Here is a 72,089-nt window from a genome sequence, read left to right on the forward strand (position 1 = left end):
GGTACAATCACAGTCTTTCACCTGACAGTGTTTATTCTCAGACTTGGTAACAATTCTCACTACTTTAATTCTAAGAAAATGGAATTGAGATCTTAGAGGACAGATCAAAGCAATTTTATTAATCTCATAATCTGTGGCCTCACAGTGCATTAATGGGAAAAAGTAATTTTCCAAGAAAGTAAGATCATATCAGGATGTTTGCCTCAATTTGAGCATTCAAGGTTATGGAAAAAATATAAAACTAATAATACATAGTTATTTGTTGCTGGATGGTTTGGTTTCTGGAAAATACCATAGCCATATAAAAGTTATGTTTTTTTCTCCAGTTTCTGTCTGTAATTGTCCTTCAGTACTTTGAGAAGCATATGATAATACTCTACCATATGCCAAGTATATATCAGCATCCATGAATAATGCTACACTATGCATGTCACAGAGAGTACGATTATTTCTCTTTTTAGAGCAATGAAAAGATGTTTCATCCTGCATAAAACAGTAATAAGTTTACCACCCTTATTAACTGCTATACTATGCCTTATATAGCCAAGGGCATAATACATGAATAACAGTCTATTTTTGAAATAATTTCACTCCTGGCATTAAAAGTTCCAGTTTAAAATGTACGTATACTTGTAATTCTCTACATACTTTTAGATTAGTTAAATATTTAGCGTGCCTGTAGGACAGGAAAGGGGAAAGGGAACGTGCAGTCAAACATCATATATTTATAGCATTAACCTGCTTGATCACATAGTTATTGAGTCAGTGATTTCACTCTCTGGATATTCTGCAAAATAATGGGTGGTACAGAAGTAATGTACTTACAAATAGGTCACACCATTTCAGCCCAAAGCAAATATAAACTGATAACTTTCATTCTGGGTGAACTTCTGCATGCCTCTTTCCTTCCTATATAAATCTGATTCACTGTGGTTTCCCAAGTATATAAATTAATGCCTTTCCATTGTATTCCTGACAGAGTTTCCTAGTTAACAAATCTCCAAAACCCTAAGGCCTTCTTTTGATTACTAGCTGAAATACACATTAATATATTAACTATTGACTTTTTGGCTGTAGTCTGTTTTTATATGTACATTTTGTGCCATTGTTTTTTAAGTTATATGCAGACGTATGGCTTATATGTTAATTCCCTCTCTATATCACAATTCCCAATTACTGTTTTTAAAAGGCAGTCAACTATATAGTATAGATTTGTAGTCTTCGTTAAAAAATGGTGCAGGTGTTTTGATGTTGATTAGGAAGTACGTTACATCTAGGCTGGTTAAGCAGCATGATGCAATACAGTGTCATCATGTCCAGTTTACCCTCAATAAAGTCCCTTACCACACCAATTATAGACCTCTGTCTATGAGTCTAGACCGTACCCACTTACAAAAACTGGAGTCACTCAGCATTAAACAAACATCATTTTCCTGGTTGACTTTAATGATCCAGCTGTAAACTGGATCACCTACTCCACCACTTAGTGCACAAGCCCACATATTCACAGACTTTTTTAATGCAAAAGCTCTGGAACAGGTGAGAGTAACCACTACGGGAAAAAAACATCCCTGACTTTATCCTTATTAATATGTGTGAGTCATCCCCACACCATGCATATCACCTTCTCTTGCCCAGTCAGACCATAAAACTGTTTCCTTTGAAATAAAACTGAACATGAGATACCAGAAACTCCTAGAATCTTTAGAAACTTCTCCAAGGCAAAGTTCCTACTTCTAAGAGATACCCTGGCAAGTTTCATAATCTACCCTAACCTGTTAAACTCCACAGGTAATGTGGAAATATACACCACTAACTTGCACCAACATGACAACAACCGCATTGAGCTGCATGGGGTCCAAATGGAGAAATGAAACATCAGCAAGCAAAGGAGAATAGTAGTGTTGGAATTGAATTCATCCTCAAGTTTTTTTTGAGTACCTTTGTGAGGCGGACCCTGCTTTCACAAAATCTCACCAAGGCGACACTGATATATAGACTGTATTTATATAGCATATATCATGGACAGAAGTAGGTAAAAAATTAAAAGAGATAGATGGGTGCACATGACCCAGGATAAAAAAGTGCCCAATCCTGGTAGGCACACTGGTGCCAAGACTGGAAAAATTGACAGTGTAGAATCCTCAAAATACGAAAACAATCCTACAATGGGGCCAGGCCAGGCTCAGGGGGAAGATGGACACCCTGTTGTAGAAAGAAGTAGCAGTCCATAAATATCACAAAAATTGATAGGCCAAAGAATAGCCATAAAGATGACTGAATGGACTACTGAGGATAAGAAATAAATTATGTATTGTTACTATTACATAAAAAGCCCAGAATTTAAAGACACAAGATATACCAAATGATTAAGAGAGAAATTAGAAGGAAGAAAAATACTTCCGCAAGAAAAACTGTTCAGAAGCTTCAAATGAAAATCTGCATTCATTAATACAACAGATTTGTGATAAACAGTATATAGATCAAGAAACTTTGATCTGTTTGGAAAAAAGAAGCATCTGAGGAAGTGCAAAAATATAAACAACAAAACCAAGAGATATTTGAAAAAAATATTAAAAAGAAATATGGACATGGGAAAGAAAGAGAGATTTGATATGGTGCAATATTTATGCAAAGGAGAAAGCGAAATTAATCAATATAAAGAAGGCAGCCCCAAAGATATTCAAAGAGAAAAACAGGCAAAGGCATCCAGATATGGAAAACTTTATAATAAAAAAATAATATTACAAAGATGGAACATAGAAAAGAAGATTAGAAAAGTAGAATTTAAAAAAAAAAATAGAAGTTGAAGTTATGGACTGCCTTGGAAGTAAAGGATTTGGTGTAGAAGGTCTAACACAGCTTACATCACAGCTTGATGGAGTGAGCCCCCAAAGTAAGGAGAAACAGGAAGATCAGGAAACATCTGAAGAAGAAATATTGACATGGGAAAGACAAATAGATTTAATATGGTTGAATATTTCTGCAAAGGAGAAAGCAAAACTAACCAATACAAAAAGAGCAGCACCAAAGATATATGAAGAGAAATACAATGAAAGGAATCCAGACATGGAAAACGTTGCAATACAAAAAATAAGAAGACAAAGAAGAAAAGGAGATTGGTAATGGAGAAGCTAAAGAAATAGAAACTGAGGTTATAGAGTACCTGCAATGTGAAGGATTCAGTGTAGAAAATCAAATGCTTAAAGCATCACAACAGGATAGAACAATGGATATCCGAATTAAGAGGAAACCAGTGGAACAGGAAGCATAAACATTCACTTTAAGCTAGACAGCAAGAAAAGGAACAGAAACTGTGGAAACTCTGACGCAGTCAATGTTGAGGAGTGATAGGCCAGTGAGTTCCCATATGACAGAGCAACAGATGGCACAGAATGAAATTGAAGAGAAGGTGCCACAGGAAGATGCTATAGAACTTTCTATAAAATGCCCACAGGAAATGGAAAACAGGGGATGTGCCCTCAGTTTGGAAGAAAATGAGCTAAGAGAAGAGTTGCTTGATTTAATAGACATGGCTAGATATAGTAAGATCAATGAGAGAAATAGACTGCAGAAAGCGAATAAAACCCAAAAAGTCAGGAGTTTAATAAAACAAATGAATGCAGTAATTAGGACTGTCCATAGGGATCCATGTGATATAACAGAAGTGAACAGGACATATTACTGTGCAGCTAAATTAATAACACAAGGTAGTGAGGGAAAGGAAGGGGAGAAATCGAATACCATCATGGAAGTATCGAATAGAGAAAATTATAAAGCAATTAAGACAAGACGTGTCACTCTTAGAAGACTATAGAAGAGGGACTAGATCAACAAAAATACTAAGAAAGATATATGTGATTAAAGCAATGCACAATATTAGAACAGACCAGGATCTATCATGCACTATCGCAAATAGCAAACTAAAAGTTTCAGCACAGGCTGAAAAACTTAGAAGATACACAGATAAATATAAAGAAAAAGTGCAAAATAAGCAGTTTATTGATGACCTAAAAATGTTTTATAGAGAATTGGGAAATAAGGTAAAAGGAATTGAAAGACCACCAAAAAAGAAAAGAGGATGTAGATACATTTTGGAGGAGTATCTATGAAGAGCCTGTGGAACATAACAAAGATGCTAATTGGATAGAAGAAGTAAAAGAAAGAATAAGAAGTTTAAAGGTGCAGGATATAAAATGGGATGAATAAACTTTGTTTCAGTCTTTCTGGCTGTTAAGAAAAGCCTCTAATTGGAAAACCCCAGGCCCAGATGAGGGATCTAACTTTTGGTTAAAAGTATCAACATCTTTGCAGGAGGATTTAGCCATGAGTAAGAGCTATTTATATGCACACCCCGAACAGATCTAACTTTTGGTTAAAAGTATCAACATCTTTGCAGGAGGATTTAGCCATGAGTAAGAGCTATTTATATGCACACCCCGAACAGACACCAACCTGGCTAATAACAGGAAAAACAATGCTCCTACTTAAGATTGAACCTGCAAGTGACCCTAACCATTATAAAACAATAACTTGCCTTCCAACATGTATAAACCATACATGGGAATTGATGCTGACAGTGCTTATAGTCATTTAGAGGAAAACTCAATTATGACAGTAGAACAAAAAGGCAATAAAAGAAAGTCATATGGAACAAAGGATCATTTGTTGTTAAATAAAGTCATACTGGAGAACTGTAAAAAGGTGAAGAATTTAAGTATGGCATGGATTGACAACAAAAATGCATTTGATAGTATCCCACACTCATAGATAAAAGAGTGCTTAAAAATGTATAAGATGCACCCTACACTTATTGAGTACATTACAGTGACCATGAAACAGCGGCAGACAGCTTTGCAATTAAGTGATGACAAAGGACAGATTATTAACCCAGGGTTAAAAATTCAAAGGGGGATATTCCAGGGTGACTCTCTGTCACCATTGTTTTTCTGCCTTGCCATTAACCCATTAAGTTGTTTACTTAAGAGCTTAGGCCATGGCTACAATTTGGCTGCTAAAAACAATAAAGTGTAAAGACTTCTCAGCTTCTCTTTGTCAATGATTTAAAACTGTATAGCTCATCAGATGAGCATCGGAAAGCATAGCTGCAGGTTGTTAAAACTTTTTCAGATGATATAAGAATGTCATTTGGTCTTGATAAGTGTGCAAAAGCAACCTTTAAAGCAGAAAAACTGCAGTACCAGAAAAACATGTTTAGGACAAGAATGTGATATAAAAGAACTTGAGCAAGAGGGAGTGTATAAATATGTTGAAATTGATGAAGGATCAATAGTAAAACATAAACAAATGTGAATAAAACTTAGTAAGGAATACTTTAGAAGACTTAAACTAATTCTGAAAACAGCAGTGACATCTAGGAATAAAATCTAAGCTATAAACCAAGTTGCTCTTCCGGTCCTAACTTACAGTTTTGGAGTGATTGACTGGCACCAAAATGTGTTGGATAGATTAGATAGGAAAATAAGAAGGATGTTTCATGCTCACCAAATGATTTATAAAAATCAGTGCATACCAAGATTATATATTCCCTGTTCCAAAGTAGGGATGGGCCTCCTTGAAATTGATTACATGCATAGATCTCCAATTGTGGGACTACACACACATATCTGCTGAACTCACAAGACCCAAATGTGAAAGTTTTGAAACATGAGGATAATAAATCTGAGATGGCTTCTCTGCTTAATTTAGCAGAAGCGTATCTGCATCAAGCAGGAATGGAAATCAAACCAGAAGTAGATAAAAATCAGGCAGCAAATGAATTTGCCAAAAAACAAAAGAAAGAATATAAAGTGAAGGACCAGATGAGAAGGCAAGAAATGTGGAAAAAACATAAATATAGTTGCAAGTATAGAAAACGAGTGGAAGAACCTCATGTTGATCAGGAACGAATGCAGGAATGGTTAAGGAGAGGCAACTTTAAACCAATAGATGAGAGGTTAATATTGGCAGCCCAGGATAATGGGCTATGTATACATTGGTTTACAAAGTCCATTGAACATGTGGGAGAAACAGACAAATTTAGGTTTTGTAAAAGTGAATTGGAAACAGTCATGCACCTTGTTGCTGGTTGTGACATAATAATGGCAGAAGGACTGTATACTGAAAGGCATAATAATGGGGCAAGACTGTTGCACTGAGGATTGTGCAAACATTATGGTACTGAAGTGTCTGAAAAACACTGGAAACATGAGTCACAAAGCATCATAGAAAATGATGAAGTTTATATCACATGGGATCACCCATTACCAACAGTTCAAAATATAGATGCTAGAAAAGCGGATATAGTGGTCCAAGAAAAAAAGACAAGAGTAGCATTGCTCATTGAAGTTGCCACACCCAGTGACTACAGTGTCTTGCACAGAGAGAGACACAAAGTCATAAAATATCAGGATCTGCAGGCAGAAATTAGAGCAATGTAAAAGAAAGATACCAAGACAGTTCTAATAGTAGTAGGAGCAATGGGTCTTATAAAAAAGAATTTACAATTGTATTTAGATACGTTACCGATCCATGTAACCACATACGAATTGCAGAAGGAGTCAGTACTGGGCACATTGTGGGTACTGCGAAGAGCACTTTTGGTTGACATCAAAGATTGAAACAATGCTAATTTCATGAAATGTAATTGTACTTTGACTTAGGAATGGGGTCCATTCCCATCATGGTATTAGAAACCCAAAATACATAGAGAAATAAAAAAAAAAAGCAGCTGTACCCTGGAGATCAACCATAGAGTTAACTCCAAAAACAAATTTCCCTAGTAGAACCACAACATAAACAAGCTTTACAATAAAAGGACGAGAAATACAGCTAAATATTAGGAGAGTAACCCACAGTGGGCTACACCCATGATCATTAAAATAAATAAGCAAAACAGAAGCCCAATAAAAAACAAAGATAGCCAGCCATACAAAAGTAAACTACATAGCATTATTTAGTTGTGTTTGCAACTTCAAGAGCTGATTGTGAATGACACAACCTATACTGAACCTGAAGACATAGCAAACTTAACTAGTTGATAATTCAGCTCCAATTTCACCCTTATTTTATCCCATATAATTTCACAAGATATCCTAGTAATGGATATCCCCAACCCTGCCTTCACACTGGATGATGTCCTAAATGCTGTTAAAGGCCAGGCATACTGAATCAATGGGTTCTGACAGTATCCCATACTGTATCTTAAATAGCATGAAACATAAATTATTTGCACTCCTAGCAATACTGTTCAACCCCCACTTTCACTCAGGCTTTTGTACCAAGTTAAAGGAGGACAGCAACAGGTAGATCACTGCACAAGGGAGGGCCATCAACTGATACAGGTAATTACTAACCCATAAAGCTGATCAACCTCATACGAAAGGTCATAGAAAGATTCACCATGGAATTAATCAATAAACACATAGCGGACCTCCAAACACTGGACCCATCCCAGTCTGAGTTTGTCAAAAAGCAGATCTTGCTTACCTATCCTAATAGATTTCTTTAAAAAGGTCACCAAAGCAATGAACAAAAGCAAGATAGTGCATACCACCTGCTTACATCTGGCCAAAGCTTTTATCACAATACCTCATTCAGACATAGTGGAGAAATTTGCCCAAATCAGAATAAACCCCTACATCACCCACTGGATTGCCAACAGGTTATGGGAAACTACTTCTATAAAAAGATCAGTCACTGATGGGGTCTCACAGGGTTTGATACTCTCCTGTTTGACATCTATTACTATAGTAATCGTCCAGGCAGACCTATTGTATCGGCTACTAACTACTTTTTGCACAATATTGGGATTTTGTTGCCTTATGAACAAAAACTTCCAACATATATGAGAGACTCCTATGATTTTCTTGGTAAAATTTCTACAATTTAGTGGAATGCCAATATTTTTATTTATTTTACATTTGTTAACTGGGATAGTCCAACTGGATACAGGTCCATTTTCAGTGGAGGCCCGGGGAGAAAAGCTTCACATGTAGATCGATACAGTTACATATAGATACAACTTACAGAATTATTAAAATACATACATACTTAAAAACTGTATAATATTAATTTTCTTGTTAGAACATAAACAGTTTTAGTGGTACAAGGCTGAGTAAGGTAGCATATCATTCAGTAGTAGAATACATTTGAGTGAGATAGTTAATGTTTCAGACTTTTTAAGACTGTTTCTACAGGTAGCCAGATAGTAAAATGAATAGTGAGATGGTTAGTCAGAGTTTGTACAAGGGCACAGCAAGTGAATTTTTAGGTACATTTTGAGAAACGTTTTAAATTGGATTAAAGAATGAATTGCTGTAAGTTAGGCATGGAGTCGGTTCCAGATTTTACCAACAGAGTTGCAAAATAATGACTCACCTGCTAAGTTTTTGGATTTAACAGTTTGTACCAGCATTTTATCAGAAGAGTAGAGGATTTTTAGGTTGCTGTAAGGGGTCATTATATTTTTAAGTATGGGTGTGCTTTCGGGCTGATAGAGGACTTTGTGGGCTACTATTAATTGGTTATACGGGATTTGAGAGGGTAACTCTAGCCAGCCTAGGGATAATAGGTTAAGAGACTGGTGTGTTCTATATGCTGAACCTGTGGCAACACTGGCTATGTTATTGTAGCAGCTATTGAGTTTACTGAGGTCAGATTTACTCAGGTTTGTATCCATTGGAGAGGCATAAAGAAGGGTTGACAGTAAATGTGTTTGGGCAATCACTGTCCTAGCAGTTGGGGTTCGAAATGACTTAATCCTATATAAAGATCCTAGCTTCTGATTGACTGTTCTAATGGTTCTGTCAATGTGAGCATCAAACATAAAGTTACTGTCAACAATTACACCTAATAGTTTTGTATTAGCTTCTGGGGAAATTATGGTGTCATTATTAGATGTTATGGTAAATGGTGGGAATGTGACTTTCCGGGTTGGGGTGAAGAGTAACAGTTTTGTTTTATTTGGATTTAATAGAAGACGCTGGTCAGTGAGCCAGTTTTCTACTACATTGAAAGTATATTGGGATAAGGTCTGCAGGTCTATTGGGGAGGTGGCAGAACAGATTAGGGTAAAGTCATCTGCATATTGAATGCAGGTTGCTTTGGGGGTGAATGAATGAAGATGGAAAATAGGAGAGGACCTAGTATAGATCCTTGAGGAACTCCAAGGGTGATTGGCAGTAGGGAGGATAGGCTATCCTTCCATATCACAGCTTGTTGTCTGCCACATAGATAGGACTGAAACCAACATATTGCCAGTCTATCTATGGCAAGAGTTTTTAGTGTGCCAAGGAGTAGTTGGTGGTTTACCATATCAAATGCCTTGGATAGGTCAGGAAAGAGGGCAAAGGAGAGTGTATTATTATTATTACAATTTTAATGTATTGTCTGAGAGAAGGATAGAAGGGCTAAGGTTGTACTATGGCGGGGTCTAAATCCTCTTCAAGAGGAACCTTGACGATTGGATGCGAGAAAGGAAATTCACCCCAGGGATCACGTCAGTCGCCCTGCTAGACAGGGGTCCAGGAAAGTAAATAATGCGGGAAGAAATATTCAGGGAATTGTTATGGCTAGGCTTGTATAGGCCCTAGGGCTGATAGCCTAGTACTAACCTATGAACCTATGAACCTAGGAGATTGTACAGACTGAGGTAATGTAAGAGTTGCTTATGGATACATTTTTCCATAATTTTAGCCAGAGGTGACAGGATGGCAATGGGCCGGTAATTTGATAAATCAGTGGAGTTACCCCCTTTATGGAGAGGAATTACATGGGAAATTTTCCAGATGGAGAGGATATATGCTTCCAAGATGGTTCTGTTGATTAATATTGAAATTGGATATGCTACTGCGTCTGCAGCCTTTTGAAGAAATTCAGTGAGGAGTAGGTCTGCTGACAGGGTGGTGGGTTTCAGTTTCTTGATTAAGGATCATATAAGTGATGTTGGTACTGGTTGAAAGTTAAAGGAGGGGTGGGTATTGGATATGGGGTCAATTGGGTCTAGGTTAATGGGGTTTACTTGATTGGCAAGAGATTGTATGGTTTCCGTAAAGAATGTGTTGAAGGTGTTGGCAATATTTTCTGGAGGTTTTTGGAGGGTAGATGCGGGGGTAGGGGTAGTAGTATTTCCTGGGTGGAGAAGATTGTTTAAACTGGACCAAAATTTTTGTGGTCGATTTTGATGTTTATGTTGCAGGTTACAGTAATAGATTTTTTTGTCTAGAACTATAGACTTTTTTGCATCATTCCTTAGCTGTTTATATATAAGTTGTTCCTTTGGGGTTTTATTGGTTCTCCAAGAGGTCCAGGCTTTATTTCTACTTATGATTTTTTGTCTAGTTTCTTTAGACAGCCATGGTGCTACTTTCTTCTTGGTTCTGATGGTCCGGGTAGGTGCATGATTATCAAGGATCATAAAAAATGTGGAGTTAAGTATGATACTGCCTCGTCTAGTGAGAGTAGATTTAGTCTATTCCAGTTACAAGACTGAAGTTCTATTTGGAATTCAGTTTGATTGAAACTCTTATTGCTCTTAATAGTTCTGAAGCTAGTTATTTATGGGATATCAGTTTTTTGTCTGAGTATATAAGTTAGGAGGTGATCACTTATTTCCTCAGGTTGGGTGCCTGCTTTATAAATTTGGGGAGGGTTATTTATGAGAATCCAATCTAGTATGCTTTCTTTGTTATTGGGCTTACTAGTTCTAGTGGTGGAGGTTATGACTTGGGAGAAGCCATATAGATTTATGTGGGTGGTAGGGAAGTCTGAGGAACAGATGTTCCAGTCTATATTAAAGTTTCCGAGAACAATAGTTTCTTGTGGGCAGTTTATGGACAGCCACTGTAGGATGTCTTCAAGGATATTAGTGTTGTTACCTGGTGGGATATAAATGCAGCCAATGTTTATAGATTTGTGCTGGTTAATTTGTAATTTTGTAATGAGTATTTCAGCTTTATCAGTTTGAGGAGCTTGTGGAGAGTTAGATATAGTTACATTGAGTGTAGTTTTATATAAAACAGCTACCCCCTTCCCTTGAGGTGCAGTCCAGTCATAATATATTGTAACCTGGAGGTGTAACTTCATTGTCAGTGGTGTTTGGCTTAAGCCAGGTTTCAGTAAGACGTAGTATATCTGGGGAGTGCACTGCCATGAGTGCATGCAGGTAGTGGATTTTATTATTTGTCAACAATATGTATTGGATTATGCTTGACATGCGGAGTTTATATAACAATATTAAACATAGAGCTGGTATATCAGCAGTACAATATTTTTTAGAAGACAGTCCAGTATCATGTTATATAATGGATTTATTGGAGTTCTGGTTGACAAATAATTATTTTAGTTTCAATAATACCATGTATCACCAGTTACAAGGGACTGCCATGGGGGCATCTTTTGCTCCCATGTATGCCAACCTATTTATGGGTAAATTTGAAGTGGATTGTTTATAGGAGCATATGTTTCCAGAAAGATGTTTTATTTTATTATAGATATATTGATGATTTGGTTTTTATATGTGAAGATGGTGAAAGTAAAGTCCAGGAGTTTGTGAAAGAAATTAGTAACAATGTGCATGATTTGGAATTTGATGGCTTACAGTATGGAAAGGAGATCAGTCTTTTAGATTTACATTTAACTGGCTGTGAAAATGGGTTCATTCGTTTATAGATGGAAGCCAGCATTTACACGGCTGTAGTTGCCCCCACCCCCCCCCCCCATATGGTTTAGTCTCTTCCTTATGGGGAGTTGGTTAGGTTAAATAGAATTTGTAATAATGAAGTAGATCTATATAAGGAAACTCATGAAAATGTGTATGTTTTTACATAGGGGGTATGCTAGCGATATTATAGCTGAGGTAGTGGATAAAATTGTTGGATCATGTCCTAGGCTGCATTATACACATACAAGTTGAGAAATCTACACAAAAGAGGGTGTAGATCAAATGTTTTTTGTTACAACCTATAATATTTTGAGTGAGAAAGTTTATGATGTGATTAAATATTACTGGTCTTTTTTAAAAAGAGATAAGTTGAACACAATAGTGGGTAGTAAACCATTTATTTCCTATAGAAGGGGACAGAATTTAAAAGATAAATTGGTTAAAGCTTATATTAAAGTACCCGAGGAAAATATGTTGTTTCCCTTAGAAGGGGCTGGCACAGCACCGTGCAACAACTGTAATGTGTGCAGGTGTGTTGTTTGTAATTTTGGTAGAATTAATGGTAAGAATTTTTAACCTAATAATAGATTTTCTTGTGATACTTATGGTATTATTTATTGCCTTAAATGTTCATGCAATCTGTTTTATATTGGACAAAGTAAAAGAAATTTTAAGGTTAGGCTGCAGGAACACATCAGGGACATCAAAAAAAAAAAAAAAAAAAAAAAGAGCCAAAAGTTTTATAGATATGCACTTTATGGAAAAACATAATAGCGATTCTTCCTTAATAAAAGCTACAATTTTTGAAAAAGTGATTGTTAGAACTGGAGATACTGCATTATTAAAAAAATGTATTGTTAAGGAAAGAAACAATGTTTATTTTAAAATATAACACTCTTTTACCTGGGGGACTGCACCATAAACAATTGGAAATATTTGCGTTAATGAGTCATGGTAATGGTTATTTTAAATGTGTAATTGTTTAATTGATTAACAACTAAATGCTTGATTGTTTTATTGATGAAGTAACGGGTATATATAGGGGAAGTGTGTATAAGGAATATTACTTCTTGAAGGCTGTGTTGGTCGAGGAGCTAAAGTGCAATTAAACTTGGATCTGTACCTGGTTGTCTTTTTCTTCATTTTTGTTTGTTCGTTTTGGTGGTGTGAAGTTATGGGAAACTACCTCCATAAAACGACCAGTCACTGATGGAGTCTCACAGGGCTTGGTAATCTCCTGTTTGACATCTACTTCTCTAAAGTAAAGGCAAACACCAAAACTCTCTGGTTGACAAGGTCTGCACATGATGTAAGTTAGAAGTCAGTTTATCTCCAAATGACTCAGCCATTCTGCAGGAAGACTTAACCCAAACTATTAATGTACCCTGGTAAATTACCATATTGACAATACACCCATAAGAGTCAACCCTGTAGTCTGGGATTTGGGAACATATGTGGAGAGTAAGCTTACATTTGGACTAAAATGAATACACAGCAGTAAGAAAGTCCTTAAATATGTCACAGCTTATAAACAAAAGGATAGCCTCAAGCTCCAGGGAATTCTTTGCCCCCTTTACTCTGCTCTCATCAAGCCAATAATTGAGAACACTGCCCCCTTTGGCAAATATATGGCCAGACACATGCAACAAATCAACCCCCTACAGAGGCTCCTCACAGAGAAAATACAGGGTCTAAAACATAAGACCTACATGGACTGCCTCAAAGACGTCACTCCTGACAGTGAGTCTGTGTCTGGCTTATAAGGCATCCACTGATTCTATACTGTTGGACCTACTATTGGTACATGAAATACTCTTTTCAGGTATGCCAACCTCTTCTGTAACTTAAACAGAACAGTTTGGACAAACAAGTACATCTTTCAGAAGTTACCACTAAAGCAAATTCATCCCTGACCCTATCCAAGTGCAACCTGGATTTAAGGATGGAAACGAAGAAGTTTATTCCTGGACTGCCCCTGTACTGCAGTTGGATACAAACAGCACCTAAATACTCTTCTTACAATATGGATCCTATAGACACTCATTGCTTTTCCCTAGGAATAGCCACTATCTGTCCCAGAACTTTATTTTTTTACTTTTAGCAATATTTTTTTTAGTTTCAACATTCTCCATACATAGTACTCAGTTATTTGCAGACCGTATTACTTTTTGGAATAAATGATATAAGATGTGTATATATATTCAAGTAAAGTTAATCAGCCATGCTAACAGTATAAACTAAATCTGCATACTTACTAATAATGCTAGAGGTCAAAGAGCAGATCCACCCTCGTTGACAGCAGGTCTAATACCATTAGGCAGTTTTGTCATCTGAAACTTTGTCAGAATACTATCCCCAGTTTTAATTACAATGCTCTATGAAAAGACTTTTTGCTGTACATCTATGCATTGCAACACAAAAGCAGTCCATAAAACCATAAGGAGGATGGCTCTACTCCTCTACATCTGTAATAAGTGTAAATAAACTAGTTCGGATCTGGCATGTGGAGGTCTATGCTCACCAATAACAACACAAAGTAGGTCAGCCATTTTCCTGGCTGAGTAATGACTATGCTGTGAAGTCAAAGCGTTATTGCATTTTTCATAACAAAATTTAATATAATCAGTCAATGGTGTGAATAATGTGACTTTAGAACCTAATTTCTTATTATAAAAGGATGTAAAATGTTGTGTTTTTTTTTCATACAGTGTTACAACACTATTTATGGATCCAGTGCTGCATGTGGTGATTTAAGGCGTGTGATGAATTCCTTCTGGCATTCCTAATATATATATGAATAATTTCTTAATAAAAAGATTCATAATAATCTTCTGAACTCCTAATGTTGCCATATTGTTAGCATGGGGTTGTTTGCAGAAACTTTAAAGGATGTGGCCTCCAGCAATAAGTAGTATATGGTTTGACAGGGGGAACATGCATCATGGTGATATAGGCACCACATGCTGTAGGGCAAAAGGTAAGGGGCACAACTATATAAGAATGTTTTAAAGTCATAGTTCTGTTCATATAAAATATGAACTGTTTAAGAATATCCATTCAGGTGGAATCGGGTGCTATCCTTTTAGTGCAGTAAATATTCTTATCTGTTAGCACAGTGTGGAAAAATATAGCCAGACTGATAAACTGATTAGAGTTTGTCTCACTGGTTACCTTAGGGAGGGGAAAAAAAAGACATTTTGTTTATGAGTAAACTGGATCCTTTTGAAACGCAAGGACTGGAGGTCTAATACACAAGATCTGCAATTTTTAAACCCTCCAACTTGAAGTGACAACGAACAAGTGTTTTCTAGGGCAGGGATCTCACCCCTGTGATTGCAGCTGTTTCACAAGGAGGAAGTATACTTCTGAAGTGTACCTCATGGTGAAGAACAGTCATTTATTTTGAGTTTCAAAAATGTCATGTTGTACCATGTTGTACTTTGAAAGGCTTTATGATACAGCCATTGATGATTTGTTTTTTCATGGAGGACATTTATTTAAAATTATTTTCTCAATCAGATGTACTAACAATATTCACTATTAAAAATATTCAATCACACCAATAAATCACAGGGACTTTCCCTAAGAATGAAGTAAGATTTTTTTAACCATGCTGTGAGCTTCCTACAAGAAATTATGAGTAAGTGATATACATTTTGTTAATCTGTTCCACATTATGAGATGCGGGTTCCACATTTTGCTAATTTGTTCCACACATTATGAAATGTGGGTCTCCACACTGTGGAGATGGAACACTGAAAGCATGGGAGGAATAGTGTTTTTTTTTTAACTTAAAGTAGAAATCCTATGAACTGTATTCTTGAAAGGGGGTCTGATTAAAAATGTACCTCTATAAAAGGACTTGCACAGTTCTAAAAAGGCTAAAGACAAAGAGTTGGAACCTTGAGGAAAATTAGGGGCAGCTGCAGGGTGCATTTTTAAAATGGAATACCTGAGACTTGTATTAAAAAAATCGGATAGTCTAGCACTGCTGGAACTGAGCAATGATGGGATCTATATCATTAGAAGCAACTTAGACAGGAAACTGTATCCCTGTACTATTACGTGCACTTGTAGTACTAGATCTCTGAGCACAAGCAAGCATCTGTACTGCCCTGGAGGAGTGTGTGCAGCTCTTGGCCAACTGCAGAAACTGTGGTTAGTCAAAGGGACTACAGATCAGGATGATATCTGCCAGAGGGTTGGGTCAGGCCTCAGACATACAGGCATCTCCAGAAGATGAGACTTGAGCAGGGGAAAACAAACCTATTAGGGTCAAAATGGGGCTATAAAGATGACCTTGGACTTGATTTCACTTACTTTTTGAATGGTTTGGATTATGGAGAATAGAAGAAAATCATAAATGAGTCCTGACTGGACAAGAGCTCCCCTGGGACATTACCCAGAGGAGAGATAAAGGAAAATCAGTTATTGCACTTGATGTTGGTCATTGAGATAAAAATGATTATAGCAAGGCTTCCGCTGAGGATGAAAGAACTTCAACACCACTGTCAGGCTGAGACACCACTGAGTAGAGATCAGCAAGCAGCACATGAGCATTCCTCTAGAGAACTTGCTTACTTTAATACCAAACTAATCCCAGCTTATTTATATGCCAAACCAATGTCATGTTGTTAGTGCAAATGGCTACAGCACCATGGGGTAAGGAATCCTATAAGCTCTGAGGGATGGAGATAACTATCCATCTTCAGAACACTGGTGTGCAATCTGGCTTCTCAGTGTGACCCAACACCTTACACAGTCTGTCCTTGTTACACACCTACACCCACAGCTGCCTCTTTGGTGGCAAATATTTGTAGGGTCGGTAGAAGGAATGGGTTACCTAATGTCAAATGAAGCATATGTAACAACTAGATCAGATGAGACTTGCAAACTGTGCTTATCTATCTGCCATAACACTGAATTAGAGACTTGTGACCATTATACTTGTAATACCAACTGCAGTACTCAAAGTATATCATAAATGGTACCACTGAAATTATACCTACAGTCTGTCTCAAGGCTATGAGACAAAGATGGGTGCTGTCAGATTGAGAATGAATAAATTGAGTGACCAAATGTTTGAAAAGAAAGATCCTTTCTGAGGATAATCAAGTTCTGTATGAAATTTTGTCCAGACTGCAGCTTCAGTTTGAGCAATTCATTTGGCTCCAGCAAATACTGCTCTATTCACTCCTTCTTCTTCTTCTTCTTCTTTCAGCTTTTCCCAGTTAGGGGTCGCCACAGCGGATCATCTGTCTGCTCATGATTGGCAGTAGAGTTTTATGGTGTCGAGTTGCCAGCCCAGCACCCAACCTTCCACGGAAGGCATACACATGCATGCACACACACACACACACACACACACACACACACACATACACACACACACACACACACACACACACACACACACACACACACACACACACGCACACACACACACACACACACACACACACACACACACACACACACACGCACACGCACACACACACACACACACACACACACACACACACACACACACACACACACGCACACACACACACACACACACACACACACACACACACACACACACACACACACACACACACACAAACACATTCATGCCTAGGGCCAATTTAGAGTGTCCAATCCACCTACAGCATGTCTTTGGGATCTGGGAGGAAACCAGAGCACCCGGAGGAAACCCACATGACCACAGGGAGGACATGCAGACTCCACACAGAAGGCACCCCAGCCAAGGAAAAAACCAGAGAGCCCCTTGCTGTGAGAAGACAACGCTAACCACTGCACCACCATGGCCACCCTATACTGCTACTATATTCACTATGATCCCTAAATCTGAAATGGACTTCTCAGGAATTGACAAGCAGTCATTATCCTATTCAGGTCTGGAGAAGATAGAAGCTAGTCATCCAGACAGGAAACAACATTCAGCCCTTGCAATCTCTGGTTCTCACAAACTACACAATTTAATTTTGTCAACACCCTTGGGGCTGAAGCAAGACAAAATGGAATTGTGTTGAAATCATGATGACTGCTCTCTTACCCAGAAGTGTAGACAGATTCTTTACTCCTGGGAATCTATTATTTTAGTAAAGATTTACTTTAATATTTTTATGACACTTAAATGCTGGCCATAGATTAGCAGTTAGCCATAAATAATTCAGATTGATTTATTTGACCATAAATATAATAAAACAGTATACAATTATACATGTCAATAGCAACAGCTTACAAAACATAGAAGCATTGACATTGTATCTGAAAGAGATTGTCCACTATGTCTACCTGATATGAAAGAAAGATTAACAGGTTCCTAAAATATTACAAATTCCATATATCAGGTAAATACCAATAACTGAAAAGATAATCCCATGATAACAGCAAAAAATTTACAACTAAACTCTAGGAGACACAAACAAAATTATGGCCATATACAATTCTAACAATGGTGGACTCACTGTGAATCATCATCATCTTCTTTCGGCTGTTCCCATTAGGGGTCACCACAGCAGATCACCTGTTTCCATTTCTTCCTGTCCTCTGCATCTTGCTCTGTCACACCAACCACCTGCATGTCCTCTCTTACCACATCCATAAACCTTATCTTAGGCCTTCCTCTTTTCCTGTTACCTGGTAGCTTAATCCTTAGTATATTTTTCCCAATATACTCAGCATCCCTCCTCAGCACATGTTCAAACCAATGTAATCTTGCCTCTCTGGCTTTGTCTCCAAACCATCCAACCTGGGCTAACCCTCTAATATACTTATTCCTAATCCTGTCCAACCTCGTCACACCCAGTGCAAATCTTAACTTCATTAACTCTGCCACATCCAGCTCAAACTCCTGCCTTTTTGTCAATGCCACTGTCTCCAACCCATATAACATAGCTGGTCTCACTACCCTCTTGTAGACATTCCCTTTCACTCTTACAGGTACTCGTCTGTCACAAATCACTCCTGACACTCTTCTCCACCCATTCCATCCTGCCTGTACTCTCTTCTTCACATCTCTTCCACACTCACCATTACTCTGAACTATTGACCCCAAGTATTTAAACTCATCCACCTTCACCACCTCTACTCCTTGCATCCACACCATTCCTCTAATCCTCCCTCTCATTCACACACATATATTCTGTCTTAGTCCTGCTGACCTTCATTCCTCTTCTCTCTAGAGCATATGGACTCACTGTGAATAATCGATTAAATTCAACAATCATGTGTAATAATTTATCTGGGTATCCACAATATGCATAGGTACTGTTGTGTTACTATGATACATGCAGCACAATAAGTTGCAGGGAGGAGACAAGGATAAGGCGGGAAAATTCTTGGCTATCTTTATGTGGAGGTGGGCACCTTGGATGTCCAAACAGTACAGCCAGTCTCCTTCTGGCAAAAAGAAAATATGGAAAATACCACAGCTATCTAAAAATGTCCTTCTGGAACAAAATTGTTTAGGTCACTTAATTCTAAGATATTGTCACCAAGAAGGGCTATGGCAAAAAGACCAAACTGTGTATGAAATAAGATGAACTTCCAAGCAAAAAAAAATAACAATACAGCTCAATTTATTAACTGGTTAAGCACTTTTGTCTATAACTGTGAACTTCTTGAGAACAAAAAACCTAAAATTATTCACAATATATATATATATATATATATATATATATATATATATATATATATATATATATATATACATATATATATATATATATACACACACACACCCCTTCTGTTTAATCTTAATTAAAATCAAATAAACTCCCTTTAATTAAAGACAATTAATTCTAAAAGCAGTGAACAAAGTGGAAGTCAAGTAACATTCTCTCTCCATAAACGTCTTCAATAAAAAGTATTTCAAAGCAAACCTCAGTGATAAAATATGGCATATAAAATAGAATAAAAACTAAATACAATATATATACAAAAACTTCAAACACTTAATAAATCTTTAACAGTAAATAATTAAAATATGTAATAATTTAGCTGCTCTCATTCTAAGTACCGGTTGCAAGGAAATGTGGTCATTAAGACCTGGAGTAATAGTAGCATTGAGCTTAAGTTGCCAGAGGAGTTCCTCGTATTCTAGCTTATTTGCCCAGGAACCTCCTCTGGTATCCACTGGAACAACTTCCAAAATACCGAATACAAATTTTAGAGTAGAGTGTCTGTATAATGCATTGTTTGGGTTGGCCCTTTTAATGGCATATGTATTCATAAATCCTCTTAGCCAATCTCCTCTCTGTCTTGGCAATGTAAAAACAATAACATTGGTTGCAGAGTGCTAAGTAGACTAACTCTGTTGAATTGCAGTCTCCTCTCTTGAAAATAATGGTTGTTCGACCATAATTGCTTAAAGTAACCTTGTCCCTCTCAACTATGTAATGGCAGTAATTACATCTGCCACATTTGGTGGAACCTATTCTGTGGGTTAATTTACCCCTTTCCAAAACTTCCTTGATGTTATCATGCACCTTATGTATGAAGGTAGGTGTGTCATCCAGCTGTCCGTAAAGGTCATCATCCATTTTTTAGATGGCCCAGTTACAAGAAATTATATTTTTTACCCTACTACTTAGTCCATAAAACTTAATGGCCATACCCTGCTGAAAATTCCTTTAATTTAAATAGACCTGTGAATGTACGCCTGGATCTTTTGCCTAACTGGGTTTTCACAAAATACATAGGAAATCCCTTTCCTCCATTACTTTTCTCCTTAATGATTCTAATAGTTTATTAGGGTAACCTCTGTTCATAAATATAGTGACAGGATTCTCAAGCTCTTTTTCTAATAATAAGTCATTGGATGTCATTCTGGCTCCACTAATGAGCTGACCCTTGACAAGATTCCTCTTAAAGTACATAGGGTGACCACTGTTGAAATTAAGATAAGAGTTAGAAAATATTTCTTTTCTGAACAGATTAGATGTCAGTTCACTGGAATCTAAAGCCAGGTGAACATCCAAAAAATGTGTAGTATACAAATTTTTGTGATGAGTAAATTTCAAAAAAACAGTGGTGTTGTTCAAGTATGTAAGAAATTATTCAATATCGGCCAAGTTCCCTGTCCAAACAAAAAACATATCATCAAGATATCTGGCATAAAATTACCAAAAATTGGTAAATCCGTAGCTAAAAATAAATCTTTTTTCCCATGTAAGCATCACTAGGTTTGCAAAAATGGGGGCACAAGCTGCCCATTGCAACACCACTGGTCTGTTTGTAAAATTCCCCTTCAAAATGCACAGAATTGTTACATAATATCAAGTCTATAAGTTCTACAAAAACGTGACTCATTTACATCAAAAAGTTTGTGTTCCATAATAATTTCCTCAAAGAACTCCAGTCCAATGTTGTGGGGAATACAGGAAAAAAGATTGACCACATCAATGGTCAAAAAACAAGTATGTTCTTTAAACACGTTAATATCTAACTTGGCTAAGAAATCCCATGAATCATGCAGAATATGGAGGTGGTAACTCAGTAAAGATTTCAGTTTTCTGTCAACATATACAGCTAAGAGGTACGTTTTGGAACCCTGCACTGCCACAATTAATCTGTAAGGTAGGTCTAAAACACTTTTGTGTTTTGGGAATGCCAAAAGCTGAAAGAATCTTTGGGTTCCTGTTATATAGAAATTCGTAAATTTCAGTTGTGACAATACCTTGTAGAAAAGCAGCTTCCAAGAACAATTCAATGTTTCTATAACAAATATTAATCTTATTCCTAGATACAATCTAATACCGGGTTTCATCATGTAACATATTGAAAATTTTACTGACATATTCAATCTGAGTGGTAATCATAACCCCCCCCCCCCACACACACACACCTTTGTCATGTTTCATGATATGAATATTTTTGTCTCTAATTAAAGTTTCTAGTAAGGAACGTTCCACAGCATTCAAGTTATGGAAGCCTCTATTCCTTTCTTGATCTAATAAGTATATTTCTCTTTCAGAAACATTTTCAAAGGTATCCAGAACCTTGTGTACAGGGAGGCTGATGGTACTTGCCTTTTTAAAGTTAGAAGTAGTAGGGAAGTTGGAATTGTCTCTATAAAGATAGGAAAGGTTTAATTTCCTTACAAAAAGTTTTAGGTCCAAAATCACTTCAGCTATGTCACCCCTGCAATAGGGGACAAAGTTAAAACCTTTCTCAAACAATTTAAAATGGGTCATATTAATGTCCAAACCAGAATAATTATAAATGTGAATGTGAATGTGAATACAAGGAACTCCTTTGGTAACTTAAGCTTGATGCTACTGTTACTCCAGGTCTTAATGACCACATTTTCTAGCAAATGGTACTTTGAATGAGAGCAGCTAAATTATGAAATATTTTAATTATTTATTGTTCGAAGGTTTTGTGTGTGTGTGCGTATATATATATATATATATATATATATATATATATATATATACATATATATATATAAATATATATATATATATTTATATATATATTGTATTTAGTTTGTATTTCATTTCATATGCCATATTTTATGACTGAGGTTTGCTATGAAATACTTTTTATTGAAGACATTTATGGAGAGAAAATGTTACTTGACTTCCATTTTGTTCATGGCTTTTAGAATTAATTATCTTTAATTAAAGGGAGTTAATTTGATTTTAATTAAGAAAGAACAGAATGGATGTGTGTATACATATATATATATATATTTCATGAAGTCCACAGTGATGGACGAAAGTACTAAACTAGTTAATAATTTGAGCTGTTTTGTTATTTTTTTTGCTTGGAAGTTAGTCTTATTTTCTACACAGTTCAGTCATTTTGCCTTAGCCCTTCTTGGTGACGATATCTTAGCATCCTCAGAATGAATGTCAATATCAGGGGTACTAGTGAGAAAAATCTGGAAGACTTACATGACAAGGAATAAAGGAGAATAGACCTCTATCTGCATACAAGCTGTTGGACCTGAGACCACAGGCATTTTTTGCTGACCCCATAAAATGGCTTCCATGAACTTGTCATAGTCTATTCATAGATCGCCAACAAGCTGTCAAATGGCAAAATGATCTCTCCTCCCTACTACACATAACAGTAGGTATCCCACAATGTTCTATACTTGGTCCACTTATTTTCTCTGTCTTTACAAACAAACTTTACACCGCAGCCTGCTATGCTACTAGCATACAATACGCAGATGACTCCACTGTCATTTGTGCTGCACCCTCCCTGGCACTGCTTCAAGAAACTAAACAAAAATCCTTCTCTGCCATTGAATCTTACCTACATAACTATCAACTCATTCTAAACTCCAACAACAAAAAAAAAAAACTAATGCTTTTTCTTAATAGCCATCACAAAGCAAACAACCTCAGCCAGCTCTTTAAAATCACCTCATCTAACCACATATTGATTGAGCCAGTCAATGAAAACAAACTACTAGGTGTCACCATTGATAATAGTTTGAGATTTGACAAGCATATCACCATCATCATCCCCCTATTTCCCATTTTCTACATGGAGTCAGGGGAATCATGTTAACAGTCACCATCCCTCTCAATTCAATGCCACACTCCTGCCTGACTGTTGCAGATCATCTTTCACACAATCCATCAACCTTTTTGCTGGACAGTCTTGTTTCCTCTTACCTTCTTCATGTCTGTCCCAAATATTCACCAGATTGTCTTCTGCTCTTCTGCATGTGTCCAAAACACCATAATTTGTTCACTTTGATCTTTTCTGCAAATGGAGCTACTTTGGCTACTGCTTTTATGTCCTCATTTCTTCATCTGTCCCACAGAGTGCATCCGACCACCTTTCTCAGGCACTTCATTTTCATCACTTCTGGCTTTGTCATCTGCTCTGCTTTTACTGCCCCAGTTTCTGTACCATACAGTAATACTGGTCACATCACTGTCTTGTACACCTTACTTTTCAGCTTCTTTGGCATTCTTCTGTCGTAGACTACACCTGACACTCTATGTCAGTTGGCTGCAGCCCCTCTGATTCTAGCTTTGACCTCTTCATTCAGACTTCCCTTCTCCTCAATCAACCCTCCCAGATACTTGAAGCTATTTACCTGTTCCACTATCTTCCCTTTTATCTCAATTCTCAGCTTCTTCTGTTTTCCCCAGTTTGCTGCCATTACCATGGTCTTATCTGTGCTTAGATTCATCCCATGTGCCTTCAGTTTTTCATTCCATTGTTCTATACTTTGCTGGAGTCATTGCCACATCATCTGCATACAGCAACTTTGCTGATCTGTCCCCTCCAACCTGTTTGCTAATGTAGTCCATCACCAGTATAAACAGCAGTGGGCTCAGAGCTGAACCTTGGTGTGCACCCACTCACACTGGGAAACCCTCTGTGAGTCCGAACACTATTCATATTTGAGTCATTTGCTCCTTGTACTTAGCTTGCAGTAATTCTACAAATGTTTCTGGGACTTCAAATCACCACAGTACTGCTCAGATCACCTTTCTTGGGACCTTGTCATATGCCTTCTCCAAATCTAGAAATTCCCATTTGGACTCTTTCCTCCTCTCTAACTTCTTCTCAGCTATCTGTCTTACTGCAAACATTAGGTCAGTTATGCTGCATCCTGATCTGAATCTGAACTGCTCATCTCCCATTTTATATTCTACTACTCTGCGTATCCATTTATCAATCACCCTGTCTAGAATTTACATGCAATGTGATAGGAGTTTGATTTCTCTGTACTGCACATAGTTGTGGATGTCCCCTTTGTTCTTGTACAGTAGCACGAGTATGCATAGTTTCCAAACATATATCACTTGCTATTAAAAAGCCCACATTAAATTAGGTTCTCTCTATAGAATTAAGGCTTACCCTGCCAATTCATCCAGACAAGCAATTGTCAGGACTCACCTATTATCCATACTAATGTACGCCTCCCCTGTATTTACAAACCTTAGAAAAACTAACTTAAACAAGTTAGAAACATGCTACCACAAGATCGTCAAATTCACTGCAAACCTACCTCACAGAACCCATCACTGTGTTGCTCTGCAACAACTCAAATGGCTAGAACTACACAAACTCATATCCTTGAAACAACTTATACTAACCCAGTCTATCATACATCAACCTGATAAATGCCCAGCCCTCCACACCCTCGTACAAACCCACACTAATAACAGAAATTTGAGATCGTCTAACAAATCACTGCTAAAAGTTACAAAACCAACACCTCTGGTGACTCTCTTTACTTAAAACACATGTCAAAAGCATGGAATTCCATCCCTCAGAATATTCTTAACATAAGTAAACCTAGTCAGTACAAGAACCTACTGAAGACTCATCTAAACTGCAGCTGGTTATGCTCCTGCTCATCACCAGGCTGAAGAGATTTTATCATCTCCTTCCCTAAATACTTTATTATTTTGTGTACATCCCACTCTTCCTAATTTACCATTCAACTCATTAACTCCCAGAGCTATTCCTCTAACCTCATCCACAGCTATATGAATACATGGTCTCCTTCTCATCCTGTTTCACTCTCACATTTCTTTTCTTTTGGGCTATCTACTCATCTTAATACATTTCAGTACTCTCTACATGAACAGCACTATAAATATAAAAATATTTGCATCCATAACTTTTGAACTCTGCTATTCCTGCTTTTGCTTATTGCTGTTTGAAACATTTTCTATAAATGAACTTTGACATTGGTAAACTATTTTTTTAATAATAATACATCACTAGTTCTGTGTTAATCTCTATAAAAACTGACGTCAGGTTATCAAAATATGTGTTTTTTTATTGCTTATTATTGTGCAACTGTAAATTCAGTACCTGTCTTAGATTGTTTTTTAACTTAAAGCTGTACTTTTGTTTACTTTTGATTGTCTACATGTGAAGCTTTTCTTCCCAGGCCTCTGTTGAAAATGGGCTACCAGCCCATTTGGAAATCCCCAGTAAACAAATGTCAAATAAAATAAATAAATACATACGTAATGGAAAAGTTATTGCAGAAGTTGGTCTGAAGGTAAATGTCTGTGAAGCTTCTTTGTCTACTTAGAAGGTTAAACTAAGAAATTTAATTAAGCAGGTAACTTAGTCACTACTCTTTACTTCTTCAGTTTTTTTTTTTTTTTTTGTTAAATCTTATGGCCTGGAAAAGAAAATATTTGCTTATTTTTCTGTTTTAAGACATAAGAAAGACAGAAGTGATGAATATGAATGCCACTTCCAGGGATTCATAGACAGGTACTAGGTTATCTGACCAAGAGCCTAAGTAAGCCTTGCCAACAAGGTTCCATGACTTTCGCCACCCAAGAAAGGGATGGCTTATGTCAAAAGTTTTTTTTCGTACAGACAAAGCTTTAACTTGTTTTTTGCTTTGTTAGAGTACTAGAGGTGAAATTTTGCCAGATTTCACAGGGGTGAACATTATACTGCTGTTCCAGATACAAACACTGTTCATATGTGTCCTGGAGAGGAATCCTGTTAACACAACCAGAATTCTGAAGGAAGGACAACTAGTCACTAGTAGCAAAATGCTTCCAAACCAGAAGTCAGCAACACTGATATGAATAAAACTGTTTGTGTGTGTGTGTGTGTGTGTGTGTGTGTGTGTGTGTGTGTGTGTGTGTGTGTGTGTGTGTGTGTGTTTATTTCAAAACAAGAAAAAAAGGGTAAAGTAAAAGATCTTAAAAGTGGGTCAGACGTTTCAGCTCCATAGCATACAGGGATGGAGCTCTGACTGCAGCTCATAGGACCCAAGTTCAATTAGCAACTCAGGCACAAGTAGAGGAATGGGAATGACTATGGCTTAGGTCAGTTCACTCATCATGGGGTAGGGTTAGGGTTCTGCATACAGCAGGGTATACTGTAGTGGAGACTGAGGCATATACACTTGCTGTGGACAGATTATCAGCTTGGTAGAAGGGAAGGGGAAAGCTGTCATCACAATCAGTAACCCCAGCATCATCATGTTTGCCTTGCACAGTTAGAAATTCCCCACTCTACAATATCCTGAAATCTGTATCTCTACCCATATGCAAGATGCCTTCCCCCACATCTTGCCTCTGTTAAAGGAGTGATGTCAGTCAAAAAGTATGCAGACTGCAAGGCCATTCTCATTTCAAACAGGGATGGCTTAACTGCAGGGCCACAGCAGAATATAGGCAGCCATACCTCCATTACTCAAAGGGGGCCTGTTAGTAGGGGAAAGTAGAGTTGTGTAAGCAAACTTTCCATAACAGTAGATGTTCAGATGATCACTGCTGCAGTAGTATTAACTATATGGGAAGTATTCTGCCAAGGTTTTAGCAACCGCCCACCTTCCAAAGCTTCAGGGCATCTTCCATGCCCCCAAACTTTCTGTGTTCATCATATTGATCACTGCTGCAGGACGTTTCGGTATATGGGTTAATTACCATAGCTTACTACATTTAGGAGATGGACAGAGAAAAGAAGAGTCAAGCATCCCCTGGAGAATGGTCCTTGCAAAACCTGATCTAGAACTTGACAAGGTCAAACACAATTTTGATCAATGGATGAGGAATTGTAAACTCACACCGGAGTACTCCCTTATGGACAGGGACAATCTGTAAGATAATCAATGCACAGGCACAACTCCTTGCCATCATCTTGCCCCTATGGACCATATATTGAGTACAATTGTGTTATGTTGGCTAGGCTTGTAAGGGTCATTAATCTGTTAGTTTAGTAATCTCCTATGGACCTATGAATCTACAGATTAGGTGTTAGGAAACAAACCCAGCACTAAGTTATATACAAAAAGGGTAAAAACATCCAAAACCTGGCAACACAAAAATAATTTAATCAAGAAATGAGGGATAGGCCACTAACAACAGTCAGTTCCCAACTTTTAATAAATTCCAAAAACAAACCCGCAGTGTCAGTGGTACAACAGGTAACACATTCATCTTTGGTGCAGAAGTCTGTGTGTTCTTTTCCCACACCAGATCAATCGATTTCTGATACTGTAGTGCAGCCTAAGGAAGGTGCTACACTCCTGAGTGTGTCATTCTTTGAATGAGAAATTAAACCGGGGTCCCATCAGTTTGAGTTGGTGGTAGCTCAGGGAAATGTAGAAGATCCCACAGCACCTATCAAAAACTGTATAGGAAGTTCTTTGATGCCCTGGCCAAATTTCCCTTAGTAATATAAATACCAGCTTGAGTCTCACCTGAAAAGAGACCACTAGCCTAGTAGATCTAATCCAGTTAACAAAAGATAAATAAAATAAATTCTCTTTATCCCCAAATCTCACTTACACATCAATCTGTAGTTCAAAATCAATTCTCAAGACCACACATAGATTCAAATGGCTATACATACTAAGTTGAGAAGTTATACTATAGATGAGAAACTAAATATTGATCTGCACATACATGAAATAATCAAAATGACACATCAAACATTTTGAACATTGTTCCAAATGAAACAGTAGAAAACGTACAGCATCTGCCTGTCTACTACCAATACTACTTTATGTCTTCTCTTTACTTGTAAATCTCTTTGAACCAAATCTCCAAGCTACAAAAATGCACCATTCCAACCAAATCTCTAAGCTACAACAATGCTACTAAAATCTTGCCTGCCAAGTTTGTCCATAACTTCCTTTATAGGGCCCTTCTCTGCACTGACATTGATAAACTTAACTGACTAGGGCTACCTTATCATCTCAGCTACGTACAACTAGTTTATACCCACAGTCTTGTAAAATAACCTAACAGGAGTTCCAGCTTAAAAAATATCATTCAGACTTATTTATCCCACCTTCTACATAATCCTAAACTCAACAAACAAAGCCTTAAAGCTCAGAAGACCTGTATTCCATTAACATTCCCAAACTATGGAACTCCCTATCGACCACTAAGAAGAAATAACAACCTGTCCATTTTCAGGATCTTTTTAAAGACAATCTCAAGGACTTCTGGTTATGCTCTTGTTCCTTGCCACACTAACTTTAGCACAAACAACCCTCTCCCTAACCATCACTTTCCCACATCTCTAACAGACCCCAAAATATTTGGGCCTTACCAATAAGCAGTGAAAACTCCATTGTAAATAAAAATAATTTAGTCTAAGTATTTTGGAGCTACAGCTATACTCCCTACCCTTACACTACACTTCTTGACATGAATCTACACTATTAGCAGTTGTGCCTGTAACTTCTTACTTACTACTCAACTTCCTACAAAGGTACGATAACCTAATGCAACCTTAATATTTTGTCTAACCCCCATGTTAATACAGATATCTACATTACTCATGCATATTCATGTTTACAGCTGTTCTATTACAAATGCTTGTATATAATATATTCCATTACAGCATATTACGATTGTAACAGTGTTAATGTACCACTGTATTGTAGTCTTTTATTTTATATGCTCTTATACAATGAGTCCCAGTCCAATATGCTACTGTTTGGTACTTTTTAAAACTGCATTGTCAAAAATTACACTAATATTTAAATTTACCTGTGCTCATTTATATTGTAGCTTGCATTGCATTGTATTGTACCAATGGAGCTTGTTTCAACAGGCTTCACAGTCAACAAATAAAAGTAAATGAATATAAAAATGTTATTCCTACCAAAGGGGATGCTTTTTAACAGCAAACAAATAGCTGCCTCCAGATTTTTGTCTTAATAACAAAATACAAAAAAAGCTGGAGAACATTTCTTTAGAGAATTGAATCATAGGCCCTTATCATGAAAAGTAATTGTATAAACTGGAAAAACTAGACTAGAACCCAAGAAGCTCACTGACCATTTATTTATATTTTCCAGTGCTTTAGAAATGGAATAGTTTTCTTATTGAATGTATATTCTAATATATATATATATATATATATATATATATATATATCATCAATCATCTACTAAATTTTGTAGTTGCTACATACCACTCCAGATCCAAAGTGTAGAACTTGGTTCTATCTTCAACCAGATTTTCCCTGAGTATACAGTACATAGATATACCACATTTCTTCATTTGAAATAATTTATTGTATATGGACTTTTCTTGTTGCTTGCATTATTTTCTAAAATATTATTGTTGATCTTAAATACAAATTTAAGTTGTCTCTTATTGTTTTTAAAGTTCATTACTGTATAAATTCTTAATAATAATTTATTGAACGATCTTAAAATTTTTAGTGTTGCTTAATATAATTTGTTAAATGAGCTTAGTGTTTGTAATATGGCTTAATACAATTGTTTTCTTGTAATTCTGTAAATGACCATTACTGATACTAATACGTTTTAATTGGGTAAAAGATGCTCTTAAAATAGCTTGGAATTTAGAAGTCCTTTTTAGTCCTAATTTTTCAGTGTTACTAGTGTACCAGCCAAGTACAAGAGTATACCAGCTAGGTTTGTTGCCAACTTCATTTTCTTTTGTTTTATTGGACAACTTTGCACAAGGTAGGAGAAGGCAGGCGGGTGTTTTATGGAGAATGTACTTATTTCACTTTTCCAAGTATATCAATTTTACATCTAATAAGAGAAAGTCTGTCCCCAGTAACAGCAGGGCAAAGTCACAAGCAAATGCTCCTTAATGGTCTTTGTAATGGGAATATGCCCTTGAAGACAGTGTTCCCAAAGCAAGACTTGGATGTAGTCATAATAATATCTTGCAAAGATGTTGGGAGCAGTCCAAGTAGGTGCCGCACACCTATCATTCAGAAAGGTATGTTGGGGCAAAAAAAGCTATAATGTTAGCGGGTGCTCTTAGGGAATGAGTCTTTAGTACTTACCAAAGAGGCGTATTACAGTTACTATGACAAACCTGTAGGCGGAGAGACATTTGGCCAATGTAAGCTTTGAAACTTTCTCTCTGACCTTTCTTTTAGAAAAGGCAAAATAATATGTTTTTTTTGTATAAAGCCTTTATTCTTATGATGTAAAATTTTATCTCAAGTGACAATGCATATGCATGCGGTAGATTAGATACTGTCGCTGTTTAATATATTTTGGAAAGAACAAAGAAAGATGAACTATATTGTTAAGGTTAAACTCCATAAATACTTTAGGCAGAAAACTGGGAGCAACACAATAAGAGGATTTATCCTTCTGGAATACCATATATGTTGTGGTATACAAAAACTGAGTGTATTTCTGATATTTTCTGCACAAATTTAGAAGCCAAGAGAAATAATATTTTCCAAAAGCAGTATTTTAAATTAACTGAGACAACAGAGTCTTAACCTCCCTTATTGTCCCCATTACAACTTGAGTCCAGCTTATCTGAAATAGGTTGTTTTGAACACTCACTGTTCATAATTAGTTAATAGGCATATGGTTTAGAAGACCACTGAGTAATCTCACCCAATTTCCAATTAACTCCAAAGCAGTGCATGGTTAAGCTATTTGCTCAAAGTTACACAACAAACAAATTAAGGCTGAGACAATCAAACCCTGGACTACAGTTGCTTTTAAGCTGTAAAATACTTAGGAGTATATATGTACAGGACATGTACAGAACTTCTTTTGTTAATTAAATGAAATAAAAGCAGCTTTAAATGTGCATACTAATACATATAAAATTATAAGTATGGATTCAGTTATAAAGAAAAGAAAAAAGCCAGCTTCCAAGAATGAAAGTACGATGACAAATAGAAAAAGGGTACTAGACTGCACTGGCCAACATTAGTTACACTTTTGTTCTCATTTACCAAAACTTTGCAAAATGTTAGTATAATATTCCCATTATTCTTTCAAAGCAAATACATGAGTCGGTGCAATGGTGTAGAGCGATAAAGCCTTGACAACGGCCCAAGTAACCTAGGTTTGAGTAACAGCTTGGGCATGTGAGGTACTGGGAGGGGGAAGGATGGGACTGCTATCCAGGGAGGAAAGGTGAGAGGCTGTAATCTTCAATGCTGCTTGCATCTGATACATAGTGGAAGCCAGGGATATACAGAAGAGATGTTGTCCTAAGACAGAATGGCAGGCAAAGTAACCATTGAAATGTCTGGACCCTGTTCAATGGGTTCCAAAGCATGGAGACTGAATGGCTAAAAAGATGCACTTGCAGATAACAAGTCCAAGATGGCAATTTATTGAATAATCACTTTTCTGTGAGGTATGACACTCCCTGAGTTTGGAGGACGGGGGGGACCTGGCACCTACACGGAGTGCATAGAGGCCTGCCGCCTACAAAAATGCAAGTTTAATAAAGAAGAGCAATATTCGCTCTTCTATATTTTCACTCTCTCAGTCTCAACTCCTCTCTCTTTTTTTATGGTGAATCAGCACTCAGTATTATGAGTGCTAACATTTCAATAAGAATAAGGCATCATTAAGAGACACTGGATGAGTTGCACTGTAGAAGGGATAATTTGCCAGCATACCTCCACCCCTGCCCCCAAATATAATAGGCATGAGCAAAAGGAAAGGAAAATGATTAGGATAAGACACTGATTGGCAGCAATATGATGCTACAACAGGAGCCTCAGTCTCCTCACAGATCCCGCTCAAGAAAGGCCAGAGGAGGAATAGAAGTACCAGGCAGAACTGGTGTATGAGGAGTGGCCCTGATGGCAGAAGACTGTCAGTTATGAGAAGGCCAATGATTAAAAAAGAAAATACATTCAATAGACAAGTTTTTTTAGTATGAGTGGTTGAAGCATTTGGTTACCAATGCAGAGAAATAAATATATTTGATTATTTTTCTACCCCCCATTGCAATCTAAATATATATACAACAGATAATATGGCACCTGTTTGCCTCAATGAAGTGTAATTAATTTCGCTATTTGCTTCTACTAACTGCAAGTGTGGGAACATGCCAAACACTGAAAAAGGTTAGCCTGAACAAATGACAGAATAAACAATTCTCTTTAAACTCTATAACCCAGCACATGCATTGGGTTAAATGCATAGCAAAAACAATTTTATCAGAAATGATACATTGTAGACAGACACGGCAGGTATAAAACTGTCTATTAACAACCTTTTATCAGTTGAAAGATGTATTCCAAATATCTCACTCCACTGTATTCTTACAGGTCACACAACTGTAAGTTGTGTATACATAATTGCAAGAGACTTATCTTCTAAATTCTTTTAATTATTCATCTATTAAAGACCTATCTGATTTCTGTCTTTAGACACACAAGTAACTTATTTGATAGATTAATTTATTTACCCCAATAAAACTGAAAAGTGTCAACACTTATAGACTTGTAAATGTAACTAAAGTATTAAAATGTAAAACTCCAACAAATTATTAGTTAACTGGGCTGATGAAAAAATGGTGCAGCCCCCATTCCTTGCTGGACTTTTGACTTGAATACATGACAGATGTAATCTATATAATATTTTCAAACAGTAACTGAATGTGCTGGAATCTTTTTTAAATGCATTGAGCAACATCTTACTACACTGATTTCATTCAGTTGCCATGTGATTAGTATGAAATGAAATCCTAACTTATTCTTTATAATTATGTTGAATGTAGGGATTTCCACGATGGCTGCACAGTGAGTAACAGCTTAATTTCAGCTGCACCGATGTGAAAACAGAAACTCAGAAAAGAGAGCTAGTAAACTTATCTTTTAGGGTACATTTCAGTAACTGGCTAGTTAGTATACTGCCTAGATGCTAGCAAAAAAGATATTCAGAGACCCTAAAAGAAAATCAGTCACAAAAGTTGTGGTAAAACACTGACTAGGAAGAATTGTACAGCTGTTCAGGAAAAATTAGAGCAAGATCCAGTTTTGGTGCACAACATAACTTCCAGTTACCTACAGGAAAGAATAAGTCAAATGTACTCAGGGCTGATTACAATAAATGAAGCACTGAGGGAGTGTATCAACTCGGTTTACTATGGCATACTCGAATGCACTGTGTTCGAGTGGTAAGATGTCCAAACAACATGTTCGGAAATCAGAACACCAAACACAGTAAATGCCTAACTAAGCATTTCAGTAAAGTTGAATGTCGAAAATGTCGACTTTACTGAAATGATCACATCCGCTCAATATTGAAAAACATGTTTTGCAGGGGGCAAGCCCCCCTGGACCATCCATGTGGGGGGCTTTGCTCCCCACCCCCCTACTTATATATACAAACTCCGAGATTGCACTACAGTGAGGGAAAGGGTACATTTCCTGATCCCCACATAGTGTGATCTGCACCACAATGTTGAACCTTACAACAATTGCTCGCTATTGCTAGGTTCAACATTATGGCACTCACATTTCTTTATATGCTAAATTGGTTTTGCACATATGTAGACCGCACAAAGTGTAATTGACTATGTGGTAGTAAACCTATCAACTCAAATAGCTGAGGGTGGGAAAAAATGGAAGAGGTCTTGGACAGATATTCAGATGAAGTAATGGAACTGCAGGGATCGGAGGTTGAAACAGGGAGAAGGCTGGCCAGGTTTGGGACTGCTCAAGAAGAGATATTTAAAAAAATAATAATAGAATTAGAGGATAGAGCACATAGGGAAGGCCTGGTATTTTCTGCTGTGCCAGACAGGCTGGAGGGAATGGACTGTACTAATTTTATGAAAGCACTGATAAGCAACTAGAATGGGGTTCTGTAGCGAGAGTTTTTGATTGTGGGTGGTGCATTTTGTGTGTGCTTCAGACCTGGCCCTGGGAAAGCAGCCTAAACCTTTAGTAGTAAAGATGCAATCCTACAGGGGAAGGACTTTGCTAAAGTACTAAAAATGGGAGACAGTAGAGTGTTTATGGAAGATGATTACTCAATGTACACAAGGAAAAGAGTGATCAAGTTTATTCCACTAATCAGGGAATGTTGAGAAGCAGGCATGATATTCAAGCTGTTGTGCCCAGCTATTTTCAAAATATTCTTTCCTGAAGGTCAAAAATCATTTTTTGATGCAGAACATGCTAGGGGGGAAATACAAAAGTTTGTCCAACAAAAAGTGAGCTATGAGACAGAAGAAGATTCTGCTTCTTGTTCTTCTCATAACAGACAGACTGTGCTACTGAAACCTTTTCCAATGCTTCAAAGGAAAATGCTTGAGAGGCAGAAAAAAGCAAAAGAGTTGACTAGAAGAACCAGGAATGCATTGGAAATGAAGCAGCGACTGGAAGTTGGAGATGGAGATCGACAGGAAGAAAACCAGCAACTTGAAAACAAATGTGGGATTACAAAGCATTATATTTATGAAACATGACAGAACAAAAAAAATGGAAATATTTGCCTTTTTGACTTTGTTAAACTTGTAGAGAATTCCAATGCATGTGCTCTAAATCATGTCATTAATGATTGGAAGAAGATTTTGGACAAGGTTAGCAAAGACAAAGGAAAGAGTTAACAAAGTAAAACAAATTTTTGTTCTTAACAGTAGTATTTTATAATGCATCACATAATCTGCATGCTATAAAGTAAAGCTTTCACAGTTATATTTCCGTGTAATAAGGATACTAAAGTAAACAGGTGTCACTGCCTTTTTTCCTTCTTCTTTCTTTCTCTTTGTTCGGTTTTAAGGAATGTTAGCAATGGAATGTAAAAAAAAAAAAAAAAAAGAAGAAAAGTCTGGTCAAAAGATCATGATCTAGGAAAAAGAGATGTGCTTTACTTACTCTTGCATAGGTGAATGCATGGATTAAATCCGTTAGCTTGATCTAGTAACAAGTTTTAAGAGGAAGCAAATAAATGAAAAATAACACCAAATGTAATAAAAAAAAGTTTTCCTCTAGCAAATAAATGAGTGCTTGCAGAGAGTCCATTGAGACAATCTAATAAGGGGTAATAAAAACAGGATACTTCTTTCTTTCAATGGCAAGGAGATAATGTTTTCTGAAAGCATCCAAGTTTTTTCCCAATGTGGGAGAGGAATAAAAATAAGATAAAAACAGACAGCAATTGCTAGAAGCAATGGCTGCATCATACTTCTTAGCATGGAAAACCTTCCTTGTAGGTTAATCCAAGTCTGTGAGTGTGGCTATCAGTGTGAGACAATTGTTCCTATCAGAAGGGTTAACCTTCAGTATTTGAAAATATATATAGTTTAGTGTGCTAGTATTACATTAAAAGGGTTGTACTGGGAGGGGGTGTTTTTTTTGTTTTGTTTGAGGGCTTTCACTAAAACAAAATGTTTTGTAAGATTTGCCATAGGTTCAACTGGATATGACAAGAAACAATGGTAGAAAAGATCAACCTGCCTCTGTATGCATGCAACACAAAAGCTGGAACTAATCATTTAAACTAAAATCTACTACATATAACAGGTGGGAATAATAACTTCTTAACATAATGACAACACTTTCTATATTATCTTTAAATGTAAATGATCTCAAAGAGATATACAAAAAAGAAAGCGTAGTGAACTATATTAAGAAATGTAGAGTGCAAATAGTTATGCTACAGGAGACACATTTGGAAAGAATTGAGCAAGTAAATTTGATAAAGAAAGGTTTTTGGGATGGTTATTCAGCAGAATATGTGGGATAAAGGAAAACAAAGTACTTATATAAATTGCAAGAGGAGTTCCAATAGTGATAGAAGAGGATAAAAAAAGATAATAATGGTTGAGTTGGAGTACTAAAGGGCTATTTGCAAAGGAGGAGGATTAAACTGGCATGTATTTATATTCAACCTAAAACTGCTATAACGGAGCTTAAGAATATTCTGGGAAAATAATCAGCTTTCAGCAGAGAATATTATTTATAGGAGAGGACTGCAATTGGATTTGCAGTGGTGAGGGTATATCTGGTGGGCCCAGAAGGGAAAATACAACAAAAAAGAGAAGAGTTTTGAAGACATTTCTGAAAATATTTGGCAATGAAGATGCAAATTCAGTAGTAGGGGTTTGGAGTGAATTTACATATTATTCCCCAAGATACAAATACTCAGCTAGGCTAAACTGAACTTATATTTCACAGGAACATGTGCATTTAATTGAAAGTTTTGATACACATCCAATAACTATTTCAGATCCCACACCAATAATAATTAAAATAAAAATATAGGGTAATGAAATAAACATGAGACACGGCCACTTTCCCAATAATCTGCTGAAAAGAGAGAAATTTAAGTAATTAGTAGTGGAAATTATTCTGGAGTTATTAGAGAACACAGAAATTTCTTCTGAAAATATTGCTAATGAGTGGGATAAAATTAAAGTTAAATTTAAAAATATGGTGAAAATAAAAGAAAGAGAGCTATGATTAAGAAGTAGAAAGACTTATTTAGAGGGCCTGACAAAAGTTAAAATGTTGCTGAATAGAGGGAATCTCACGGAACAATAAGAAAAGCAACTGCAGAAATATAAATTGAAAATAAGGATTATCTCAATAATTGCGCAAGTTTAGAAAGACTGCTATTAAGCAACTTTTTTTGATAATAACTCCAGAGCACAAAAACTATTAGCGCAATGACTAAGGCAACAGAAAGTAGAAAAGTCTGTCACCAAGCTTAGGGAGCCTATAACAAGGAAGATAAGGGACCCTGTATAGCTACTAGAAATATTTTATTAATTTTATGAAAAGCTGTATAGAGCATAGAAATACTGAAATCAAGAAAAGGTACAAATGGAAATGTTTATGGAAGAATTATATATGCCAAGGTTAAAGGCAGATGAGGCTCAATTACTTACAGTTAGGATAGGAGGAGGTGAGATAAAAATTGTGATGTATAACATACAGGAAACTCCCCAGGAATAGATGGTATTCCTTTGGAAGTGTAGAAGCTAGGAGGGAAAAATAATGATCTGGAAGGTTTTGTTTCATAGCTTTCTAAGAGGAGGGGAGGCATCATCATCCTGGAAGAAAGCAGTGGTAGCTGCAATACCTAAACAGGGTAAAGACCCATCAGATCCAGCTTCATACAGGCCCATTTCAATTCTAAACCATGGTTATAAAGTGGTTATGTCTATAATGGCTAAAAGAATGGCAAAGGTGATGCCAACATTGATAGATATGGATCAGTGTGACTTTGTGGAGAGGGAACAAACATTTGACAGTAACAGAACAATGATGATCCAGACAGAAGTAGAATGTAAGAAAACACCACTGTTGTTGTTGGGTCCTTTTTTAAACAAAAAACATCTTTATTACATTATAACTTTTAACACAGGCAATCATGAATTTATATAAATAAAAACAAACCAAGCTGACATAATCCCAGATGTAAGCACTTTACATTGCAAACCATATTATACATCACTTATAATCTACACAGTCCTTGTCAAATATTACATAGCTCATTCAAGTCCTGCCTTCTTTTAAACCTCATTTCTCCCTTGTACACATTGTTCCCCTTATTCCCATTTTCCTATGCAGTTTGCTCCAACACTTTTCTAAAGATCCCAATTCCAGTTGATTTATCTCTGTTACTATATTTACTTTTTTTCTAGTACAGTTGGTTTAGACTTTGACTTACATTTTCTAGTAATTGTTTTTTTGGCAGCCATCATAATTAGACTCAGCAAGGCCTCACTATGTTAAGGCAATTCTGATTCTGTAGGTCAGAAAAATAATTACCCTACTTACACCAATTTGCTCACCGAGCATCTCTGACAGAACACTTTGCAGGGTATCTTTAAAGTCTGCCAACTTATTACACTCCCAGAAAACATGGTCCCTGTAGAAAAATTCTCTGGATTTTATTGCATATTTGGGAGCCATAAATAGATATATATATGTATATATATATATATATATATATATATATAGATATATATATATATATATATATATATATATATATATATATATATATATGGGTTCCTATGACTTGGTCGACTGTTCATTTGGTCGAATGTTTATTTGGTCGACAGTTCATTTCATCAACATGCGTTTTAGGTGAGGGGCTTCGCCCCCCACCCCACCCTAACTATATATATATCAACTCCAGGGTCTCACAACATTGGGGTAGGGGGCAAATGCTTGTCGATCAAATGAACTGTCGACCAGATAAACATTCGACCAAATGAACAGTCGACCAAGTCATAGGAACCCATATATATATATATATATATATATATATATATATATATATATATACATACATGGAAGCTTCTACTCTCCCCTGCCTGTGTGCTCTCTGACTTTAGAAGCTTCTCCCAATGAGTTAAACACTCTGTGGTTATCCACTGCCCAACAGACTCATCCAGCAAAATACCTTGTGAAAGAGTATAAATCTGCTTAAGTTACCTGCCTGAACCAGCTCTAAAAACAAACTAAAAAGCACAGCTTTCTAAACTCTTCTCCTGACAGGTTAAACACTCTGTGGTTATCCACTGCCCAACAGACTCATCCAGCAAAATACCTTGTGAAAGAGTATAAATCTGCTTAAGTTACCTGCCTGAAGCAGCTCTAAAAACAAACTAAAAAGCACAGCTTTCTAAACTCTTCTCCCGACGGGTTAAACACTCTGTGGTCATCCCCTACCCAACAGACTCATCCAGCAAAATACCTTGTGAAAGAGTAGAAATCTGCTTAAGTTACCTGCCTGAAGCAGCTCCAAAAAGAAACTAAAAAGCAGGGCAGATGAGCATACACACAGGTTAGTTTTTCTGGCTATAGTAACTTACTTTGGCCACCAGGTGGCAACACTATGCCAGCAGTCTACCACATTCCTTGCTGTTTTAACTAATAGTACCAATAGCTTTAATAGCTTTTAGTTTAATGTTGGTTTAACTCTCAATAGTGCCAGTATATGTAGGTTTAATGTTGCTAGCCACACTCTATAGAGTGTTGTTTAACCCCTAGTACATCTTCTGTTCCCTTTGTCTCCTGTTTTTAAACTTATATCTGCAACATTTCCATCTCTAGTTTGCTCTCATTCCCTCTTCAGTTCTGATTTTCATAGTTGCTTCCTTTCTAATCTTTTCAGTGCTGTTTCACACTGCTGACCGGACCCTGTCAGTACTGGTTCCAACCAGCTAGGCCACTGTGATATCCATCTCCAGTTTCTATTCCAACTCCTCTTCCAGTTTCTTTCACTTTCTTTTCTTTCCAACCCCTCCCCAGACTCTCTAACTTTGCCTTCCTTCCTGTGGTGCCATCTTTTACCTCTCTGAACCACTCTAATCCTTTCCCTATACCACTGCTAGAATATCCCTTACACCTTGCATACTTTTGTCTGAACTTACCTTACGTTACACTGATTGTTTTTGACTGCTGACCTTGATTCTTCCGTTCCTTGGCTCTACCCACTTCGTTCACCCTATGGGCTCACTCCACTTCCCTACCCTACCCTACCCCCAAATCCCACCCACCCCAATACCCCGACACTTATACTTAGCTAGCCACTCCCACCACTTCCACCATCCAATCCAAACTACCCATCATACCCCCAAAATCTCCTCCCACAATTCACCCATTATAGTAAGCCTACCTTTCAGAGTTTACTGCCAAACACAACTTATCCTGATAAAGTACTAAACAATTAACCTAAACCATACTCTCTTACTCAAACTAACTTCACAACTTAATTCACCCCTACTTCTACTCTAATAGCCAATATTATGACCCTTAAATCTCTATTCCTACTTACTCAAATAATACTTCTAATTACCTAAACTTACCTAAATTATATCACCCAATCTACTAATGCAAACCAATCCCCCCTTTCATAGCACTACCCCATCCTCTACACATCTACTGTTACTCAAACATCTCCCAGTCTCTACCCCCTCAAAACTAGCATGCTCTTCCCCTATAGACTCCTACCCAACTCTAGAAACACTGCTCCCAACTACACTAGTTTAATGTCCACAAAACTCTCTACCTGTATACTATACCCCAAACAAAACAAATACCTCATCCATCATCTAATCTGTATCCTTCTCTCTGGGGAAATCCACCCAAACCCCTCTACCACACTGCATCCGACCCCCAAGCAACAGGCAAACCCCTCCACTTCTCAGCTCTAAATGCTCAGAGCCTATGTAAAAAAATTCCAAACCTTCATGCCTGGCTTCTACATAACCAGTCCAATATTCTCTCCATCTCAGAAACCTGGCTTAAGCCCCACATACAAGATTCTGAAATAACTCCTCCCAACTACCGCATGTTAAGGAATAATAGAACACAAAAAAGGGAGGTGGTGTAGCACTCTTTTACTCAGCATCCCTCTTAGTCACCCCCTATACCAAACCCTTTCCCAAATTTGGCAAGGCAGACATAATACCAGCCCTACTCCACCTAAACAAGCATAAGCTCATATTTGTTCTCTCCCTCTATATTCCCCCTGGTGACAATATCTCATCCCTTGAAGATATTCTCTTCTGGGTCTCTACCAACATTACTCATGAAACCATAATCCTGGGGGACATGAACATCAACTGGGCCACAAGCCAATCTTCCACTAACTCACTCAATATTAACTTATATAACTTTACACAACTAATCAATTCCACTACCAGGCCTTCCAAGAACTCCATCACTGGAATTACAATATACTGGATTCTAGTATCCCATCCTCACTATGTCTCTGATAGTGGTATTCCCCCAGACCTATTAGCTGATCATTTCCCCACTTTTGCCCACCATCTCCCCTCTTCTATACAACTTACTTACACCTATATTTCCACTTGCTGCCTAAAGAACTTCAATGCTGAAACCTTCTCAAATGCACTAAAAAGCATCAACTGGAACCCAATAAAAACTCTTTTCCTAGATAATGGTCTATCCTACTTTAACTCTACTTTCACAAACCTGCTCAACTCCTTTGCCCCTCTAAAAACAAAATGTATAAAAAGTAACCCTGTACCCTGGTTAACCAAAAACACCTTAGCTACTATGCGACTCCGTGACAAAGCCTGGACATGTTATCATAAAAATAAAACCACTATCGTCCTAAACGAATATAAAATGCTAATAAATAAAAAAAAAAAAAAACGTATTATCTTAGAATGCAAAGTCTATTTCTCCACTCTCCAAACCAACCACACCACCAATCCCAAACTATTTTGGAAAGGAATCTCATCTCTCCTCAACCCGGGAAAAAAAGAAAGCCCTTGCCCCATCGCAGATGCCACTGACATGGACTTGGACACCCAATTTAACTCTTTCTTCATAGAGTCCATAAGCAAGCTAACATCATCCTTCACCAACACCTCTACAACCCCTTCTCAGCGTGCTCCAATCCCTTCCTCCCCTAGCATCCCTTGCCCCCAATCTACACCTTTCTCTATCAATCCCATCTTTATATCCACCATAAAAAACTTCTCCAAAAATTGGAACCTGGTTCCAATGCCCCTGATGAAATTCCCTCCTACTTCCTAAAAGTAACCACAGAAGCCATTTCTATCCCTATCAGTATAATAATTAATCAGTCTATCTCAGAAAGCCAGGTCCCCCAGCTCTGGAAGAAGGCCTTTATTATTCCTCTCCATAAAGGTGGCAATAATAATGACATCCCAAACTTTCGCCCTACCGCCATCCTATCCCCTATTTTTAAGCTACATGAAAAGTGTGTACACCAACAACTCTTATCCTACCTCATCAATAATCAGCTTCTTACCTCCACATAACATGGCTTTAGACCAGGTCATAGTACCTCTACTCCCCTCTTCTCCTTCCTAGAAACAATCAACAAAGCCCGCGACTCTGGCCACTTTTTATCCACTCTTTTCCTCAACCGCTCTAAGGCATTTGACAGTATTTCCCACAACCCCCTTCTTACCAAACTCTCTAAACTTAACCTAACCCTTTCCTCTACCCAGTGGTTCTCAAGCTATCTCACAAACAGGCAACAAGTAGTTAAATGGAAAAAAGCTACCTCAACCTTTCTTAACACATCCACAGGCATCCCCCAAGGTTCCATTCTAGGCTCCCTACTATTCAACATATTCATAAATGATTTCTTCCAAGCCATTCCTAACTCCAGTCTCATCCAATATGCCAATGATTCTTCTATAATCTGTTCCTCCACTTTCTAAACAATCTAACACAAGCTGCCTTCTGTTCCACTGAACAGTGGATGATCAACAATCATCTAGCCCTTAATGCAACCAAAACAAAACTTATGTTATTCAATGCATTGAAAACCTCTTCCCTAGACAAACAATTCTTCATAATTACCAGCAATAATAATACCCCCTAGAACTAGTCTCTGACACAAAATTATTAGGAATTATCATTGACAATCAACTAAAATTTGATAAGCGTCTACAAGCAAATATCAAAAGAACCCATACAAAATTAGGTATGCCTTACCGCTGCAGTTGCTATTATTTTATACCTGATAAAACCAGAAAAGGACATTTCAGTGTTGCAGGATATTTTGAGACAGTTTAAAGTCTTTTTGGGATACAGAATTAATGAAGATAAAAACAAAAGCAATAGTTGTAAATATGTACCCACTCATGAACTGGTTCAGCAGTATCCATATTTATGGGGACATGATAAAATGAAGTAGAAGTATGGATTAAAAAGGATTCTGTTGTGGCAGCTAAGGATATGTGGAAAGAAACTAAACAAAAGATAATACAAAAACTGAGAAATGAGAAGCTCTGTTTTATGGATATGGATAGCAAGATACAAGCAGTTAAATGTTTTTTGTCTCTTTAGTTATATCCACAGGTCAGGCATATTTGTATCAGCCAGAGGAGAAGATGTGGATAGCAATAAATAAAGAGCTGAAGGATTTTATCTGGGATGAGAAGATGGCAACAGTGAAATGGGATAAGCTGATTCTTCCAACAAAACAAGGTGGTTTGTGATTACTGGAATTGAAGGGGTATTTCAGAGCTAAGCAGTTAAGGCTCTTGTACACAGAAAAAGCATAAAGCTATAATTCAAACTGGTAAGAGATGCTTATGAAATCGAAGGGGGGGGGGGCTCAAGAAACAAAACAAGACTGGGATTTAGGATGCCGATCCGTAAGGAGAATAACAATAACCATGCAGAATATTATATTCATAAAGTAGCAAAAAGTATTCTAAGAACTAAGCCAACATTGGAATGGAGAAAGGAGATTCTGCTGATAAGGATGACTGCAATTAGGGATACAGACAGCAGGCAAGAAGGGGTTGGAATTTATTGGAGAAAACTGGCAAAGGAACCAAGGTATTGAGAGCAAATACTTAGAGAGGGAAAGGTAATAGAATGGAAAGAGGCTAATAATTTATTTGGACTGCAGGCTAGAGGTTGCCTTCCCTATCAAGGGCTGATATCACAGTATAGGCAAAGAGAAAGAAATAGGTGAATCCTAAGTGAAAGACCAGCCCTGGTACAGTTTTTACTAGAATCTACAACAAAAGCTGCTGTTAAAAAGGAGAAATCAGTAGACCATATAAAATATTGCCTGATAACTATAATAATTAATCACAAGCAGTTAGAAAGGATCACAAAGAGAAACTGGATAAGCAATTCACAAAGACACAATGGGGAGATATATGTATGTCTCCCAAATATGCAACAAAGTCTAGAAGATTTAGGATTTTTACATGGAAGTCTTTACATATGTATTTGTATACCCTAAGTAGGCTCCAAAGATTTTTTCCTCAGATAGACAGCAAATTTTGGAGGTATGATGAGGGAGAGAGAGGTAATTGGCAACATATTTTCTGGGAGTGCAATGAGTTGGCAGACTCTAAAAATTCCCTGCAGAATACTCTATCAAAAATACTGGGTGAGCAAATTGGTGTAACTAAGTAAATGACTATTTAAGCTATGATACAGAATTAGAATAGCCTAGACATCATAAGAACTTGCTAAGTCTAATTATGGTGGAGGCCAAAAAAGCTCTAACTAGAAAATGGAAATCAAAGTCTAAACCAAATGTGCACAATTGTAGTGAATATAGTAACAGAGATAAAAATAAATGGAAATGATATATTTAGAAAATGGTGGGAGCAAATTACATAGAAAAAATGGGAATTGTGGGAAGAATACATGCAGAATAACATTTTGTAGGAGGAATAAGGTTTAAATGAGGCAGGATTTGAATGAACTATGTAATGTTTGACTGTCAATTACTGGACATATTATAAGTGATGTATAATATTTGCAAATGAAAATGTCATATGGTTTGTTTTCATTTATATAAATGTATGACTGTGCATGTCATAAGTGATAATTTAATAAAGATGTTTCTTGTTGAAAAAATAAGTAAATAAAGAATTTTGTAGAATGTTAATAGAGACTACAACAATGCAATCATATTTAAGACTTTTTGAATATTTACTAAAATACAACATTTCTAAAACAAACTAGTCTATTGAAATACTCATATTCCTCTAAGAAATTTAAGGCACTTTCTCCATAAAAATTACTGAAAATCATTTTTAGAAAGTTAATTCTACTAATAGAAACATGATTTAATACTGTCTGAGATGGAATACAATGGGTGGTAAACATTTTAATCACATTTTACGCTGCCCATATGTGAATAACAATACATATCTGTGTTACATTCATCCTATCAAATTTATACTTAAATGCCTTATTTCATATCTTACCATATTACAATGGATTTATGCCAATAACAAACAAGGACAATAACAGTGTACAGCTTTGGCTCTTTGCCCTGTTTAATTCAAATGTGGGGGTACAATCCCCATTAACCCTAACAACAGCATTGATGGGTCATACAAGTCTTTAATAATTCCATTGATTTGAAATGGAAAGTTATACAGGACAGTACATGCCATGCAAAATTTCTGTTAAATACATGAAATGCCTGGTAATATCAAATGTAATAATGCAGATGCTATAATTATTTTTTTTTCTAGCAGTACAGACATAGTTTGCATATGTCATTTACATCCTCCATTCACCTATCTGGACAAAATCTGTATGGTCCAATGTATAATAGTTTACCAAGAAATGTTACTATGTTCTTATTTATCACCTTCCCTACAGTGTAATGGTCAATATAAAGAACAGATATGGACCTAGAATGCATCTCTAATTTTCCTTCTTAATTTTTTAGCACAATTTTGTGTGCTTTATTGAATGTGAGATAAACCATCCTGGACTGATGGCAGAATTCAAAATTCCCAACAAATGTGCTGGCAATTCAAGTTTATATACTTGACAGAATTGTGCTAGAAAGCCATCTAAGTTGGAGGATTTATTCCTCTTTAAACCTTATATCACTTTGTTTATTTCACTTAGTGTGAAGTGGGTGAACTATAAATGATATTAGTTTTGGGGTTTTGGTTTTCTTTAATAAAATTATTTACAAGCTGCTCTTCATTCACTAACTCAGCTGGAATTACACACTTTAGTGAAATACCGGGGAATGGAGATATCCCATCTTCTTTATTATACTACCCCTTGCTTTGTCACATATCATTAATATAGCAGTTTAATAGATGGTTGTTTATATTGGAGAACAACATGTTTACCCAATTTATTATCGCACAAAAAATACAACTCAGTCCTTAAAAGATACTTAAAATGTATCAAATTGTTTTCTACAATTTCGCTATTTTTTTCTGATTCCAGCAACAGGTTTATCCAATTTATCATCACTCAGAAAATGCAACATAGTTCTTAAAATATGCTTAAACTCTACCACATTTTTATGTTTTCTCTGTTTTTTCCTGATTCCACAACTATACACATCTTTCAAAATTAATAGACAGATGTTCCAACTCCTCTTCAACCCTCAGTCAACAGCTTCATTTTGGATTGTATTTAAAGACATCACATTTTTTCACAGCCATTGACAATTATGTATTATGAAATTTTCAGTATGTTGATTTCCATCATCCCCAATTTCTTCCATACAATCCTTTACTAGTACTGAGTTGGAAACTTTCTTTTGATTTAGGATTCCTTATAATTTCTAACATAAAGTGAAACTAGTATATCATCAGAAACAAGCATGGCTTATATTTTAACTTAAAGTGAGATGTCACCAAGAGCATCTCTATTCTTGTAACTAAATTTATGTCAATGTGATATATAAGAAAAAAAAAGTTTTATCTTCAGGGTTTTTATTTACCAATAATCAAGCAGCATCTCCTTGCCCAAAAATGTCTTCAATAACTATTCATGCCTGCATTTGTAAGAAAACACAGAGCACATGTGATTTATTCAAAATGTTATAAGTTACAACTTTGAATCCGCCCACTCCCACAAATAACAAATATACATTCTAACTTTTGCAACCCAGTTGATAATTCAGTCAGAAACTGTTTACACTTCTACACTGGAATATAATTAGAACCAACATGTTTTTGATGTTCACCATTTCCCATTATGGTCAAGAATATTTGACCAGGCATACCTTTAAAAGCCTTCTTTTCCTGTTATTGTGATATGCATTTTAACAAAATCATGACCCAGATCACTTTCTAAAATGTTTATATTCAATATGCTTGATCCATTTGTAGTGCTTCTGTTAAACAGTACCCTGCTCTCTTCTAAACGTGTCTTATGGATCATAAGCACGCCTTCCTGCTTATTCTTTAAATAGTTCAAAACCTTCCAGTGCTTCAGTATATTGTGCAAACCCATTAAAGTTTTTAGATAACATGTTTTTTTATGTCATCAAAAGCATCTTATCTGAAGACCTATATTCAGGGAACTATAGTCAGTGAACACAGTCCAGACCATTATCAAATAACTATGAGACACCTAGGAAGGATAAAGGTAAAAGAAACAAATAAGTAGAATTAAAAAGTACAGTATCTTTAGATAGAACTCAGGCCAGTCCTATGTCTGTGGGCGTGATGTGGTTAGAGCCATGAAGGCTGCATGAACCGCATCAACAATGAGAAATATATCCTTCCCTCTGACTCACTGTTCATGAAGAATCACAAATGTTGAAAGAAGTTTCGTTCTTCCTTGTAATGTATTTTAATGCAGTAATCATTGTCCTGCTCTGGGCCATATCCTGGATATCCAGATGAAAATTAGCATATAAAATCATATTTAACCCAACTATGTGGAATTTTAACATTTTAATAGGGTCATATAAAATTTCACCTTGAACTGATAACCTTGCAAATGTTATTATTGAGTTAGGGCACCTGCTAGTTGGATACTGTAGTGTTATGCTATAGAAAATATCAAGCATTATACAATGACTGGCCATTAACATTCAAAAAGAAGCACACTGAGTGGTCAGCCCAACCAGAGTACCCATTGTAAATTGAGAATATACCAAAGATAAAAGTATGGCCACTACTGTAACACTGAGCGGTCAGACTTTTTTTTCATTATTATGTGGTAGACACACATTAGTCTGAATGAAAGAAACTCTGAAACTGAAATGCATGTCAGCATTCAATGACTTCATTCCTCCTATTTTTTTTTTCAACAAACCACTGAGGAACAGAGTCACTAAATAATGACAGGCATTTCAGTTTAACACTTTCCTTCCTTCAGACAGTACACACATATTCACATTTTTTTAAATAAAAGATCGAGAGGTACAAATGAGACCACAGAAATTACAAGAAAAATCACGTACATTCTACAAAATGAAACATATCTGATCTTCCTTGTTTTTTCCTGTCTCTCTCAGACTTCTAAAGAGTTGGGAGGTTACACTTTTTTTTTCTTCCAGAAAAATAGTAACGGAGATTGTCCTTTCTTCGTTGCTTGCTAAACCAGGGATGCACTGTGTAAGCCTGGGAACACAAGTTCCATACACATGGGCAGTACATCATCAAAGAACATAATCAGGAAATAACATGGAAGAATCCCATGGTGCTATTATACAAAGACATTATTTAAGAAAAGTAAGCAATTTTTTTCTTAAATATTGTCATTTTATTATAGCAATAACTAACTCAGTGGTGTGGTATATTGAAGTTTGCCCACGATTGGCATTGTTTAAAAACTCTGGCTTTGCCCTTGTGATTAAACCACACCAACCATGGGTAAACCTTCAATATACCACACCAACAACATCATTTATTGCTACAGTATAACTTTCTTCTTTAGCAGTTATCTTTTCTGCCAGCTACATTGGTCATAAGTGGCCTGCTACAGGTTTAGGGCACAGAAACATTTTTATTCATTTATTTATTTATTTATTTATTTTGTGCTCTTCACCACTGATTGGAGCTGCAAAGAGTACCACATGACCTAGCTACAGTTCTTGGCTGGCCCTGAGCTGGAATACTAACAACACATGTGCTGAAGTCATAAACACTGGGAGCCAAACCCAAAGGCTTAAGTCCCAAGACATAGACCACAGCAAAAAATGGCACATTTGCCAGTGCTGACATCGATAGCTGCGGGTTATTACTAAGACTTGCCAAAATTCTTTCCACAATGAGGGTCACTCACGAGTCCTAGGATGTCCAAGCCAAAGACGATATACTTTTGTTTACCCTACTACAATAAGGGAAAGGAAAAAGTTAGATATTTCTATATGACCTTTTTAAAAGCTTCTATAATCTTTTAATCTATTAATCTTTTAATAGTTTAATTAAATGACTAGAATAGAATAGCTTCTAAAAACTCTTATAGATGAAAGTTCAAGGTACAGTTTCCAAATCCCTCCAGAGCACATTCTGGTGACATCACTTGTTCTTAGTCATACAGAAGGCAAATAGAAACTAAGGGTAAAAAACACTAACCATAGGAATAGCACATTAACAGCTCAGAACCTTAATACTCTGAAAAAACAGCCAGAACAGGCATGGAAGAACTGAAAATTTTGCAAACCTCTAAATCTGGAAATGAAGAAACACTGCTTTTTCTTTAATTAGAGAATTTCTAAGTAAAAATTATAATGGAGATCTCAGACTCTCGAGAACAAGAAGGAGGAGAAAAAGACTAAGTGGAAGTGTCTTCCCATAGTGCTGCCATACTGTCCAGGTGCATGCTTATCATAACCAGGGGCAGGGAGTCATGAAATAGCAGTGGGGTAAGAAGAAGTGCCCTCATCTTCAGAATACCAGCGTTAAAAGTGGCATATGTAAGGTCCAAACACCTTGGAAATTTGTCCTTTATAATTCCCCCTACTCTGTGGCAGAAGTATCTGTGGTAAATGTTTTCAGTGTAGACAGAATATGGAATGGACTACTTTGTATAAGCGTGGAAATATGCATCCATTCAGCCTAATAACTGTGTGTTAGAAAAATATGCATTTGAATATATGTGAAATGCTAGTTTAAAAGCAAAGTAGTATGTAATGCATTTTATTCTATTAATGATATAACAAAAAGGATGAATTCATGTGTAATTGCAAGTAGTTTTGAAACTGCAGTGTGGCTTGTAGCAAGTTGACCTCTGACCCTGGCAGTTGCTAGCTTAGCAAGTCTTAATGTTTATGCTTCTCACAACTGATTATCTGCTGGGTCAGGAAATTAAATATGTGAAATAATGAAATCTTCTGCTCTTTCCTGCTGGGATGATTTGGCCTTGTGTATGTGTTACTAAGATAACACGCAGCTGTTGGGAAAGTGTTACAGGGAACAAAGAAGTGTATTAAAAGACTGAATCTGCTATTGTATTCGAACTGATGTGAAACCTTGAAGAAGTAACTTTACAGAAAGACATTATGTCTGACCAGGTGGATAGCAAGGCCGTATTGTTACCAGAGGAAAATTTTTTAAAATATACGGCATCAGCAGTATTTTATGAATAGAGGATTGTAAGCTAAAGTGATGTAGATGCCCTGTGACATACCACATCAGTAAGGTGGGCACAACTTGAATGTAAAGACTATAAAACTTGTATACTTCCTGTTTCATGTTAGACAAAATTCTGTACTTATACGTTTTTTTGCCTCCTGGTGTATACTAGTAAACTTTTGAACCTGAACCTCCTGTGTATTGATCTCTTGATTTTATTTAACAGTTTGGTCCTTCTTTAGCTGGAAATCCCTCAGACAGCTGCAGATCAGAGTCTACCGGTGGTCGAATACTGCGCAGGAGAAGTTACCGAAACGGTTCTTCTTGGGTGAAAAAACCTCCGACTGAATTGTCGTTTAAAGAGGCTGGCCACTTTCTGATCTGTGGCCGAAGAGCGGATCCTGGATGGCTCAATACCGGAGGCTCAGGTAGGAAGATTTTGCCTTTTTTCTGTTTTAGATCAGGGACTAGGTTACAGTATATATTGTTGTCAAGATTTGTTATGCAGATCAGGGACAAAAGGAATTACTGTATATATGGTCATAGATCAGGGTAACAGAATAAGGTAGGCAGTTATTCTAGATAAACTGTGAAAAGGAACTGAAATCTTGATATCACGTGATAAGAAGGGTTATGTAACATTTTTAACATGGGAAATCAGTGCACTAAAACATCACGAGATCCGCCCCTAACCGAAGACGCAAAATATATGCAATCACAACATTTTGATAACGTTAGGTATTATACAAAATGGGTTAACAAATATGAATTCGATGGGAAATTAGATAAAACTTCACTGGTTAAACTCCTTAAGCAACTTAAATCTGATGCGGGAGGTCAGGCAAACAAGCAACGCCAATTAGGCATTCCTCAGGCATACAGGTGGATTGAGGAAGCAAACCGTAGGGAACAGAAGATTAAAAATTCAAAAACATTATTTTTAGACAAAGAAAATAATAATATAGTAATAGCAACAGCTCCTCCTCTCCTGCCCCCTCCATTGCCTTTTTCAGGATATGAAGCGAGCGGACAGGCTGGTCTGCCTCTGCGTTATCCTGAAGTCTCTGCGTGACCACAACCATTTGTTAGAGATCCTATTGAAACTAGGTCCCAAGCGCGTAAGATACATGGGGACGCAGAATCATATCAAATAGAGAGAAACCTACAGGATGAGAGTGAGGAAGAAATATGTCCACTTATAGAGGTCCCAAATCCTCAGGCAGGACAAGCAGGGCAGGACCCAACACCCTTAGTATACAGACCATGGACACCGGAGGATATCCGGAAAGCTACTGAGGGAATTCCCCATCTGAAAGTTAATTTTACGAAATTTTTAGAAGATTTGCAAGGCATGAGGTTGAGTTACCACTTGAATGGGGAAGAAGTAGAAAAGGTAGTAAGACAAATTATAGGTTCCAGATTGGCACATGATTTGTGGCACCTGGAATCCTCATAATGCAGAGCTTAAACCACTCCCACATAGTGAAGCAGAATTAGACAATAGAGTGAAAGGTCTTACAGACCGAATCTCTGAGAAATGGAAACCTAGAGCAGACTGGACTTGCATTAACCAATGCATACAACAGGAAAATGAGACAATAGATGGGTACTATGCTAGATTATTGGAATGTTTTAATAATCATAGCGGTATGACAGTTCCTGAAAATCAAGTGAATGATTCCCCGTATGAACAACAATTGAAAAATGCATTTTTAAAAGGTTGCATTGCACCTATCAGTAGCTTCATTACGAAGCACATGATAGACCATCAAACAGGTAGGCTACAAGCCTTACTTGAATATGCTAGACATGCTGAAAGACATTTTTAATAGCAAAAAGAAAAAGAAGGCGCAAGTCTTCACTGCTGAAGACGGAGCTGAAGTATTTGTGTTACAGTCAGGTAAAAAAGGAAAGAAAAATGCACAGGGAAATAAACAGTCTGACAAACGGTCAGAAGATTTTGAGGAAAGGAAAAAGAGAGGTGAATGCTTTAAGTGTGGAAAGAAGGGACATCTAGCGAGGGATTGTAAACAGAACAAAAAGGTAATCACAGAAGACAAGGGAGATGAGGACTGACTATATGATGATGAAGATACATCATACAAAAGTCAGAAATCATCAGGAGAAGTTAATAAACAGAAAACAAATGTAAATGTGATAGAAGGAATAGAGGAAGTGCAAGTAGATATGGAGGATGAAGAAAGTGAAATTTTGGATTTAGCATTATTGAGCCTAGAGCTCTACTTAGCAGATACGAAACTGGAAGTTACACTTCTGGTGCAGGGAAGGGAAGTTAAATTCCTGTGTGACTCAGGAGCATCACGGACCCTGATAAACCCCTCCAAGTTACCAGAACATTCTGAATCATCTGATTATATACTAGTGAAAGATGCGAATGGACAGCTATACAGGGAACCACTTTCCCATGATATAGCAATAACTGACCCTGTTTCAGGTATGACCCAAAGAAGTAAGATCGTTGTTTCTGCAAAGTGTCCAGTGAACCTATTGGGTAGGGACCTTATGCAGATATTTGGCATAGCAGTAGTTCCAACTGTACAGGGTATGGAGGCACAGAGACAAATGGATAGCTTTGTAGTGCGATCAGAGGGTGAAACTTTTTACTGGTACAGCCAGGACCTAGTTACGACTGGTCCAGAGGCATTATCCGAGGAACTGATGAACGTAGCCATCAGTAAAGCCCCCTCCCTTGACACTGATCGACAGCATTTGTTACACTGTACTCTATACTACTGTAATACACCAGGACCTGATAGAGAGTATGAGCAAGAATTGTTCAGAAATTGTGCAACTAGATTAGTATTGCATACTTTGTATTGGGATACTGAGGGGAACAGTGTGGTTAGCTGTTCATTACCTCAAGAATTCCTTGCATTGTATAGATCAAATCGATTAACACATGTCAGCTTGACAAAGAATAAAAACGTAAAATGGGAAGACTTAGGAGAAAAAGTAACAAGATGGGAGAAACAGACTGACTTGGAATTGTCAGAACAGGGAATACAGAAACAAAAGTTGAATTGGTTGATGCAGACACATCCAGCTGTACACTTGCAATCTAGCGAGGACAGCTGATTAGCATTTTTATTAGAAGAAGAAGACAAAGCCTTATGTGAGATACCGATGGCTCTTTGGTCAGCAGGCAAGTCAGATGTAGGACTTATTCGAACAGCAGGACCAGTTACAATTACCCCAAAGTCAGCATTTAGGCCACAGAAAAGACAGTACCCTTTGAGAAAAGATGCAGAAATAGGAATCAAGCCTATAATACCAGCATTACACAGGGAAGGAGTACTGGTAGAATCTCCTGATTCACCATGTAATACACCCCTATTTCCTGTTAAAAAAGCAAACGGGGAATGGCGGATGGTTCAAGATTTACAAGCTGTAAACAATGCAGTGATACCCAGAGCACCCATGGTGCCAGACCCACATACTTTGTTAAATGACCTAAAACCACAACAAAAGTATTTCTCTGTGGTAGATATCAGCAATGCTTTCTTTTCAATACCTATACATCCTGATAGTCAATACTGGTTTGCATTTACATTTCAGGGGAAAAGGTATACCTATACTCGACTACCACAGGGATACTGTGAGAGCCCAACCATATTTGCACAAGAAATGGCTAGCAACCTAGCAGGGTTTACCCCACCAGGAGGTAGTCAAATTCTACTTTACGTAGATGACATCTTGCTAGCAGCCCCCACCCAGCAGCAATGTAGGAAAGATACTGTAGCGCTATTGAAATTCTTAGCAACACAAGGACACAAAGTGAACAAAAGTAAGTTACAACTCTGGAAAAAGCAAGTTAGATACCTAGGATATGTGATATCCAATGAAGGTAGGATATTAGATGAAGATAGAAAGACAGCAATTTTACAAGCACCCAAACCAGCAACCAAGAAGGAAATGATGTCCTTCTTCGGGACAACTAATTTTTGTCGGAGTTGGATACCAAATTATGCTTTGGAATCTGCTCCACTGACTGGCTTAATATATAAAATGCCAATGGCAGCACAAGATTTGTTACAATGGACAACCAAAGCAGAAACGGCTTTCTGCAGGTTGAAGCAGTTGATAGCTTCTTCATTAGTTTTAGGACTCCCAAATTATCACAAATGGTTCTTTCAGACCGTAGATTGTGAGCAAGGATATATGACGTCAGTGCTGAAGCAACAACATGGGGATAAGCAACGCCCCATAGCTAATTATTCATCGCAGTTAGACCCAGTGGCACGATCTTTGCCTCACTGTGTACAAGCAGTAGTTGCAGCTGCAATGGCAGTACATGCCTCGGCCTCAGTGGTGTTATTCCAACCTCTCACATTGAGAGTGCCTCATGCAGTCGCAATAATTTTACTGCAAGAAAAAGTAGCATATCTCTCCCCTGCTAGACATCTTTCATGTATGACTATACTGCTGAGCCAACCTCATATGACAATTGAATGATGTACAACATTAAATCCATCAACATTACTCCCAACTCCTGTGGCTGGCACACCACACAGCTGCCTGCAGGAAATTGAACAGTTAGCCTTGCCTAGACGAGATCTCATAGATATGCCCTTGGATGATGCCGAGGTGACATATTACTTGGATGGCTCATGCAGAAGGGGCCCTACAGGAAAGAATCTAGTGGGGTATGCAGTAGTTACAGACACTGAAATTTTAGAAGCCCAACCCTAACCACATACCTTGTCTGCACAAGTAGCAGAATTGATAGCTTTGACACGGGCATGTACTTTAGCAAAAGACAAATGTGTAAACATATATACTGATAGTCAGTATGCTTTCTCTACAGTACATGTATTTGCGCAACAATGAAAAAATAGGGGAATGATAACATCTAGTGGAAAACAAATCAATCATGCGCAATTTATTTTGGAATTATTAGAATCTATCCAGTTACCTACTAAAGTAGCTATTTGCAAATGTGTAGCTCATACAAAGCAAGAGGATAGGATTTCAAAAGGAAATGCGAGAGCTGATGCAGCTGCAAAGCAAGCGTCCTCAAACTCAGAAACTTTACTTTTGAATGAGGAATTACAACCCTCTGAGATTTAAGATTTAGATATGTTGAAAACAATGCAGACGCTTACTACAAAAGCAGAAAAACAAAAATGGGAAAAACAAGGCGCAATTCTTGAAAATGGACTGTACATTTCCAAAGAGAGAAAACCGATATTGCCGTCTAATTTATTTAGATATGCAGTTTTGTTGAGCCATGGGCAGTGCCATGTCTCAACAGGGGGGATGGTACAGTTAGTAAACTGAATATTCCAAACATACGGATTCACAAACTACACAAAAAAATTGTGTGCAGCTTGTCATACTTGTAACAAGCACCATGAACAAGGGGCATTTAAACCCAAGCAAGGAAGCTTTCCTATACCACCGTATCCGTTCCATACTATTTGTATGGATTTCATAGAATTGAATAAGAGTGAAGGGAAAAAATATTGTCTAGTCATTGTAGATATGTTTTCTAAATGGGTAGAAGCTTTTCCAACCAAAAATCCAGATGCAGCAACAGTGGCGAAAGCCCTGATAAAAGAAGTAATCCCTAGATTTGGCATACCGGAAAGGATTTATAGTGACAATGACACACATTTTGTTAATCAGACAATCCAGCAACTTGGAAGATTTTTTGGAATCTCCTTGAAGAACCATTGTGCCTACCACCCACAGTCAGCAGGACTGGTGGAAAGGTACAATGGAACCCTTAAGAATAAACTTGGGAAGTCAGTTGACGAAACTCAGAAGAATTGGATATACTGTTTGCCTTTGGCGCTGCTGAGTATGAGAACAGTTCAAAATGTAAAGGGTTTGACTCCCTTCGAAATGGTTATTGGGAGAGCATATTATGTGCCTCAGTGGAAAGCTCTCATGCCTGCAGAGCAAGAGGCTGACAGTTCATTAGCTAGTTATATGAGGAAACTGTTAACAAATAAATCTGTTTTGCAGTTTAACTCTTTTTCAGATAAGGAACAGACCAGACCGGTGGAAGCAGTTTTGGCCCTGGGAACGTGGGTGTGGCTAAAAGTGACGAAGAGGAAGAATTGGGCGAGTCCAAAGTAGGAAGGACCGTACCAGGTACTGTTGGCAACGCCTACTGCAGTCAGAGTAGCTGAGAGGATGTCCTGGGTCCATTTGACACACTGCAAACTGGTAAAGAACTTTCAACTTGATAAAAACCTTGTGACTGATATACAAGGGCAAAATGGCCAAGAACAAAGCAAATAGAAATATAGATCAACCCCAGAGATGTTGCATAATCATTTTGTTGAGTATATATTTATTGACTATAATTGTGACAATTTTCCTCTTGTTGTGGTTTATCCTACACTCAACCACACAAGTGAAAGTGGGAAGGTGTGACGAAACATCCATAGACTGGCATCCAAATTTTAACACATACCTAGCCATGAAGCATGTATATGCAGAGACTATGAACATTTCAAATTGCTGGGTCTGTACAGCTATACCAACAGCATATGGAGGACTGATAATGTCCGCTGTCCATCTGGGAATAAATGAGACTTGAGAGAATTTACTTTTTGATACAGGAACTGTGAGATCAAAGGACAAAATAGCTTTATTTTTACCTGTCACACAAAAGGGAATTGTATGTTTCTATAAAAATGACACTCTCCAGGTGGGCTGGAGCAATTGTAATATAACAATATCTTATCGGTGTTATATTAAGACTAGTAATGGCAATACTCTTTGCAATACTAATTATGACTCGTATTTGAACTCACTGAAAACAACCATGAATGAAATTCGCAAGAATCCTGTTTTATTTAAACAATTGTCAGTTATAGACCAGAAAATGTTTCATGCAGGGTTAATGCATATTAGTACTAAAGTAGAAAATTGTTATTTTATTTGTGGAAAAAAAGCATATAAATGGCTACCTGAGAATTGGTCCAGCAGTTGTTTTTTTGGGTTATCTGGTTCCGGCTATAAGACATACTGCAGAATTACCTTTGGGTAAGATACGAAAGTGAGAGAAGCAGCCTGAAAACCTGAAGGTCCAGTCGAGAAACCTGTAACTCCAGTAGGATGGATGGAAGCTGGTTGGAAAGACCATAATAACGTAAAGGACAAAAGCAAGTTGACTCATATGGACTTGAGTGACAGTGTTATATCTTGGGCAGGAATATTCCCAGGATATGGAGCCGTCAAATCAATCTGGGAGTTGAGGAAACTGTTGAAACTTCTCGAAGTAATGAGTAATGCAGCTTTCTCTGCCCTAGAACTGGGGACTGATGAACTGAATGCAATGAGAACTGTTGTGCTACAAAATCGAATGGCTCTTGACTTCACCCTAGCGGCGAGAGGTGGTACGTGCGCGCTTATCAAAGAAGAATGCTGTGCATACATACCGGACAATAGGCATGAAATTAACAATCACCTAGAGGTAATTCAGCAAGTATCAGCCATGACTGAACCAGGCCCAAACCCACTGATGGACTTTTTCCAGAATCTATTTGGGGGGTGGGGTTCCATCCTAATGAATATTCTAATTGCTATTTGTGTGGGTATACTCCTAATAGGAGCATATGTTTGTTGTGGAATTCCCTGCATGAAAAGATTAATCAAAGATTTTATTGATGTATCTGTTACTGAAACTTTGTACCAAGATATTGAGATTGAAAAATTGATCTCAGATGAAAACTTTTTCTGAAGTATAGACCAAAATGACTCACCTAGCTGAAAAATCCTTAATGGAAGAGGTTAGGAGACGAAATGACATTATGCATACTTCAAAATAGAATAAAAAGAATTAATAGGGGGGAAAATGTTAGAAAAATATGCATTTGAATATATGTGAAATGCTAGTTTAAAAGCAAAGTTGTATGTAATGCATTTTATTCTATTAATGATATAACAAAAAGGATGAATTATTGTGTAATTGCAAGTAGTTTTGAAACTGCAGTGTGGCTTGTAGAAAGTTGACCTCTGACCCTGGCAGTTGCTAGCTTAGCAAGTCTTAATGTTTATGCTTCTCACAACTGATTATCTGCTGGGTCAGGAAATTAAATATGTGAAATAATGAAATCTTCTGCTCTTTCCTGCTGGGATGATTTGGCCTTGTGTATGTGTTACTAAGATAACACGCAGCTGTTGGGAAAGTGTTACAGGGAACAAAAAAGTGTATTAAAAGACTGAATCTGCTATTGTATTCGAACTGATGTGAAACCTTGAAGAAGTAACTTTACAGAAAGACATTATGTCTGACCAGGTGGATAGCAAGGCCGTATTGTTACCAGAGGAAAACTTTTTAAAATATACAGCATCAACAGTATTTTATGAATAGAAGATTGTAAGCTAAAGTGATGTAGATACCCTGTGACATACCACATCAGTAAGGTGGGCACAACTTGAATGTAAAGACTATAAAACCTGTATACTTCCTGTTTCATGTTAGACAAAATTCTGTACTTGTACGTTTTTTTGCCTCCTGGTGTACACTAGTAAACTTTTGAACCTGAACCTCCTGTGTATTGATCTCTTGATTTTATTTAACACTGTGACCACTAAAGCAAAATATATGCAGTGACATACTATGCTTTAGCAAGAACATTACTACAATTTTCTATTAATGTTTAGAACCTTCATCCCATTAAAAATGAGCACAGACTTTACCAGAACATTAAAGTAAAGCTACATCAGATGTCAGATTCTCTGTTGAATAGTAATTTGTTCAACAGTGTATTCAGATGGGGAAGTAAGTTGAAAGCACATAGTTTCTAGTGCTTTATTTGTTGAATGCATGAAGTTCAAATATATCAGAAAATGGTAAGTGGGAAAATGTGTACAGTTGTTTTTGTGTTAGCATTAGAGTAAGAACTAAGTATGGGGATAGATTTGGTGGTGCACTTGCATGTGAATATCTGCAGGTTAGATTCAGAGTAAGAGTTAGGTTAGGGAATAGATTTAAAAGTGTGTGCGTCTGTGCGTGTGCATGTGCATGCATGCATGCAAGAGTGTTTGTGGGTTAGGGGATAGATTTAGTGATGTGCGTGTTTGAGGATGTAGGTACAGAATGCAGAAGTGTATTATATTATTCATTGCAATAAGTCAACCATCTTAATATTAAACAAATATTCACTGTCATTGGTATAATTAGAAAAAGTGCCAGAGTGAGGCTTGTCTCACTGGTTAACTTCTGGCATAAATGATGGATCAGTGCACAATGACTCTACCCTTGTGGAAAATTAAGTCTGGAGGATTAACAGATAATGCATGTGACTAAGAATGTCTTCTAGCTTTAGGCATTGACCACTAGATAGAGCATTTTCCATGATACAGTTGACAGGAAGGAATATTCTATTCTACTAAAATGAAGTTCAGTTTCATTGATGGAACAGGCTTATTACTAGGACAGCCTATAAGGAAAGCACCACTGAAGAATGCTTTAACTAATTTCAAAGATGTGAATGATAGTTAGACATTGATGAAAAACAGAAATGGCAGCAAAGTGCACATTAACAAAGGAATAGGTCAATTCTCTGCCAATGATCTGAGAGAAATAATCTAGCACTGTTCGGTATGGAGCTGTGAAGGGATTCAAGCCTTAGAATTAGTTCATATAGAAAAACATATCCAAGGTACAGTCTTCTCAGAAGGTCAGGGCTGATAAAAGAAAAACAAACTAAGGAAAAATGGGGCTATCAGAATTACTCTGGCCTTGTTGTTCTTGGCTCTCTGAATGAAGTTTGAAGTAAAAGGAAAACAAGGGGAGCCTTGGGATGCATTTCTAAATGAAGGCAGCATTAGGATGTTCCCCAAGAGGGGGGAATGAAAGAAAATACATTTGTTGGACTTAGAGTTGGTGAGGGATGCACAACAATCACAGCAAGGTCTCTACAAATAGTGTAACAGTTGCTGCACTAGAAATGTATGGAGTGACAACTCATGGCATCAGTAAGCAGTGTCTGAGCCTATCTGCTTGAGGACTGGATTTTCCCAAAGAGACACTACCAATTAGAAAGTGTACCGTTGCTATAGCCTGTTCACGTGCCCTCACTGGTTCTTGACAGATAGGGTACGAGTGACTTCACCCTTGTTTATAAACCAGATGAGTGCCTTGCTGACAGCGGGGAATGCTATAGCACTTTGTGATAGGGAGGTTTGAAATGTCTGCAAAAAAAGGATTGTCAACATCTCCAGAATACTGGCCTCTGCATGTGATAAGTCATCTTGAGAGTCTGGCTTTGACAATGCTCTCGCATTCTAGGGCAGGGGCTTCCATGGTGATAGCCACTAAGGACTGGAGACTTGTTTATGACTGCTCACAGCTATGTTTGGAGTATGAAGCCACCAATTTAAATGCAAATTTTAAGTCATAGAAATCATTATAGACATCACCTCATGTGATCTACTCTCTGGGGCTACTGAACTTCCAAAGTCCACTCTACAACTCTCCTTGGATCAGGAAATTATGTGCATCACTGCTGGCATACATTCCACTGCTCTGAAGCATACCAATAGTGTGACTGCCTGAGACTGAATCATTTTGAGTTCTAGATGATATAAAAGTAGCATGAGGGGAAGATGTGCCGTACAGGACAGAGTATCCAAACTGCTTGGTACAAATAACTGTATTTGAGAGCACTCCACTCTAGACTTTTCAATGTTGACTATAATTCATAACACTGCAAGACCCAAAACAAACAGGGCAGCAATGACTAAACAGAAGCAGCTGTGAGCCAGTGATCCAGCGAAGGAAAGAACTTAACCCCTTGCAGCCTCTGGCTCACTGCAAATAAGGGCATGCATTTATTAATATCCAGGAGGCTGAAGTGAGACCATATGGAAAAATTCAGAACTGATAAAGCCTGGATTGTACTAAGAAGAGAGAAGCCTTTGCAACTCTCTGGAAGCTTTATAGTGACTGTGTGTGTGCGTATGTAGACAAATAGGCATCTAGGAGATCCAAGCATCACAGCCAATTTCCTAACATACTGATAAAGATGGGCTGTACTATGTTCATCTGAAAGGTTTTCCCATAAATGTACTTTGGTTATTCAAATCAAGTATTGTCATAAGCCCTTTGTCTTTAAAATAATAGATAAATAATGTGTTCCTTTCTGGTCTGATGGGACCACTGAGTATCTCTTTTCTGTATGAGATTTAACACCTCTTTTCTTTTTGCACTCTGAATATCTTGGGATGAGTAGATCTTTCTTGTTGCACTCTTGATGGTTTGGGATATGGACAGCAAAAGAGTTGGGCTAGGAATATGTGTGAAAGAAAATTGTATAGCTTCTGTATATTATGGTCTTTATTCACATGTAATGCATGATGGCCAGTCATACTCGTACTGGAGAGACAGACAGATATCTCAGAGCTTATACTGCTCTTCCCCAAAGGACACCTGTGGTACCCTGAGGTTGTCAGTTGTTCAACTGTCTGAGCTGGTAACTTTTCTTAAAGTTATTATAACTGCATTGTTTCTTTCCAAACTCTCAGTTTTATTTTGCTGTTGGAGACTTCAATATCAGAAATGTTGGGGCTCCACTGAGTTTTTGAAAAAATGCACTGTGGAGTTTGGAAAGCAACACAACGCTGACAAAAGTAAAAGTCTTACCCCTCTTTCTCAGGTGATTTTAAACTGAAATCCTACACAGAGTGATACCCATCAAAGGTGGTACTGGTGAAAGTAATCTCATGATACCTTACAAAAAAACTTGCTGGAGTCTGGTAAGCGTCATTTAAGCTGAACAGAAATGGCATCCTAACATTCTTTCATGACCAGGAATAATAGATACAAAATGTGCAACATTCCTATTAGTATGCCAGAAAGCCTAAAATTGGCTCTACAACTTCACTGCCTGTTAGCCCTGTGAAGTGCTCACAAGCTTTCCCCACTTCCTGTTTCTGCCACCATGGGAATTAGTGCTGTTAGCATTTCTGAAGAATTAGGCACCATTTTTAAATCCACTTTTCTCATGGTTGACAGAATGTGATGGTGCCAGTTCCTGCACAGTCTTGTGTGTGTGTGTGTGTGTGATCTTCCTGTAAGTGCTATTACAGCAGCCCTGCTAAGATCTCATGGCCTGATTTGAGCACAGTTTCCAGCTAATTTGTCTTTGTTACACTACTGTCCGACTGTGTCTTTTACACTGCTGTACTCACTACCTTCCATCTGCTGCATAAAACAGACAACACACCACAACCACACACTCCTGCAAGCTCATGTCAGACCAAGGCAGATGGTGTTATGTAGTGTTAAAAGAGTAATGGATGATAACTTAGTAGCCTGACATTCAGATGAAATGAACACTCAGGCAATTGGAATTCATGCCACAAAAGACCTTTTCATGGAAATGAAATAAATGCAGGCGTTATATTTCTTGTGTACGTTTCTATTTCCTTTGAAAATATTGACTGTGTGGCTTTATTTTTATTTTAGAGCAGTTCATATTGATTATTGGTCATATCTTGGCAAAATCAATTTGTGATATGTAATTACAGTAAAGCACAGTTTATTTTCTGATTGTGCTGGTACAGATTCACATTAAGTTCTGAATGAAATTCATAATCTAGTATCTTTAAATGCAATTACAAACTGTCCAGAAAGAGTGCAGCAACACAAGTGACATGTTTTTTTTTTTTTTTTTTAACTACAGATTGCTCAGAAAAGTTGCATTCAACAACACTGCATTGCATGCTGATCCTGTTCTAACATGCATTGGTGCTGGTTCTTTGAGGCTACTAGCTGGGAAAGCAGGGCTCTAGCACTTAATGTTTAAATCCTTGTCTGCTTCAATGCTTGTTAAGTAGCTATTATTCTAGATTAACGCTTGCTATTTATGTTTTATATTTTAATGGTGGTTTATTTTCTATATCCTTTTCCTCTGTTCCATAGATACCTACTTTTCATCCATCAACTACACTTCTTTTCCTACGTTAACGTCACCTGAAATCTCTCAACATTTTACTCCAGTCATCATTGGGCTGCTATGAGAAGAACACTGATACTATCTACTTTCATAGTATTATTCTTTAAATACATCCTTGAGCTGACTTTTCCTTTTTTAGTACACTATTCTCCCTTTACCCCTCCTAAATATCTATATTACACTTCACATGGTAATTTAATACCTAATACTAAGGAATATAAATTCTGTAAATTTGCAAGCTGTTGGAATAGCCATTGACCTTTCTCTAATAGTTATTCTCCTAGTTGCCACTCAGCAGACAAGATGAGCACTACATTAACTTCCTGCTCCTCTCTAAAACCAAGACATTTATGTCCTGAAGAAAAGCACATATACAGCTGAGGTTGCATGAAAACCCATTCTCTGCCCAAAGTGAGATTCATTTGTATGTTGTATAATTATTTTTGCCTGTAATCAGATGATATATGTATGTGTTAGACCAGTGAATCTCTAACACACTGAATTGCATTATTTCTATTCAAAATGTTACTACCTGATGTACTGTTTTGCAGATTGTGTTTTTTAGCACATAGCTTGGTATTCTCTCTGTTGTGTCTGCCCACTCAGCCCTTGATCTGCACAGGTTCACCAAGCTCCTCTTCCCTACCGACAATTCCCACCCACGTATGCCCATTTCCTGCACCTTTATTCTATACAGTCTCTACCCCTACAATCCAAATTATCCAGCAGGTAGCAGTGTCGCCTCACAGCAAGATGTCCTCCGGTTAGATTCTCAGCTGGGGTGCCTTCTGTGCAGACTGCAACCACCAAGGAAATAGCCAGCAGTCCTGACACAAGAAAATGTTTAAACAATTTCTTTCTAGTGCCTCGGCCAAATAGCCTTCAGGGAGTACAAAACCCAGCAACACATCTTCCAATATATAGTGATTTCTTAATTAAAATATTAGCACAAAAAAATTAATTAAACCATTAAATAATTAATGTATTCAGTATTTCCAATTAAGTTCAGTGTTAAGTCCCCTTGCAATCAGGGTGTCAAATTTTAAAATAAAAAGTGCTTCTTTATACCATATTTTTTTCTTTTATCATTGAAATTTCACCTATATTTACTCCCACTTGTTCTAAAATGCAGCCTGTTGAACAGACAGCAGGATTCTGCACTTAAATATCCTTTTAATGGCATCTGCAGAGACAGTAGAATCAGGCTTGGTAGTCTTAGTCTAGCAGATCTACGGTCTTGGGCAAGGCAAAGAATCTTGTCTAATGTATCCTCATCAGGACAGGTGCCGCAGCAACAGGGTTTTCCCACACAAACTTCACCACAAGCCAATATTGTAGCTAGGACTTCAGGCTCTCAGAGAGAGATTCCAAAGCCAACAAGTCCTCAACTCAAACCTGAAGAGCAAAAGAAATAAGCAAACATAAAAATGAGCTTTCTACAGCTACGACAAGTATCTTGTTAAAGTTTCTCAGAGACCTTCAGCTGCAACCAATACTGTAGCATCAGCATTCATTTATGAAGCCACAATATCCTCATAGATTCCTATATAGATGCCAGCACTGCACTCACTCACCATTGATACCTGACAATTATACCCCCTGATGTCTTGAACCAATGGCAGCAACCCCCTTCACCCCACCTGAATTACAGTTCTGACACATTACACAATTTTACCAGTAGAAAGGACAGCAAAGGTAGAAGGTCAGGGTTAAGAATGCCTTCTGAAAAATCCATTGGGGAGAGGTCTTAGCATCAGTAGGTCATGTCCCCCTTTCTACCTCATCATTTCAAGAATTTTCCCAAAATTTGGAGTAATCTGGGCAATGGTGGGGAATCAACATCTTCTTTGCCCTCCATATCTGTGGTAGGTGACTCTTGGTGAGAGGCAAGGACATCCACTCCTACTTATTCGGTTGTTTATTTTATATACTTACTATTATTTTTTTTTTTTAACTGCTGCTTGCTAAACATGAAAGCAACATGGCAGACATTTATTTTTTTCCATGTTTTGTGGAAGCTTAAATATACTACAGTGAAGACACACGATTTGATACCAGGCTCTCCTTGTACATTAGTATCCTATTGAAAAACATGAGTTCTGCAGTAAAGTATCATTTTGTGAGCCACTCACTTTTAACAATGCTTTATTTAATTTTAGAAAATAACACTGCATTAATTAAAGCTAAACAATACTTTTTTAGCATTGTCATTCTATGCTTAAAGCATTAATTAATATTATTCTATATAAAACCAATTACTCATGCACTATGTATTGTTCTCACCAAACTATAAACTATGGCACAACACTGACAAAAATAATAGACTTCAGCAATAGGCACAGTAATGTTTTATTGAAAACTGTACAAACTTAGAAATAGAATTCAGGGACATAATAAGAAGCTAAAAGTGTAAAACGTGGAACAGCAAATTAAAATGGTTTCAATTATAAAATTTTAATAACACTAATGCTTTGAGAGTTAACATTCTAGTTGCTGTTTTGCTATTTTGTACAGTATTAATATTGCTATGTTACTGTAAATGCTAATAAATCCTGATATTACTGTATATTGCCAGACTGGGTAATCAGAAGTGTGCATCATAACAACCTCTAAATCATAGTCCTGAAGAGTAAACAACATTTTCTGTAATCTAACTGGTACTTTATGCAGGTATTTTTTGAAAATATTCTGAGCAGCCTTAAGGTCAGACTTTAATGTTGATATGCTTCTGATAGCATAGTCATGAAATTTGACATGCAAACACATTACAAATCTGCATACAACGCCGTAATTACAGTGTGTGATCAGCAAATGCAGATGACGTCAGAGTACAGCACCAGCATTGCTTTACAAAGCTGCAAGGATATCAAGACTTCACAAATTAATGTCTAGACTGTATATGGAGTAATAGTTAAATTGCTCAGTACGTGGTGATTTAACTGTGACAAGCTGCTGGTTAAATATATACATGTGGGTGCTAAAAAGTTCTAAGCCTGACTTGAAATGGAATGAAATGGAGCCATGAAACTTATAAGTTATTCAACATATTCGCCCCGAAGTTCAACACACTTGGCACATCATGTCTGAAGTTTCTGTAACCCTATCAAAAAGTCTGTAGTCTGGTCAATGAAATACTGCTCCACTGCTAAAATCACCTCTCAAAAACTGATGCTCTTTCAAACTCTTATTAAGGTGTGAAAACAGGAAATAGTCAGCTGGAGCATGATCTGGTGAGGAGGGTGAATGGTCGATGTACTCAAACCTCAGTTTTGTTAAAACATCCATTGCTTTGCCAGCCTTATGAACAGGTGCATTGTCATGCAAAGAGAGAACTTCTTTCTACAGCTTCCCTTTCATTTTTTCTTTCAATGCCACCTTTAATTGGCACAGCAAGTTACAGCAGAATTTGGCATTAACTATTTGGCCCCTTGGAAACAGTCAATCATTACAACACCTTCCTGATCCCAAAACACTGTGGTGATGACCTTTCTTGCTGACATCTAGGTCTTCAACTTCATTTGGCCTTGGTGAACTTGAGTGCTGCCATTGTATGGACTGTTGTTTTATCTCAGGATCATAGTGATGTAACCATGTTTCATCAACAATAATTAGTCATTGAAAAAGTTGGCACCAACTCAATGAAAATGCTACAAAATCAACTTTGAAGTGTCCACTCAACATTTTTTCTCATCAGCATTCAACATTTGGGCACCCACTTGGCTGACAGTTTCTGCATACCCAGATGCTCATGGATTATAACCCCAAAATGTCCTGTGGATATCTATAGTGTCTCCGCAATTGTTTTAACTGATATTTGCTGATTTGCTAAAATGAGGTCATGGACATGGTCAACAATTTCAGGAGATGACACCATATGAGACCTCCCAGAACTTCTGTCTTGAAATCTTCATTCTGAAAGTTTGCACACCGCTTCTTCACAAGTTGAGTAAGAAAGACACTTGTCACTCAATGTTTGCTTCACACATTGATGGATTTTCTTTGGAGTTATCTTCTGCAGGAATAGGAACTTCATGAAGGCTTGGAGTTCCTCACTTGGAAATACCACACTTTTCGTTGACATGGTTCAACCAATGATCTCAAACAATGTCAGAACATAGCATTACAATTCTGCAAATTGATACTTTACAAGATGAAATAACCCTCTTTTGAAATAATGCTCAGAATTTAGAAATTTGGTTGGGCTTAGAACTTTTCAGCAACACCTCATAGCAAACAGCTAATTACAATTCCAGAACAGAAGATTTTTGTTTGTTGGTTTATTTATTTATTTATTTATTAGATGTTCAACTTTGGGAAGGAGGTCCTAGCTTGGGGAAATGCATAGGGTGCCAGATGATGACTTAGCTTTGGTTCTATCTGCATATATCTGGACTGTGTATCTGGAAGAAATTCCGTGATCTTGATGCATAAGCAACAAATCTGGCCTTCTACAAAAAAAAAATGCAGCAATCTCTTTCTGGCCTGCATCCACTAGTTGTTAATGCTACATTATAGTACCTTAATGCTAGTGCAGTAGTTTGTAACTTTTTAGCAACTCAAAGCTATTAGTTTCAGCCTCTGACCAACTGCATTTTCCAACATGTTCAAGCAGCTTTTTCAGAGGTGTAGGACTAGTATGAATTTAGATATTGTATCATCTACAAAAGCTACATTAATGAAGGTTTATCAACAACAACCTTCATGTTTACTGTGATGTGTGCTTTGTCAGTCCATGTCAGTGAATAACCCATGTACATCCACATGTATATGTATATGGAGTGCATGCCAGGACTTAAATCCAGTCTGACATTTTGTTTTATTTAACTTTGGACACTGGGATCAGTGTTTGTCCAACAATTTGATAAATCCATTACCATGTTCTTGCTTACAGTTCCCCAAACTGGAATCTCATTAATAATTCTTCTCAATTATGTTAGCCACTGCATGTTATAATATTTCTGATTAAGAAAAAAATCCAAAAGATAGTCTAAAAAATATGTAGCTTGATAAGAATGTATTAAACATACACAGTACTGATCATGCATCATACAGTTTAATGTGTTAAAATCCTTGCTTGATTAACTTCTGGTTATTAAAACAAATGAACTTTGCTCTTGGCATGGTGCCAACTAATTCAAATAGACAGTAAATGGTAGTCCTCAGTGTTAATCCATTTGCAGAGATCTTGAGGGCCTATATAAATAATAAATTTAACTTGCTTAACTAAAGATATAATTTGGTTTATCCATTCTTATTGTCTGTCTACAAAATACAGATGTTAGTAATGAGGATTAAGGCTATGAGGTGTTAATGAACTGCTTCATGGGGTCCAGGGTTTGTTTTCTTCAGCCTCTATTTACCTGCTATGCAAACTTGAGTAAGTCATTTAACCAGATTGTGTTCTCGGGCAACTGAGAAAAATTAAACTAGGCTCCTCAATGGTCTCACAGACTGCTCATCATAGTAACAACCTACAGATGCTATGAAATCAAATGATTCCATTTGTATACGCTCTTGTTCAATTATCTCTTAAAGAGCAAAACAAGAACTCTGTAGGCAGCATATATCACTGGCACAGCAGCTAATGTAATGGAATTATTATATGATACAATATGATATATTTGATATGACATATATTATGATAGGGCTTAGCTTAATTCTCTGCATTCAAGTATCCTAGGCCCTCAAATATAGCAGGATAACTCCCCAGGACAGTAGGATTAGACATTACTTTTGCTTTAGCAGACTGTGTTCTGTGATGCTAAACTTGCTAAGAGGCATATATAACAGACACATTTTTTTGCACATTCTCCTACCTCTTCTTCTTCTTCTTTTGGCTGCTCCCATTAGGGGTCACTACAGCGGATCATCTGTTTCCATTTCTTCCTGTCCTCTATATCTTGCTCTGTCACACGAACCACCTGCATGTCCTCTCTCACCACATCCATAAACCTTATCTTAGACCTTCCTATTTTCCTGTTACCTAGCAGCTTCATCCTTAGCATCTTTTTCCCAATATACTCAGCATCCATTCTCAGCACATGTCCAGACCAATGTAATCTTGCCTCTCTGGCTTTGTCTCCAAACCATCCAACCTGAGTTGACCCTCTAATATACTGATTCCTAATCCTGTCCACCCTCATCACACCCAGTGCAAATCTTAGCATCTTTAACTATGCCATATCCAGCTCTGGTTCCTGCCTTTTTGTCAGTGCCACTGTCTCCAACCCATATAACATAGCTGGTCTCACTACCCTCTTGTAGACCTTCCCTTTCACTCTTACTGGTACTCGTCTGTCACAAATCACTCCTGACACTCTTCTCCACCCACTCCATCCTGCATGTACTCTCTTTATTCCTCTTCGCTCTAGAGCATATCTCCACCTCTCCAGGGTCTCCTCAACCTGTTCCCTACTCTCACTACATATCACAATGCCATCTGCAAACATATTAGTCCAAGGGGACTCCTGTCTGATCTCGTCTGTCAACCTGTCCATCACCATTGCAAATAAGAAAGGGCTCAGAGCTGATCCTTGATGTAACCCCACCTCCACCTTAAACGCAAACGTCATTCCCACTGCAGACCTCACTGCTGTCACACTACCCTCGTACATATCCTATACCACTCTTACATACTTCTCTGCCACTGCCGACTTCCTCATGCAATACCACAACTCCGCTCTAGGCACCCTGTCATATGCTTTCTCTAAGTCCACAAAGACACAAGGCAACTCCTTCTGACCTACTCTGTACTCCTACATCAACACTCTCAGAGCAAACATCACATCTGTAGTGCTCATTCCTGGCATGAAACCATAATGCTGATCACTAATCATCACCTCCCTTCTTAACCTAGCTTCCACTACTCTTTTCCATAACTTCATGCTGTGAACGATAAATTTAATCCCTCTGTAGTTACTACAGCTCTGCACATCACCCTTATTATTAAAAATTGGTACCAAAACACTTTTTCTCCATTCCTCAGGCATCTTCTCACTTTCCAAGATTTCATTAAACAATCTATTCTATTTCATTAAACAATATTCTCCTACCTAGTAGGTATTATTTTAATATAATTTTAGAAGTATTACTTGTCATTCAGAACTACTGCCTTACTTAGTATTTAACAATGTCTGCACTGGTTTTGTTTTAGTACTACATGAACATTTAGACTAACTGTTGCCTCCAACATTCATGTTGCTTTCATGTCCTGTCTCAAAAAAGTACATCACAGAGTCTGTTCATACGTTTCCAGTAGTTATACACTATGCATTTCAACTGCAAACTGTGTTTCTGCTGGTTACAGTAAACTATCAGTTAACCGGCAACCATGGGGATTGGTAAATGCCCGATAAGAATAGTTTCTTGTTGCTTGAGAGTTACTATTAAAGATAGGTCTGACAAATACTGTACCCTATACTATACCATACCATAAACACTATTGATTTGATTTTAATATTGAAATGAGTATGGAGTGAGTGTTAACACTTTAGCAATTTGACTTGTTTGGTTTGACTTGTTCTCAGGTTGGAGAGAAAGGGAATTTATTTGTATCTTCCTTTTTAAAACTCTAAAAACATAAGGTGATGTTTCTGTGGGGGAAAACAGAAAATGAAACATACAAAAAAATGAATTTTTTATACTGTACTGTATTTCTTGAATTTTTTTCTGGTTGCTTGAGAATTATGGTTGCTTGCGTTCTGGTTAACTGAGAGTTTATTGTATTTCCTAGCTGAATAGCCTATATTACATCATGTTTGTAGTATCACAATCATTTTTGCCCAACATAGTAGGTTGTGTTAACTGTCTTTGCAGAGCTATGCCCAGAAACACCTGGCTATATACACTCTTGTTTTTATATATATAGCTTTCTAGTTCTGTCCCTCTGGTTCCAGTTTAGATCTTGAATGTCACATTAATATAGATGCTGATTTATAGTTTTGCAACATCATTTTATTACAGACTCAGACAATATATTTTAGTTTACTCCAGTATCTAACTTGCACACAAGCACCCTTTTCATAAAATGTTGAGAAATTCCATAGGGTTGATACATAGGAAAATCTGAGAATAATAACATTTTCATCAAGCCCCCCCCCCCCCCCCCCAACAAGCATATACTGCTACATACCTGGAAGACTGCAGGTAAGCATTAAGTATGAAAAGAGACCAGCTGTCAAGGCAACACAAGTGACAAAGTTGTGAACTATCATGTAAGACTGATCACCTTAGCACAGATTATAATAACACGAACACAACATTGCACAATGACATCTGAAGAGCTCACATTTCACCCATATATTGGTGCATGATGAAACTAAGCAACACCAGCAACCAAAAATTTGTAAAAGAGTACACTGTGGATGATATCCATATGCCTCAGACATGTGCTGATGGAAGTTCTTACACAGGCAAATCTGTTATCACATACTAACTTTTCCCGCCTATTCCCTGTGATGCCGGTGAGTACTCACCAATGGAAACTTGCAAAACAAGAAATTTCCTCATTGCCATAATAAGGTAATTATTTCAGCATCTCCAGCATTCATAATGACTATAATATTTTTATGTGTTACAATTCTACATGCCAGTAGCATATCTCATCTATACAGCAAGTCAGACCAAGTAGCTATAGTAGCTACCTGGCAAACCATGCTGTGTAGTGAAGCAGCTGTCTTCTACAACAAAGCAGTGTAGTGCTAGCAGGCTACTTAGTGCTAACTACCAGGTCTCAGCACAGGACTACCTGGCAGGTAAAAGAGTGCCATGTGTTACAGTGTATCATATCATTCAAAAAAATGGGACAGTACCCATGTACAGTGAGGAGTACCATGATTCTTCTTTGAATGGCAGTAGTCCCTGGTGGCATACCAAACATTAGGGCCTTGGTACATTTGTGCATCAGTATGATTCATCTTTAAACTGCAGTAGTCCCTGGTAGCATACCAAACATAAGGGCCTTGGTACATTTGTGTATCGGTATGATTCATCTTTGAACTGCAGTAGTCCCTGGTGGCATAC

Source organism: Protopterus annectens, chromosome 9.part0, assembly GCF_019279795.1.
Source record: "Protopterus annectens isolate FY-2018-M chromosome 9.part0, PAN1.0, whole genome shotgun sequence".
In the NCBI taxonomy this organism is placed as follows: Eukaryota; Metazoa; Chordata; order Ceratodontiformes; family Protopteridae; genus Protopterus; species Protopterus annectens.